The sequence below is a fragment of the Thamnophis sirtalis genome, unplaced genomic scaffold, assembly GCF_051295495.1.
Source record: "Thamnophis sirtalis isolate CommonGarterSnake01/CBP01778 unplaced genomic scaffold, rThaSir2_p1.2 scaffold_6, whole genome shotgun sequence".
Classification (NCBI taxonomy): Eukaryota; Metazoa; Chordata; class Lepidosauria; order Squamata; family Natricidae; genus Thamnophis; species Thamnophis sirtalis.
Genome location: NW_028261386.1, coordinates 27014038 through 27069677, shown reverse-complemented (window position 1 = coordinate 27069677; position 55640 = coordinate 27014038). Strand labels below are relative to the sequence as shown.

Below are 55640 nucleotides of genomic sequence, written 5' to 3'. Positions count from 1 at the left end.
TTTACTGGCAATGGTTCAGATAAGCTACAAAAGAGCGGGGTGGAGTGGGGTGGGGAGACATATTCATACCAGGTATAATTAAGCTGTAACCAAGTTATAGTGGTCATGGCAACAATTTTTTTGGTGAGTAATATTCTATCCAATCATTCCATCACATGTATATATTTATGTATGTATGTATTTTTCTAACAACTATGTTTTTCACTATGATTCCAAAGAAGAAATTCAAAATAGGCCAGCACTGTTAAAATGTTTAAACCATAACATTGCAACAATTTAAGATCAAGATAACAAAAAGAGATTATTTGTTGTTGTTTTGTTGTTTATTGGTCTTGTATGCCGCCCACTCCCGAAGGACTCCGGGCGGCTTACAATAAACAAGGGAAGGGGATAAATACACAAAACAACACTTTAAAATACACAACAGTCACAGTTTCCATGGGGCTGGATATTTCGAGAGCCCCCCGGCCTGCTGGAGCAGCCAGGACTTAACGGCTTTGCGGAAGGCCGGGAGGGTAGTAAGGGTCCGGATCTCCACGGGGAGGTTGTTCCAAAGGGCTGGAGCTGCGACAGAGAAGGCTCTCCCCCAGGGAGTCGCCAGCCGACAATGGCTGGCAGATGGAATCCGGAGAAGACCTAACCTGTGAGATCTAATTGGTCTATGGGAGGTGATCGGCAGGAGGTGGTCTCTCAGATAACACAAGACCCAGCAGCAGAGATCTAGCTCAGGGGTGTCAAACTCAAGGCCTGGGGCCCGGATCCGGCCCAAGGAGTACTTTGATCTGGCCCACAGGGCTGCCCTGGAAACAGCAAAGGACCAGCCCACCGTGCTTTTGCCTATGAAAACGAAGCTCGGGAGGGCTGCATGCGAGCTCTGTTTTCACTGACAGAGGGTTGCAGGAGGCCATGGCAGCCCAAAATGGAGCTTGGGAGCCCCTTTTTGTTGGAAGATCACTTGGGACACCACAGGCGCCCCCAACATGAATGATGTTGAGCTGGCCACGCCCACCATGGCCACGCCCACTTGGCCCCCGGAGGTCAAACACAACCCTGATGGGACCTTCAATGAAATTGAGTTTGACACCCCTGATCTAGTTGGATAAATTTAAATTAAATTTCCAGCAGGCACTAAAGTTTATAAGGCTTGGCATCATTTCCAATTGGATTGGGGAGGGAATTCCTTTTTCAGGATGTTAAGAGTAAAAAAAAAAAAAAAAAGCTTTTTTTTTAGCTTGCCACAGACCTTGATCATTGACCAAGTTTCAATGGCGCCATTAAGGCTGCAACTGCATTTTAATGATGGGTCTGATATTCAAGGTAAAAAATTATTCAGATTAATTAGGTATCTAAGTTCTAAATTCCAGAGGACTTTATTATATGCCAATAGAAGTACTTTGAACATAGATCAGTAACGCATTAGTGGCAGAGACAGCTACTTATGCCCTCAGAAACTAAATGGAGCCTCCAGATATTACAGAAGCATATCAGGCTGTATACTGGAAGCTTTTAACATGATATGAGAAAGAAAAATAATGCTGATTTAATTACAGTTGATAGAATCATAATCTTTGAAGGTTTTGGAGTAGATCAGTCCTTTCCAACCTTGGTGAGTTTTAAAATGTGTGGACTTCCCAGAATTCCCCATCTAGAGTTGAAGTTGAATTCTGGAAGTTAAAATCCAAATATCTTAAATTTGCCAAGGTTGGGGAAAAAACCCTCCTGGATGATTTTGATGAACACTGTAGTCCAGCATTTTTATAAGTTAAAAGCTGGCTGCAGCTTGTGCTAATACAAAGCAGATGTATATCAGATCATATAATCTGATACTATCTAGAACTTGTTTCTATTTTGCTTTCAGATTCCAACAGTTTACAGTCTCTGGTGCTATTAATCATCACAGATAGTGAGCAGTGCTGTTCCTGCATGATGCAATATTTGAGCCTTTTGTTCTTAAACATTGACTTCATACATATGGGCAGGTCTTCACACTCAACTCTTGGTTCAGTTTCTTTTTTTTTTTTTTACGTGGGGAGAAAAAAACTTGAGATGAACCCAACTGCAGTTTGAAATGATAGAATTTTGCAAAAACAGCATCTTGCCAGCCATAGGCTGTGAGAGATCATGCAGGCTCATTAATGGACATTACTTCACACATTTTTAAAAATGCATTTTAATATTGTCAAACTCTTTAGCTACTTACAGGGTTCGTTTGTTTCATTCATGATGTTTAAACAAACATACAAAAAGAGAAGAAACTGTTATAAAAACAAGAGCTAGGAAAGATTCAGGACAAACTTCTAAACCATGGGTTTTCAAACTTTCATTGAAGGCCACATCAGGCTTGTGGTTCACTTTGGGGGGGGGGGTCTGGGTAGGTGTGACTGGGGTGGGTGTGGCCAGCTCAACATTGCTCATGGCTGAGGGCACCTAGTCTGGCGGGAGCTGGTAGGATCAATTGTCTCCAGCAGAGGAAGGCGAGACCAGGGCAAGTGCCAAATCCTTGTCCACCAGAGCAGCCTTGCCACCCCTCTCAGGCCACGTGGAGGCCCGTCAGGCACAGGGGGAACGACAGATCTGCCAGATGCTCAGGGCAGAGGCTTCCCATTTTGACCCCTCCCCCATCATTCCCTCTGCTTCTGATGGGCCTCTGCCTCACTTCTCCCAGACCTGCACACATGTTTGTGTGTGTGCATGCGCACAGGGGATGTCCAGTCCCGTGGGCCAGATCTAACCAACTTTCAGGCCTTGAGTTTGACACCCCTGATCTAACAGTCCAACCCAAACCACTTTGTTTCTGATTTCTTGTTCTACATCAACGCCCTGCCTGTTTCTGTTGATTTCTCTTTCACATTGCTGATGTCCTTCTTCCTGGGTTGTTTACTCCACCAGTTCACTACCCTTCCTGTGATCAGATGTGAATCATAACTTATTCTTCCAGTGGCTGATGCTTCTCAGATTTTGTAAAATTGCATTTTCTAATCACATACAAGAAATTAAAAGATGCTTGCTCCTGGGGAGGAAAACTATGGCAAATCTAGACAGCATACTAAAAAGCAGAGACATCACCCTGCCAACAAAAGTGTGTATAGTTAAGGCTATGGTTTTCCCAGTTGCAATGTACGGCTGTGAAAGTTGGATCATAAGAAAGGCTGAGCGCCAAAGAATTGAGGCCTTTGAACTATGGTGCTGGAGAAGACTCCTGAGAGTCCCTTGGACTGCAATGCAATCAAACTGGTCAGTCCCATAGGAAATCAACCCTGACTGCTCTTTAGAAGGCCAGACCCTGAAGATGAAACACAAATACTTTGGCCACCTAATGGGAAAGAAGGACTCACTGGAGAAGAGCCTAATGCTGGGAAAGATTGAGGGCAAAAGAAGAAGGGGATGACAGAGAATAAAGTGGCTGGATGGAGTCACTGAAACAGTTGGCATGAGGTTAAATGGACTTTGGGGGATGGTAGAGGACAGGAAGGCCTGGAGGAATATTGTCCATGGGGTCATGATTGGTCGGACACTCACATACATCTTAGATTAACATTTTGGAAGATTTTTATGTCATTTTCCAGCAAATTTTAAATAAAGTAACAATAAAGGTTAAATAAAAGTAAAGACACCATTGATTCAAGCTTAATTCCTGGTGTTCGACAGAGACATCCATAGCAACACATTTATTTTTTTTAAAGATTAATGAACTGTCTCAAAGAACTCTCGGCTATGTACAAAATAATAACACTGTAATATTTTATTATTTTTTAAATTTATTGTTATATATGAAGGTAGTTTTGCACCACCAGTTTCTGGGATGTTTTCTGGACTCCCTATTTAGCTTATAGTTTTAAGATTTCCTGATGGTCTCTCATTCTGGGACTAAGTCTGAACTGGCTTTGTGTTTATTGAGATCAATCAAGTTTGGCCAGATGCTGCCACCTATTGGAACTGTAAATTAAATGTAAGCCTGAAGATACAATCCACACCACATAGGTTTTTCACCAGTGGGCCTGTTTGTAGGTAAAAGGTGAAGCAACTATGTGTTAAAATCCTTTCAGTTACAGGCAAAGATTTTTTTAAAAAAAATTCCATGGAATTGTCCATTTTAAAAACATGTAAGCCCTTTTAAATTTTTTTTTACTGTGAATTTTAAGCTTGCTTCCCCTTTCCTAGTTATATATATATATGTGTGTGTGTGTGTGTATGTGTATGTGTATGTGTATATATACATATATACATATATACATATATACATATACATATACATATACATATACATATACATATACATATACATATACATATACATATACATATACATATACATATACATATACATATACATATACATATACATATACATATACATATACATATACATATACATATACATATACATATACATATACATATACATATACATATACATATACATATACATATACATATACATATACATATACATATACATATACATATACATATACATATACATATACATATACATATATATATATATATATATATATATATATATTGTTGTATTTGTGCAACAGTAAAAATATTGGGTTTCTGCCTGGACGAGCCGAAGGACAGAGAATGGAAGTAGTGATCTTCCTCCCATATTTGGGCATACCGGGGGTTGTAAAAATCTTATATATATATATATATATATATATATATATATATATATATATATATATATATATATATATATATATATATATATATATATATATATATATATATATATATATATATATATATATATATATATATGATTTTTTACAAACCCTGGTAAGCCCCAATTATGGGAGGAAGCTAACTGCTTCCATCATCTGTCAATCGGCTCGTCACAAGATATTATTTATCAGCACAAATTTAAAAAAAACATACATACATACATACATACATACATACACATACATACATACATACATACATACATACATACATACATATATATATATATATATATATATATATATATATATATAGTGGATGCTTTGCAATGCTTCCTAGGTAATTTTTAGTTAACATTGGACATTTTTTTTAAAGCATGCAAATACATCTTTTAAAAGAAATTGTCTACTCTAGCATGAGAACAAAAGATGTGGAAGGCTTTCACTCATTTTTTTAAAAAAAATGCCACCTCCCCATGAAGTGCTGCTCCTGTCACCAGTAAGACAAATTGGAACCTGCCCCTTCATGGATCAGAAACAAATGGCCAAACTCTTGACAGGATGTTGTAATAAGGAGATTAATTCACCTCATGAGAGGCTTCTGAAGGGAAATCCTTAACTCAATTGAAGGAAACCCATAGCCAGGAAAATTCTGCCTACTTTTCTTCTGCTTCAGTCAAGCTCAGCATTTTTTGTCTAACACACACACACACACACAGATAATTTCCCCCCCAGTAATCTCCAACTATCTATTATTCGGGCAGAGAATTTTATTTTTTCTTGGAATTAAATTAAAGATTAATCTGCCATCAGATTTCTTCATGCTTGCCACTTCTGCCAACTTGCTTACCATTTATGTGATAACAGATAACTTGGTATTGTTTTACTTGCATGTATTCCCTACCTTTTATAGACTCCTCTGAGTTGTTCATTTTATCAGGTACTTATTTTTATGCACTATATATGTGTTCATCTATGCACGCTCCTTGTGAGGTTTGATTTGTAGGTTTTTCTGTAGTTCATCAAAACATGCAAAAGATAGGGAATGGATGATAGCAAGCCATACAACATTTTCTTCACTTGCACTTTATACAATGGGTGCAGGCCACAGAAATATGTATTAAGCATTATCTTAGTATGCCATTTCACTTTTATAAGTCACTTCACCTTTAAAGAAAGCTGTAACAAGATGAGTTGACAATTACCAGTTTAAACGTTTTGAAATTATTATTTTGACAATTATTTCACAATATATTAGGCTGTGGACTAACATGCATCTGAATATATTTGCCACACCACTGTTTATGTGTCCAGCTTCTGGGCTTTTGGGGGACATTACTTGGCCACTGAAGAAAAGAAGATTCAGGACTAGATAAATCTTCATCTTAATCCAGCTGAGCTCTTAGAAAACTTTGATGTTTGATGAGTTGTTGCTGGTCCCTGCTAGCAATGGAGACAGCATGCAAGGAGGCAATTCATTATTGTGTAGATTTTAGCACTTTCTGTTCTAAGTAAGGAGTATTACCCTAAGTACATCCAGATTTATAGAGTTGGGAAAGAACTTGAAGCTCCTCTATACTCCTCCCTCCTCCCATGGATATTGAAAGCAGCTCATAAGCACAACCTTAATGACTAGCTGGCATTTGCCAGAAATGCTATAACTTCTATCATTAAAGATCACATGGTCAATTTTTGCACAGCATTCAGTACCACAATGTTATGATCATGTATAACCTACAACGTCCAATCATTGGTTCTTGTTCTGCCCTCTTGAGACACCAAAAACCCATATTTTCCATCTTCTGCAAGACAGTCCTTCAGCAGCATAAATCCAGCCAGCTCTTTCACATGCTCCTCAACAGCTGGTTTCCAGGCAATAACTCAGTGGTTGAGTACATGCTACAGGGACAAAAGAGCACAGGTTCAGTCTCTCCTGTAGAAATCCAGGTAGCATCTGCCAGTCTGTTTCAGTAATCCTGGCCTAGAATATTCTAACTCAGTACAAAATAGTAAATATGTCACCGACTGCCAATTGATTTGTCCTAAGACATAGCTAGCTATTGATCTTGTTCATCAGTGGACTGAGGTTCATTCACAAATGGCATCAATATGGATTTAATTTCCCAGATCTTCTATTTGCCTCTGTAATCAAGACTTTTAGCATGCCCTCCATTGACCACAAGACTCAATTGCCTCCCCCTCTCCCATGCAAGGAGTCAAGGCTTCTTAGCTGGGGCTGATTGACGCAGGTTACTGCTCTCTCCTCCTTATTTCAACATTCCTCCCTTGTGCTGCTGGGTACAGGACATTCCCGCCAGAAGAGGAGGGTAGACATGGGAATTGAGTGCAGCTGTTCTTTGTTGTTACCTTGAGCTTCGGAGAGCCCTCTTTCTCTTTCATGCTTTGGATGTGCTCAGCTTGTTATTCTCCTCAAAGCACACGGGAGTTGTCCAAGAACTGGAGGAGGATCGCGGAAGGGAGGAGGCTTTTGGGATGCTGATGCACACAGATGGCCAGATCCCATGGCCTTCACCTTGCCTTGCAGCTGAAAAGGCAGCCTTCGAGATTTAGCTGGGCCTGTCCAGGTTATAAAACAAAAACAACCTGCTTAGCTTCTGCTGACGCTAATCAGCTTGGCAACCTTGTAAAAGACAACTTTGCACAGCTGCCTGCCTTCTCTAAACTTACAAACAGTGAGGGATATAGCTACAATTGAGGCCCAGCTTTGTTATTCTGCTCCAGACTTCCTCATGCCCTCCAGATGTGCAGGAGTTGGCAGCTAGCATGGTCAGTCTGTTTGGGAGTTCTGGGAATTGAAGCCCCAAAAGAACCAGAGGGCCCCAGCATGGGAAAGGCCATCCTCTACATGTTCCAGAGGAAGTAACAAATTGCCAGCCTCACCACAGACCCTTTATTTGGCTTTCTTCTCTATGCTGCAGGCAAACAGTGCTGCAGTAGTGACTACTAGCACAAAAAAAAAGAAAAGAAAAGAAAGAAAAGAAAGAAAGAAATAGCAATAGCAATAGCAGTTAGACTTATATACCGCTTCATAGGGCTTTCAGCCCTCTCTAAGCAGTTTACAGAGTCAGCATATTGCCCCCAACAATCCTGGTCCTCATTTTACTTACCTCAGAAGGATGGAAGGCTGAGTCAACCCTGAGCCGGTGAGATTTGAACAGCCGAACTGCAGAACTGCAGTCAGCTGAAGTAGCCTGCAGTGCTGCATTTAACCACTGCGCCACCTTGGCTCAAAGAAAGAATATTAAATAGTTGCAATTATGTTTGGCATGGGAGAGAATGAACAAAATTCCACTACAGTTCTTAATACAAAAGCTATAAATTCTACTAGCTTCATGAGATGTAGGTTCCTTAGAGAAAATTACCTTCTTGTTTGAATACAACATATTTTCAACTGCTGTGGATAAAACACCAGAAAGGTTTCTTCATAGAAACTTTTTTGAGTTCCCTTAGGAAAATTTCCCATTGGGAAACATGGCGATGAATAAATGGTTCTATACTATGGAGAACATGCTGAACATATCTCAGTATTATTCTTCATCCACTTGCCCTGGCCATCACTGATAATCTTGCAGGACTTTAATATGGAGAATTCTTATAAACAATATTTTTTCTATTCAATTGATGACAACTGTATGGCAGAGGTGGTATTCAGAAGGTTCTGACCAGTTCTGGAGAACCGGTAGCAGAATTTTTGAGTAGTTCAGAGAATCAGTAACTACCCCTTCTGACTGGCCCCACCCCCATCTATTCTCTGCCTCCTGAGTCCCAGTTGATTGGGAGGAAATGGGAATTTTGCAGTAACCTTCCCCTGGAGTGGGGAGGGAATGGAGATTTTACAGTATCCTTCCCCTGCCACAGCCAACAAGCCACACCCACCATGCCATGCCACGCCACACCACACCACACCCACCAAGCCAAGTCACACCCACCAAGCCACACCACACCCACCAGGCCAGGCCCATAGAACAGGTAGTAATTTTTTAAAAATCCCACCACTGCTGTATGGGATATTATAGGTGCAAAAAGTATGATTCCCAGCAAGTGATTGAAGCCATGTTTTTTGTGTGTGTGTTGGGGAGGGAGTCTAGTGAAGGGAAGGACCAAGGGAGACATGATAGCAATGTTCCAATATTTGAGGGGCTGCCACAGAGAGGAAGGGGTCAAGCTATTTCCCAAGGTACCTGAAAATCAGACAAGGAATAATGGATAGAAACTGACCAAGGAAAGATTCAACCTAGAAACATGGGGGTAATTTTCTGACAGTGAGAGCAATCAACCAATGGAACAGCTTGTCTTCAGGAAGTTGTGGGAGCTTCATCACTGGAAGCTTTCAAGAAGAGATTGGACTGCCATTTGTCAGAAATGCTGTAGGGTCTTCTGCTCGGACTAGATGACCAACAAGGTCCCTTCCAACTTTGTTAATCTGTAATCTGTAAACTATGGGAGATTTGTAGGGGGAGGGGTTACAGGGCAAAAAAGTTGCTTCATGTTCTGCAGAAATACAGGTGAAACTCGAAAAATTAGAATATTGTGCAAAAGTTCATTTATTTCAGTAATGCAACTTAAAAGGTGAAACTAATATATGAGATAGACTCATTACATGCAAAGCAAGATAGTTCTAGCCGTGATTTGTCATAATTGTGATGATTATGGCTTACAGCTCCTGAACACCCCAAATCCACAATTTCAGAAAATTAGAATATTACATGCAATCAATAAAACAAGGATTGTACATAGAACAATATCGGACCTCTGAAAAGTATAAGCATTCATATGTACTTAGTACTTGGTTTGGGCCCCTTTTGCAGCAATTACTGCCTCAATGTGACGTAGCATGGAAGCTATCAGCCTGTGGCACTGCTGAGGTGTTATGGAAGACCAGGATGCTTCAATAGCGGCCTTCGGCTCTTCTGCATTGTTCGGTCTCATGTCTCTCATCTTTCTCTTGGCAATGCCCCATAGATTCTCTATGGGGTTCAGGTCAGGCAAGTTTGCTGGCCAATCAAGCACAGTAATTCCATGGTCACTGAATCACGTTTTGGTGCTTTGGGCAGTGTGGGCAGGTTCCAAGTCCTGCTGGAAAATGAAGTCAGCATCCCCATAAAGCTCATCTGTGGAAGAAAGCATGAAGTGCTCCAAAATCTCCCGGTAGATGGCTGTGTTGACTCTGGACTTAATGAAGCACAGTGGACCAACACCAGCAGATGACATGGCTCCCCAAATCAACACAGACTGTGGAAACTTCACACTGGACTTCAAGCATCTTGCAGTGTGTGCCTCTCCATTCTTCCTCCATATTCTGGGTCCTCGGTTTCCAAATGAGATGCAAAAGTTGCTCTCATCAGAAAAGAGCTCTTTGGACCACTGAGCAACAGACCAGGTCTGTTTTTCTTTAGCCTAGGTAAGACGCTTCTGACATTGTTTGTTGTTCAGGAGTGGCTTCACAAGAGGAATATGACATTTGAAGCCCATGCCCAGGATCCGTCTGTGTGTGGTGTCTCTTGATGCACTGACTCCAGCCTCAGTCCACTCCTTGTGAAAGTCCCCAACACTTTTGAATGGCCTTTTCCTGACAATCCTCTCCAGGCTGCAGTCATCCCTGCTGCTTGTGCACCTTTTTCTTCCACACTTTTCCCTTCCACATAATTTTCTATTAATGTGCTATTCTGTATTCTATTAATACAGCACTTTGGGAACATCCAACTTCTTTTGCAATTGCCTTTTGAGGCTTTCCCTCCTTATGGAGGGTGTCAATGATGGTTTTCTGCACAACTGTCAGGTCAGCAGTCTTTCCCATGATTGTGAATCAGGAACCCTTTACAGGTGTTATGGCTTAATTAGTTGATTAGAGTGGGACACTTTGAGCCTAGAATATTGCACCTTTTCACAATATTCTAATTTTCTGAGAGTGTGGATCTGGGATTTTCATGAGCTGTAAGCCATAATCATCACAATTATGACAAATCACTATTTTGCTTTGCATGTAATGAGTCTATCTTATATATTTTTCACCTTTTAAGTTGCATTACTGAAATGAACTTCTGCACGATATTCTAATTTTTCGAGTGTCACCTGTATAAGGCACCATTCTATCTCAAAAAATGGTAAAAAAAACTTTTTAAACATGGGACCCTTGGCCTGCTATTTTTTAGGTTGTTGCCCTTGGCATGCCATGCAGGACTAGGTGTAATCTTTAAACTGCTGGAGGTTGCATATTTATTTATCAAAAGTACAAGGAAACAAGTATGAAAACACATGAAAAAATGGCACAAATAAATGGTTATAAATAACCAAAACATAACCATAAACACATAAAAAGAGTACATATAAATGGGGACAGTAGGACAGGGATGGTAGGCATGCTGGTGTGCTTATGCATGCCCCCTTAGGGACCTCTTAAGAAATGAGCGAGGTTCATTTAAGGTAAAAGGTGTGGGGATTAGAGGAACTAATAACAGGATCAGGTATTGCCTTACATTTTTCAATTTATGCAGAATTTCAGCCACAAAGCCTAATATTGCTATTAGTTAGATTCTCTGTTGGAAGGTGAATGAAACTGGATGCAGTGAAGACCAAAAGAAAGAGAAGAGGTGCAGGATATTGGTGGTGTAGGTGGGCGGGAAGTAATCAATCACAAGGTGAAATCCCAGTCACATCAAGGAGAGGGCAGTTTATACAAACTTCCACCAGATTATGAAAGATCAGAGTGTAACTGGCCTTGGATGTTGCTTCTCCTGTGGGGATGGGGCCAGTAGAAAATCTAGTGCTTTTCACATCTTGGAGGCTACCATTTTCTTGAGTTCTAAGTAAAGGATACAGTGAGAAGATCCTGTATAATTTTTCATCTGAAAATGTTATGTTATGTTAGGTTGCATTCAGTGGTGGGTTTCAAATTTTTCTAGAACCTATTCTGTGGTGTGGCCTGTTTTGTGGCCGTGGCTTGGCAGTGATGTGACCAGGCAGGTATGGCCAACTTGACATCACTCATGCACACCCAGTCACATGACCACCACCCCCAAGCCATGTGGCAATTTTTTTTGGAACTCCTATGAAAGGTGGGGGGGGGGGGGAGAGGGGAAAACCTCCCAAAAATAGACAACTGGAGGATTAAGGGACGAAATTAGGGAGATCGGAGAAGGCAGGACAGAGAGGAATCCAGTAGAAAGCTATCACACGTTGAGGAAAGAACTTTGGGAGATTGGTGGAGGCAAGACAGAGGGGAATCCAGTAGAAAGCTATCACACACTGGGGAAAGAACTTTGGGAGATCGGAGGAGGCAAGACAGAGGGGAATCCAGTAGAAAGCTATCACACACTGGGGAAAGAACTTTGGGAGATCGGAGGAGGCAAGACAGAGGGGAATCCAGTAGAAAGCTATCACACACTGGGGAAAGAACTTTGGGAGATCGGAGGAGGCAAGACAGAGGGGAATCCAGTAGAAAGCTATCACACACTGGGGAAAGAACTTTGGGAGATCGGAGGAGGCAAGACAGAGGGGAATCCAGTAGAAATCTATCACACCCTGGGGAAAGAACTTTGGGAGATTGGAGGAGGCAAAGCAGAGGGGAATCCAGGAGAAAACTCCTGAGCTTGCCTCTACTGTCTGGTAGATTGTGCCGCTGGATCTCTCCAGCAGGCAGGGGTGAGGGTGGAGCGTGACAGGGCCAGGGCAGGCATTCTGGAAGTTACTTCCGGGTCCATTCACCATCCAGTTCTCCCAATCCGGTGCGAACCGGTAGAAACCCACCACTGGTTGCATTTCTTCTAACCACATTTCTAATAAAATCATCAGCCATGATGGCACAGTGGCTAGAATGCAGTACTGCAGGCTACTTCTGCTGCCTCCTGGCCGCCTGCAATTTGGCAGTTCAAATCTCACCAGGCTCAAGGTTGACTCAGCCTTCCATCCTTCCGAGGGGGGTAAAATGAGGACCCAGATTGTTGAGGGCAATAGGCTGACTCTGTAAACCACCTAGAGAGGGCTGTAAGAGCACTGTGAAGTGGTATATAAGTCTAAGTGCTATTGCTATTGGGCACTTACTTGTTCCTAGGAGGAGGTATGAAAATACTAAGATCATCATTGAAATTCTAGGGCAGGTGTGATGAACATTTGGGCCTTCATTTCTTGCTGAACTACATTTCCCAGCAGTCTCAGCCAATGTGAATAAGGATGAGTTGGAATTGAGCATTATCTAGAATCATTCAGTCCCAGCTCCTATCCCAGACTTTGAAATGTGAAATCTTTATAGCCCATACAATCAAATTATTAAACTGTTCTGAAATTATACATGTCTCCTTTTCAAAATGGGGAATTCATGAATGTACTCCACCAAACACATAAGGCAATTAGCTTAAGACATAAGAGTGGAAGTCGACATATATACCCATGCAAAGTCTGTGACAATCTGATTGGTTCAAAAGTGTGGCTGAAAAGGTTTGTAATTCTATCTATTCTATATCATTACTGTAAAGAATAGATTTTTGGAAGAGACCTGAAAAAACGTTTGCACAGAGTCTTTTGCACAACTATTCATGCCTCAGCCTTCCTTTCATCTTTTAACATTCCCTGAGAGAAGGGAGACACCAGGTGGTCAACTAGAAGAACAACACATTAATATTATTTCCCCTCCTTGTCCTTCCTTCCTTGTTAAGCCTCTTACAAGTATGGCAACAGAAAAATACATAAGCAGATTCACTTAACAAGTGTTACTGTGACATTAATTTAACAACTGCAGTGATTTACTTAACAAATGTGGCAAGAAAAGACATAAAATGGCACAAAACCCGCTTAACAAATTTCTCACTTAGCAATTCTCACTTAAACTCTGGACTCAATTGTGATCATAAGTTGAGGACTACCTATAGTCTTATCCAAGACCCATCTAATTCTACATTTAATTATCTTGATGATATGTAACTGCCCATACATAATTTAATCTTATTCATAATTTTACTCATCATTCATATTGTAATAATTCACTATTCTGGTGTTTTACATTTCAATAAACATTTTATATGCTGTTTTTGTGAATTTTATGCATTGATGTTTCTATTCTGCTACCCAATACAAAATAAATAAAACCAGTGCTACATCTAACCTTTCATCAACAACATAATATTGATGCATGCTTTTGTGCATATTTGATGCCTGCAGTATGTATAATTACAATTAGTATAATAATTATAATTATTATTTAAAGAAATAATTTAAATGCTTAAGATAAATGCATTCACTAGTTATTGCAATTGTATCTTAAGCCAATATTTTGTGCCCAATAAACTGTGAGACAGCTTAGCTGCGGAGATGACAACTGTGTGGCACATACTGCTACTTATTGATCATGGGAAGTGTTAATACCACTTGGGATTTGGTAAGGCCACACTTGGAATACTGCATTCAGTTTTGGTCACCATAGTGTAGAAAAGATGTGGAGACTCTAGAAAGAGTGCAGAGAAGAGCAACAAAGATGATTAGGGGACTGGAGACTAAAACATATGAAGAACGGTTGCAGGAACTGAGGATGTCTAATAGAAAGAAGGACTAGGGGAGACATGATAGTAGTGTTCCAATATCTCAGGGATTGCCACAAAGAAGAGGGAGTCAAACTATTTTCTAAGGCACCTGAGGGTAGAACAAGAAGCAATGGGTGGAAACTAATGAAGGAGAGAAGCAACTTAGAACTGAGGAGAAATTTCCTGACAGTTAGAACAATTAATCAGTGGAACAGCTTGCCTCCAGAAGTTGTGAATGCTCCAACACTGGAAGTCTTTAAGAAGATGTTGGATAGCCATTTGTCTGAAACAGTATAGGGTTTCCTGCCTAGGCAGGAGGTTGGACTAGAAGACCTCCAAGGTCCCTTCCCACTCTGCTATTGTATTGTATTGTATTATTGTATTACTCAATTTCTGTAGCTGCCCACCCCAGCCATTTTGTGACTGTGTGATATGCTGTGAACTACATGTGATTGTAAATGTCACAATTTGCATTTGCAGGTTTGGAAGACGCTTGCTAGCCTATGAGCAAGACACCCCATTAAACATGTCCTTTCTCTGGTCACAATTTCACGCCATGATGCTTGAGTGAATACACGAGTGTACTTCCTCCTTAGCTACATCCCACACAGATTGTAGTGAATTGGGCATTGGCAGCTGTTCATCCACCCACTTGCAAACACATCTCTTTGAATTTGCATGTTAACCAGCTGCCAGTAGGTGCATGAACAGCAAATCTGTCCTGGAAGCTGACAGATGGAAAGTACCCTCGGAGAGAACTTTCTTAATTCATGGAACTACTGGTTTCATTCCTTGATAAGGGTTTCCCTGCTGTGAAGGAAAAAAAGAGGATGTGGCTCAACAAAAGATCAATGAATTATATGCACATCTCAGGTTCCACCTTTAATATTTCTATTTTCTTAAAAAAATAATTTTATTGAAGATAAATTGAAGATATTACACATAGGGATTAAAATAATGCAAACTATATAAAAAGTGCAAGAAAAAAGAAAAATGAAAAGCAAAATGTTTAAAAAGAGAAAGAAAAAACTAACTTTTCCTTTCTTCTCAGCGATTATAAGCAATTTTAACAACTTATTAACATCTCTTAAAATAAAACAAATAGTCTTTTCTATGTCTCACCCAATTCTTTATAAACATATTTTTAAAGCTTCACATTCCATCCTAATCAGTAAAGGTTCACGAAGGCTTACCAGAAATAAACTTGATCTAATAAATCCATTTGAACTTCTTCTACTTGCTGCCAATAATCTTTAGTTCTTCAGAGTACAAACACTTGGTTTCTTTTCATTTCCTCTTTGTCTTTCTCACAAAATCAGTGACAACCTTAACAAATCCATTTTGTAAATCAAATAGAAAAAGGTTATCCATAACACTCTTCTGATCTTTAACAAGTCCCTATTGAAAATCCCTTATAGAAAGGTTATCCAAATAATTTTTCTGGCCTATTATTTGTATGTCTTTTTTGGTTTTAGAACTTTAGTTAGTTTCATTTATATATTCCATACAGCAGTCCTTGATTACAACAGTTCATTTAATGACTGTCTGAAGTTGAAAAAAGTGACACATGATTGTTTTTCACACTTATGATCTTTGCAGTATCCTCGTGGTCACATGACCAAAATTCAGATGCTTGGCAACTGGTTCATATTTATGATGGTTGCATTGGCCCAGGGTCATGTGCTCCTCCTTTGCGACCTTCTGACAATCAAAATAAATGGGGAAGCCAGACTCACTTAACCATTTTATTGTGTTGCAAATAACTGCAATGATTCACTTAACAACTGTGATAAAAAAATTGTAAAATGGGGCAAAATTTACTTAACTGTCTCACTCAGCAACTTAAATGTTGAGCTCAATTGTGGTCACAAATTGAGAACTACTTGTATTTTGTCATTTTTCCATATCCATTTTTTAGTTTATCATTTTAAAGTACATATTCATTTCAGTTTTGTTCAGTAAAACTTCTTCCTCTTCCACAGCATGATCTAGTCCAGTGATGGCAAACCTTTTTTGGCTTGCGTGCCAAAAGCAGGGGGAGCGCAGGAGAGTCATGTGCAGGTGTGCCACACCCATAATTGTATGCATACGATTCCAGCATGCATGTGCACATGACCAGCGCTCCCCTCCTATTTTTGGCATGCTTTTTTCGCCCTCCCCAGGCTCCAGAGGCTTTATAGGCGCATGGGGAGGGCAAAAACAGCCTCCTCCCCGGAGGCCGTCTGGAGGCTTCAGGAGCTTTCCTGAAGGATCTAGAGCACGAAAAACCAGCCCTACGGGTAAACCGGAAGTTCGTGAACTGACTTCCAGTTTGCTCGTAGGCTGGTTTTAGCCCTCCGGAGCCTTCAGCAGACTTCCCTGAAGTCACTTCTGGTTTGTCCGTAAGGCCATTTTTCGTTCCTGGAGCCTTCAGGGGCCTTTAGGAGGCATCCCTGAAGGCTCTGAAGGGCTAAAACCGACCTCATGAGCAAACCAGAAGTCATTTCTGGTTTGTCTGTAGGGCCATTTTTTGTCCTCTGGAGCCTTCAGGGGCCTTCAGGAGGCTTTCTTGAATGCTCTGGAGGGCTAAAACCGGCCCTATGAGCAAACCGGAAGTACTTTCCTGAACTTCCGGTTTTCCCGTAGGACCGGTTTTTCACGCTCTGGAGGCTTCAAGGAAGCCTCCGGAGGGTGAAAAATGGCCTCAAAAGAAGGCATGCACTCTGGCCAGCTGACATGTGTGCCATAGGTTCGCCATCATGGATCTAGTCTATCAATAATGTCAGTGATCCTTAAAACTAATTTCTTAATTGTTCACAATATTTTTCATTATGTCCATTCTTTTACTTTCTCCTGGTGCCTAGAGTGTCCAGTCTTCAAAGCCTCATCATGTTTTTCCCCCTTCCAAATGTAAAAACAGGAATAGTTTCCCCAGGAAGAATGCTTACAATAATTTCCCCAAATTTTATTAAATTTATCTGAACTCTTGGTCCATTATAACTTTTGAAAATCAACACTCTAACCAATTCTTTGCTGTTAATTCTAAAAATAAATACATCCTTGAATACCTTGTTATAAGTTCTTTCATACTGGATTGAAGAAAACTCAGCCAATACAGTCCATAAATGCCCTTCTATTTTTAATTTTAAAAAGCAATAAAAATTAATTTCAAAGTGATTAAGAAATGAGAAAGAGGTGAATTTTGCATCCTTAAAGGTTACATTATGACTATGAGCTTTGATGTAATCCCTCAACTCTTAGCCACATAATTCACAAGCTGACTACAAAAATGTCAGCTCCTGCAGTTTACTTAGAAATTATACCTGTCTGGAGTTCATGTGAGCTATCTCATAATCTCTCCATTCTCCAGAGAGATTTTGTCTGTCCAGATCCTGCATCTGGCCATAGATTTCAGCCATTATGTCATCCCTGTTTTTTCAGGCACGTCTTCAGTTTACCATATTTTCACCAGAAGTCAGGATTTTTAACATTTCCAGATGCTATCACATTTAATATTTCCAGATCCTAGCAACCAATGTCCATTTCTCTCTGACACTCCACCACGAAGGAAAATTGGGCATCATGTAGTGTAGATTAGATGAATCAAAGTTCTGACTTAATAAGAAACAATTATCTATCCTTTATTCCTGAACTCTCTTCCCTGAAATAGTTGGCATCCATAGATGGAGGACAAGAAGAAAAAAGAGTTTTTCATTTATTTTTCAAGGCATCACAGTCACTGCTAAGTGGGTTGCCAAACCATGTTACACTTATATTCCATAAACACTTGAACTTTCAATGTCATATAACTATGAGAATCACATAGTAAAATAACAATTTGACTAAAATCCAACTGAATAAATAAAAGAAGAATAAATCTCACTGTACATAGTTGCTTAGACCCGCTTATGAAATGAGACAACTCACCACTGCTAGCTCACAGCAACCAATTTGCCATGGCCAATCTGCAGCAGGATAACTTGCCACAGTGGTGGGATCCAATTTTTTTTACTACGGGTTCTATGAGCATGGCTTGGTGGGCATGCATGGCTTGGTGGGTGTGGCTTGGTGGACATGGCTTGGTGGGCGTGGCAGCAGAAGGATACTGCAAAATCCCCATTCACTCCCGATCAGCTAAGACTCGGGAGGCAGAGAATAGATGGGGGCAGAGCCAGTCAGATGTGGTATTTACCGGTTCTCTGAACTACTCAAAATTTCTGCTACCGATTCTCCAGAACTGGTCAGAACCTGCTGAATACCACCTTTGTTGCGATAGGATTCACTTAGTTCCTTTTATTGACAAAGTTTTCATCAAAATTATTTTATCTCTTATATCAAAGAAAATCATTTCTATGATTACCAGTTTTTGTAATGCTTTGATGAATAATAAAAGGAGCTAATCCCACATTGAGTTATCCCATGGCAAGTTGGCTGTGGTGAGTTGGCTATGGTGAATTGGCTGTGGTGAGTTGTCCTAGATGCCATCCCAGTTTAAATTCTGCATCTCTGTCTCCCTCTCACCCTCTCGCTCTCTCATTTATGCGCTACCCATCTCATCAAAGAGAATTCTGTTTAGCCACTTCATGCATTCGATGAAGTGAGCCACAACACTGAAGTGAGTAAGTAAGTTTGATTCAGCAGAGTGATTTTAATGGTCACATCTGATTCCAGAGGCAATCTGAATGGAAACATTTATTTTACCTAGACTGAACTTACACCATACTTTGGATTCTTTCTCATAGTGCGGAAGGTACCATTTCAGAACAATTGATACGGACATGCATTCGGGAAGCATGAGTGAAAGAGTGAGACCTTACTCTTGTCACATGTTCTTTCTTCTCCAAATCCAGTCTTGATGGTTTACATTATTTTTCACTGGGTGGGGAAACCAAAGCCAGGCAAGGACATGCAGTATATAGAGCTTCAGAGATGCATATGACTTAACTTCTATGATTGGGAACAACTTTGCAAAGTGTAGCTAAGATGAAATTCTCCCGAACTATTCCATGCTATGATTTTAAAAAATCCTCTTTGTCAAGACATTTTGAGTTCCGATTCATATTGTTTTTCTGTGGTTGTATAAAAGTCTTCAAGGGTAGTCTGGAGGTATTCAAATGTCGGTCGTTCTTCTGGGTTCTCCTTCCAACATTTTGACATAATTGCATAGAGATTAAAGGGGCATGATTCTGGACAAGGTATCCGGTAGCCCTGTTCTACATGCCTGATAACATCATGATTCATCATAGCTATTGGGAAGAAAAGGAAGGATTAAGCTATACATAAACCATGTAATGCACAGGTAGTTCTTGATTTACAATGGGACCAAAATTATATATAATTCATGCATGCATTTGGAATTCTGAAACAGCCCAACTGTTTTGCGTTCCTGGTGGCTCAAGTCTTTATATCTTGCACAATGTGTTTTCCAAATATGTTCAAAAGTAAGATTTTCCAAGCAGGAAACATTAACATTTAAGTGTGATTGTGTGTTGGTGGTGATAGTTACAGTTATTTATTAAGTTGACATATTCCCATTTTCCATTCAGCTTTGCAAATGCAGGCATATCCCACCTATTTCATGAAAAAAAGTGCCGACCAACCCCTTAAAAATAAAGACTAAGAACCTGATGAAATCAAACTCAAACACATCTGTGTCTGAATTAGTAAACATGCCATTTGAAGTGCATCTGAAGGCAATCGAAGTATATTTGAAGCCAGTGGTTAAGGCATCAGGCTAGAAAGCTGAAGACTATGAATTCTAGATGTACCTTAGCCATGAAAGCTAGCTGGAGACTTTGGGCTAGTTACTCTTTTTCAGTCCAACTCAACTTACAGGAATACGAATGAATGAATGAATGAATGAATGAATGAATGAATGAATGAATGAATGAATGATGAATGAATAAATAAATAAATAAATAAATAAATAAATAAATAAATGCCCAATGATGAAAAGCTGTCTAGTATTGGGCTGAACAATTAACCTAACAACAACCCTTTTGAACTTTTACCCATAGTGGAGCAATCAGAGAGAAGCATTGGCTCAAGGCAATGAAGGGTCTTAGATTGCAGCCTGCCTTACCTGGATAGGGAGTCTGTCCATAGGTAACAATTTCAGTGAGAAGAATTCCAAAGGACCAGACATCAGATTTGATTGTGAAAACTCCGTAGTTAATTGCTTCTGGTGCTGTCCATTTGATAGGAAATTTGGCACCTGCCATTAAAGAAGTCATTTAAAATGAAAACCTCATAGCATAATTTGGTTCTCAATATCTATTTTGCGTTTCTTTGCTTAAACTGGTTAAGATATTCCAAGGTGTGGGAGTATGAACAAGAACATAAATATGAAAGATCAGGAACACTTGACCAGTTCACTGATACTGATTACTATTTGCAGAGGTGAAGAAGTTCAGCACTGAAAGTGAGCCTAGTTGGTCAATTTATTTATGCATTGGGCAATTTAATGTAGCCAATATATCACAGCCAATTAAGTGCATTCGTTAAGGCATCAGGCTAGAAACCAGGAGAGCGTGAGTTCTAGTCCTGCCTTTACACATAATCACCATCTCTCTATATAAAAATGGCTGTGTGTGTGTGTGTGTGTGTGTGTGTCTGTCTGTCTGTGTGTGTGTGTGTGTGTGTGTGTGAGAGAGAGAGAGAGACTGTGTGTTCCAGCATAACTCTGGGATGTCTCGAGCAATTTCAACCAAACTTGGTACACAGATAACTTACTCTTTGGAAACAAATATTGTGTGAGTAAGACATCCCTAAAACCTCTTGGGGTGTGTGTTCTGTTAAGATACAGCCTATTGTGTCTTAAAATGGCTTATGGCTTCTACTATGCCATGATAACAGTACTGTGGAGTCCTTGTGGAGGTCACAGTACTTCACAAGGTTGCTCCCTCTGGTAAGGGGGAAAATCCAACATTTTCCGGACATTTCCCCCTATAAATAAATACCTGGGCAACGCTGGGTTATTAGCATAAAATTTAGGAGTTAAGGCTATGTTTCGAGCTTACATGCACTAGATTTGGCATATCTCAATTCTATCCAAAAATCATATTTAGGACTGCAGGAAGGAAGATAGGTACAGTATGTCAGATAAGGGAGGATATGTTCTTTTTTCAAGGTCAGCTATTTTAAATCCTATGCATAGGAGAATAGTTAGGCTAGGCAATATCTGACTTTATTATTTTATATAGTGTATTTGAATATTACTTCTCATATACTAGATACCTAAGCAGTATATAATAATGATGGCTAGGCTAGGTTGGCTATAAATGTGGAGGAATGGATAAATAAAAATAGTTTGTCTTTCTGTCCCCATATCTAAGCTGTTTTAATATATGGGACTATAACAAACACTCAGGCTATTTCTAAGCATTCATGGATATCCCAATAATTTCCCCACAATCTTTCTGACATTAAAAGTAATACACCTGCATGCCTATTAGTAGGACAAAAATGGGATAGTAATTCTCTGGGGGGAGGGAAGGACAAACTGTATTTCAGATGTCTACCTTCTAAGCCATTTATTGCTTTAGAGGTAACAGCCAGCATTTTGACTTACACTCAGAGATACATTAAGAGCCAGTGTACCTTTTATAGTAACAACATTACATGAGACACCATGATTGTCCAGTAAGTACATGGGCAGCTCCATTCTATACCAGCTGAAATATCCAGGTGGTTTTCAGGGACAGTCCCATTTAGAAGAAATTGTAATAATCCAATAGCAAAGTAACAGGGTGTAGGCGATCATCTTCAGTTGTGCCATGTTCTAAGTGATATGGAAAAGAGCAAATAGACAAAGTCCTCTTGACTGAGGCCTCTGCCCATCTGCTGTTCCCAGCAGGAGGACTCCCAGTTGCAACCTGCTTGTTCAGAGATATGATGGGAAGGAACCTGCAGACAAGACTTCTCATTGGTTTTCCTCTTGTTTGCAACAGCCCACCCATTAAGACAAGAATTCCCCCCACTCTTACAACCTTCTGAAGAATGGTTAGCACCTGGGTGTTGTGGTAGGACCTTAGAGATTAGTAGCCAAACTAAAATCTGTGTCATTAATGATATTATTTTGTGATTTATACAGTATTTTATCGAATTATTATTTGAATTATATTGTGATTTTATTTGTACACCACCCAGAGCTGTGTAATGAGACTGTTTATAAATCAATTCTCTTCCCCTCAATGACAAACTTAACAAGTTTTAAAAAATATCTCTACCTTCCACTCTTTCTTTTTAGCAGCTTCTCAAACTATGTATTAGAGGCAGAGCCATATTTTTTTAAAAGATACATTAGCGAGAATTGGATATGTGATCCAAGGTGGAGTACAGTCTTAATACAAAACCAAGCTTTGGGGCTCACCTTAAGATAAAGGGAGAGAACTGAAGGACATATGGGAGATAATGAGAAGCACCTGTGCCTGAGTTTGTATATTAGAACGTTCCTGAATGAATGAATGAATGAATGAATGAATGAATGAATGAATTTGGGGAATAGAATAAAATAGTCCTTTATTTATGCGTATGTATGTATGTATGTATGTATGTATGTATGTATGTATGTATGAATGTATGTATGTATGTATGTATGTATATATATATGCAGTGGTGGGTTCCTACCGGTTTGGATGAGTTCAGCCAAACCGGTAGTAGCTTGGCAGCTTGGGTCGCTGGAACCGGCAGCGACCCAGGCCTGCCACGCCCCCTAACAGGTTTTTCCGATGGCCCCTTAAGTGCCACCATCTTGTTTTTTGTTTCTGCGCATGCGCAGAGCAATTTGTATTGCACTTCATGTGCGTGCGTCCCATCCCTGAGAAAATCGGCAGTAGTCTCTGCCGGAACCCACCCCTATATATGTTTGTGTGTGTATATGTGTGTGTGTGTTTGTTTGTTTGTTTATGATTGCAACAGACATCATTATTATGTATAACTTCAGTTATACTGCTAAGGGCACAGAGCCTGGATTATGGAAATGCCATTCAGGCAATAATCTTTGTGCACGAAAAAGCACATCTTTTACCTCCGGAATTTTCTTGTTTGGTGGAATATGACCCGCAATTCTATCTCTTTTACCATAAAGTTTCACTAACCTTCCTTTGCAAGGTATTCATTCTCGACGAGTCTAGCCAGGCCAAAATCAGCAACTTTGCAACAAAGGGACTCTGAAACCAGAATGTTGGCTGCCCTGAGATCTCTATGGATGAAGTTCATTCTCTCAAGGTACGCCATCCCTTCAGCAATCTAGGAGAAATAAAGTCCACAGTGAACATATTTGGTGTTGAAATGATCCAAAGGTTGACTTGCTCAATGAGCAAGAGAAGAGTTTTTGGGTTTGGTGAGGGATAAAGAAAGCCACATATTTCTATTTCTCACTAACATGCATTTTTGATTGCCATTGTCCTTAACAGAGCCATTTGGGAAAAACACTTTAAAAATTGGAAAATTGAGTAAGAGTGAATTCCAAAACAGAAAAAACTTTTGGCTTTGCTTGCTGCTTCTGGAAATGAAAATCCTGGTCATTTTTGCTCTTGTTAAGCCAGGCATCTTATTGAAAAGGACTGAAGTGATTTTCCTACCGTTTTAGCAACTAAGATGCAATCCCAGATCTTCTGCCAGCAAACAGAGCTGTATAGCTCTGATGTTCTACTCACCCTTGTGACTTTACATACGTACGTACGTACGTATGTACGTACGTACGTACATACATACATACATACATACATACATACATACATACATACATACATTAAACTAAAGGGACACTACATTTTTTATTCCACGTTAGGGGTTTCTTTTTCACACAGTTTCAAAAAGGATATGAAAACATATTTTCCACAATTTTGTCAAATGCTTAAGTTGATTTGCTTTTCGTTCAAATGCTGCTCACCTCAGTGGAAAATGGGGCGCCCAGAAGTGTGTTATTTCCTGTCCTGATCTCAGTGAGATAAAGGCTGCAGTCTGGTTTCCTCTCAGTGTACTAGTGAGGCTGACCACAGGACCAAGTGCACATTGATAGCCGCCTAATTTTAACTTTTGCTTGGAAATAAGGGGTAATCGCTGGGTGTGCCTGGGGCCCATTTACACAAATAACACTGTTGTGATGACATTTGCTATTAGATGTACATTTGGCGGTCAGTTGCTGCTGGTATGTGCGGCATTCATGATGCAGGTAAACAATTTGAGATAAACTGACATTTCAATGCATATGTGCTTTATATTTCATAGAAAGAACTCAAAAAATATTTTATGGGCTCCTTCTACATTCAGTCTTTACTTCAACATTGTCAGGTGATCTCTCAATGACCATTTGGTGAGTGTCATGGTAGGGTAGGCAGAGTCACCTTAATGCCATACAAATAATACAATAGTAGAGTTGGAAGGGACCTTGGAGGTCTTCTTGTCCAACCCCCTACCTAGGCAGGAAACCCTCTATCGTTTAAGACAAATGGCTATCCAACATCTTCTTTAAAACTTCCAGTGTTGGGGCTTTCACAACTTCTGGAGGCAAGCTGTTCCTCTGATTAATTGTTCTAACTGTCAGGAAATTTCTCCTCAGTTCTAAGTTGCTTCTCTCCTTGATTAGTTTCCACCCATTGCTTCTTGTTCTACCCTCAGGTGCTTTGGAGAATAGTTTGACTCCCTCTTCTTTGTGGCAACCCCTGAGATATTGGAACACTGCTATCATGTCTCCCCTAGTCCTTCTTTTCATTAAACTAGACATACCCAGTTCCTGCAACCGTTCTTCATATGTTTTAGTCTCCAGTCCGCTAATCATCTTTGTTGCTCTTCTCTGCACTCTTTTTAGAGCCGCCACATCTTTTTTACATTGTCGTGACCAAAACTGAATGCAGGATTCCAAGTATGGCCTTACCAAGGCATTATAAAATGGTATTAACACTTCACGTGATCTGGATTCTGTCCCTCTGTTTATGTAGCCTAGAACTGTGTTGGCTTTTTTGGCAGCTGCTGCACATTGCTGGCTCATATTTAAATGGCTGTCCACTAGGACTCCAAGGTACTACTATTGAGGAAGGTACCACCCAAACTGTACCTGTGCTGTACCACCTATACTGTACCCTTATCGAGGAGATGGGTGGCATGTAAATTTAATACATAAAATTGAGTCTGAATCTTCAAATATGATGCAATAGCCAGGAAACCTCTATTTTGGGCTCACAGACATGTTCCTTAAGAGATTATCCACTGGAATTTACCTCTCAGGATCAGGAAAATAGCTTCTCTGTGTCTCTTTTTATTATTTCTGCTGTTCCTTTTGTTTTTCTTTTGTCTCTTATGTGTCCCCTTCAACACATTGTTTTTTCCTTTGTCCTCCTCCACTACTCCTTCACATTCTCTCATTTTAACTCTCTTGGCAACTCCTTCCATTTCTTTTTTTTTACCACCTAATCTATATGTCAATCACTTCTGCTTTGGATTTTTCCCCACTTGCATCTAATTATATCAGAAACATCCCATCGCATCATCTTTACTTTTTCATGTCCTCAAGGTTTTGCAATCAACTTGTCTTCAGCTCTTCCATGAGATGCCCTTAAATTCTTTCTAATTGTCTCAGTGTTTTCTCCTTAAGCCAAGAGCAACTTGTGGTGGTTTCAAGTTATGTCAAATCTGACATGCTTTGCTGTCCATCATGTTGACAGTCTAGGGCCGTGAGGGCATGCGAGGGATGTGCATGCGCATGCATGGGGTGTGGTGCTGGAAGACCTCCTTTACCAATCTGGAAGCCAAAATGGGGTGTGGGGGTACCATGCTAAGCCCAAAAATGCAATGCAAGTGCCCCCCTGTGCATGTCCCCCATGCACTCCACCCTCATGCATGTGCAGCAGAGACCCAATGACCAGCTGGATGGCATGAGGCAATCATGTACGTGCAGTGGAGCTGTGCTGGTGTGCTGGCTGGTGTGTCCACAGAGAGGCTCTGCATGCCACCTGTGCTATAGGTTCGCCATCAGGGGTATAGGGGATCAATCTAGTGCTTTGTACCATTTCAGATCTGTGCTCACCTGCTTCCTTCCCATCTGTTCCTAAACACTTTCCTCTCCTCTGCTTCTCCTTTCCTTCTCCATAACCTGAGAAAATATCAAGACCTTGTACCCTTAGAATATTAAATAGTTTACCTGAGCAGAGAAATCTATTAGTTTTGCAAGAGACAGATTCCTCCCTTCATTGGTGTTGAAGAAATCAAGCAGGCTTCCTGTCCAAAAATAAAGAACAGCAATAAAAATATAAGGATATTTTTGGTTGAAATAAATATTCATAAAGTTGGATGTGATAATACTGTATTGGTTAAATCAGTTTTCATTTGTTATTTGGGTTCAGCTTTAGACTGTGATTCTTGCCAAGGGATGAGAATCATACCACTTAATTAGCAATTTTTTAAAAATAATAATAATCAGATTTTAAGTGATTTTGTAATGGTTGCATTATTATATTACTAGATTAGGAATCTTCAATAAAAACTTATGTATATATGCAAATAGATTTACTATCAGTGTAGCCGGCCTGTGGCAGACCCTTGGATTAGCTACAGCAATTATATTGTCACCATTACTCTGTCCCTCCTTGAGAAATGGCTGGAGGAGAAAAAAAAAGACAAAAGAAAAAGTCTTCCCCCAAAATGGGGCTCTATTAAACAATAGAGTTTCTGTACCCAAAATATGAACAAAGGATGGAAGGATTACAGCCATGTTGTCTTTGGGGCAATTTCCACTTTGCAACAATAGCATACAGACTTACTTCGATAGTTGCTTGAACCTGTGCTGACAGGGAAAATAGACTGCTCCAAATATTTGAGGCTCATTAAGCAAGTCACAAATGCTTGTGGGGAAAAACTGCCACTATAATCAGATTTGGCCTGCTTAGTTCATATCTATAGCACTGATAGAGGTCCATTAGAATGATTAACAAGATTTACTTACCATTGGCCATGTATTCTGTTACAATATAAATTGGCTGCTGGGTCACCACAGCATGCAATCGAACCAACTTGTTATGCTGAAGTCTCTTCATCAAGTTGGCCTCAGCCAAAAAGGCATCCGGGGCCATGCTGCCTTCTTTTAATGTCTTGACTGCAACCTTCACATTGTTCTTGTAGTAGCCTGCGAAAGGGGTGTGCGGAAATTAATGACTATCAGGTAAAACATAACTAGGTTTATGGGCAAATGTTGGCTCTCAAACCTAAAATCAGCAACCCCCAGAACATTCCAAGCCTGCCCAAGCCAACTCTTGGGAGCAAACTACTGAATAAGAATGTCAAAGTTTCCATCAAGCTTTCATAGGAAACGAAACAAAAACTGGAGAAGAGCGAGGTCTTTTTAAAACATGGAATCATAAACTCCCACAAACAAGGGGAGACCCTGTTGACCAAATTTTCCTCATTAAGAACTTTTTTTTTTTAAATGTACTGTTATAGCAAGATTTTGGGACCGAGGTTGTGACCATTTATCAGGCCAGACTGTTTATTATATTATATTTTAGATATATTATTTTAACATATCTATTATGACTGGCTGTGGCTGATCAGGATTTTTCCCGCCAACTGCTGTCTGATTCTTTTTTCTTTAACTAAAAATACCATGAATTGAAACAAGACCCTTATTTTATTTGCTTGTTAGATTTATATCAAGAAATTCAGGATGGTTTATTTAAGAAACACAACTCTGGCTGGAACATACAACTCGGAATAGTTGTATGAAACAAAGCAACATAAAAAAAAACAATACAATCAAAAAGCAATTCAAGCAAAAATAGAACTAATCTTCTTTACTTCACCACTGTCTTCAAGCTCCAATCTCAGCTTGTCTCAGTGTTGGGGGAAGATCTGGAAGGCCTGATCTGGTAGCATCATTTTAATGTTCTCAAATGGATTGCATTTAAATATCATAATTTTGCTGTTTTTGTAAGCACTTTATAAAGTTGAAACCAAATGGAAATCTAAGATATCCATACAGTACATTACTTCCTCTTCACATTGCCATAGCCTTCAACTGAAAGGCAAGAGCTCATATATGGAGTGGACAGTAACCAAACTTTTTTCTTTCTCTTTTAATTAGATATTTTTGAGAAAGAGTAGAAGTAAAAGGAGTAGGAACAAAACACCAATGAGTAAATAAAGGATTTCATAAAGTCATGGAGGTTAGAGTATCAGTCTTAACTTACCCATCCACACGTCACCAAACTGGCCTGCTCCCAGTTTCTTGATGAGTTTTATAGTGTCTCGTGGGATTTCCCATTCATCAGCAGCCCAGGGTACTTGTGGAGTCAGAGACTTGCATGGATATCTTAGCCTCTGACACAAACCATTATCTTTAGCTGTGCAGGATGACACAAAGAAGAAGTAGGACAAACCAAAGGTAAATTTTCAGAGAATGAGATAACAAAAATCAGTTGGACAGTTCCCTATAGTTTTCAGGTTGGAAAAAATCATCTCTGTCCCCAAATTAAGGAAGAAGAGAAATTTCAGATCCCTTTCCTGAAGGTAGGGAAAGAATTGAGATAAGCAGAGATTTTCACATTTTGCTTCATCACCTTGCACTCTAAAGTTTTTGATTCTTTCATAACATTAATAGTAAAACCCTGATACCCAAACACTAATGCAATGGGAGGAAATGCATGAAATGCATGGAATCATCATCATCATCGACCTCATGAGAGATCACTTGCTTCGGGCTATATATCAAGAGAATAGGAATTATTCAAATCTGCTATTCTATGGTGACCTTATTCATGCAGGTAGGATGTGTATGTGAAAAATATTAATGCAAACTGGTAGACCTCTCAGTTTTGTCCTCACTGCAGTCTTTGAAATTAACAAACAATAAGTTTGAGGCAGCACTGATGGATTTCCATTTCCTCTACCTTAGAGAGAAGTGGAAGGGGGAATAGTCAAGTAAATTTTGGGAGTACAGGGCAAAGTAAAAAATAATCTGGTATCTGGAAAAACAAATTTAATGCAGAATTCAGTACAAGATGAAAAGTATTCCTGAACGATAATTGTATACTAGAGCTATTACTGCATATAAACTTTGGGTTTCTCTTAAAATAAGAGGTTAACATTTAAGTCTGGGTTTGATTTGCTAATCAAGGATAAATTTCTGAAATTAGGCAGAAATTACTGCAATTTCCTGTTCTTAGTTATAGTTAATATTATAATGATGACTTAATTAGGGCAGCATTTTAAACTGAATTTTATTTAATTTATCTAATTTAATGATCCATTTATATTTTTTCTGTTTTATTTACTTGGTTGTACTTTTAAATATCTAATCAAAATCAATTTAAAAAATAATAACATCGAGACTCCCCCCCCCACATGCTTACATTGGCCATGTCAACTCCTGGATCTTCAATGACTTTAGACAATCTGAACTGATGTGTTGCAAACACTTGTGTTGCTTAAGAACTCACAGAACTTAAGCTAAATTGTTGTGTTTCTATGGGACATACTCTGCTTTACATCTTATTAAATATGAATCTGAAAGGTTTCAGAAGTATTCTTACTGGAATAATGCTTGACAAGCTCCTGCAAAGAAGAAAATGTAGTCCTGGGGCAGATGTAGTATCCACCTTGGTCCATAGTGGAGATTTTGTAATGCTTAACAATATCCCCTTGAGAGATGATGTCTCTAACAGAAAGTGAAAATGCACCTGGAACAAGAAAAAAAGGGAGGATTATTTATTAGTACTTAAATTGTGCCATCAGAAGGAACAGTCTATTGTAGACGGAGCCATTCCATCCAACATGCACCTCCTAGGGGAGCAAATCTCAGAATTCACAGTACTTGTAGCATTCTGGGAAGTGAAGTGTCAACTTGTCTGAAGGGTGCCAGACTGGAGAAAAGTACTTTTGAATTTTTAGCAACATCCCAATATAGGATCTGATTTCATGTGACTAGGGACAAAGCACTGAACAATGAAAAGGAGACCAGATATCTGCTAACTTCTTCTGAAGCCTGATTCCTCTGTACAACACACCCAAATATGTGTGTACCTCCTCTTTTGTGTCACTACTTGTCTGGGATGGATAGAGGCAAAGAATCCTTCTACTCCTGACCATTTCCATTTTGTCTCTCTTTGCAAAGCAACATATTCTATGGTCAACCAAACAATCAATCAGAATAGAGCTGGAAGGGACCTTGGAGGTCTTCTAGTCCAAACCCCTGCTCAAACAGGAGACTTTATACCATTTCAGACAAGTGACTATCCAATCTCTTCTTAAAATTATTCAGTGATGAAGCTGGTTAATTGTCCTCATTGTTAGGAAGTTTCGCCTTAGTTCAAGGTTGCTTCTCTTCTTGATTAGTTTCTATCCATTGTTTCTTGTCCTGCGCTCTGGTACTTTGGAAAATAAGTTGACCCTCTCTTTTATGTGACAGCCCCTCAAATATTGGAATACTAGTATTATGTCCTCCCTAGTCCTTCTTTTCTTTAGACTACTAAACCCAAATCCTGCAAGTGAGTTTTGAAGTGAGCCTTGAAGTTGTGGGAAGAGATTAACCATGGTAAGCCAAAATCAGGCAGATCATGAGGTAAGCTGAGGCTTACAAAAGCTTATGCCACTTAATAAAATGTATAAGTTGATAAAGAGGCCAATTTGAATGTGCATTCCCCCTCCCTACATTTATCCTAAAGAGAACTAGGTATACCGTATATACTCGAGTATAGGCCGACCCGAATATAAGCCGAGGCACCTAATTTTACCACAAAAAACTGGAAAAGTTATTGACTCGAGTATAAGCCTAGGGTGGGAAATGCAGCAGCTACCGGTAAATTTCAAAAATAAAAATAGATACCAATAATGTTTTTGAATATTTATTTCAAAGAAAAACAGTAAACTAGCGGTGTATTCAATGAAATACTTCACTCACCTCATGATGCTGATGTCCCGCTGTGATGATGATGTCCCGTGCAGCCGCGGGAGCGATGTCCCGCCTCCTATGACACACGGCACAGTGATTCCTATCATTGGATCACTGTACCAGAGGAGGTGGGACATCGCTATGTGGCTGCTTGCCATAACAAGGAGGAGGTGGGACATCGTTGCAGAGCGGCAGGAGGGGGAGGAAGGGGAATCGTAAGACAGCCCTGCATTACATTAGAACGTGAGGAGGGGGGATGGTGCGGTGCACGCTGCGCGGCAAACTGACACAGAGGGAGGGGAAACTCACAGGGGCACTGGGCCATTCACGAGTGTCACCCAGCGGCATGGCCCCGCCCCTTTTTCTCCTCCATTTCGGGCAAATTTTTCACTGACTCGAGTATAAGCCGAGGCGGCTTTTTTCAGCCCAAAAAGTGGGCTGAAAAACTAGGCTTATACTCGAGTATATACAGTAATCAAGTCTGAGATGCTTCTCAAATTCCATTCCTGCTTTGGGCTGAGATTTCTTTTATCTGACTGGTGCCTGGACTTTCCCCTTCTTCCTCAAGGTTATTTTCGCAGCCCATTACTGTAAATAATTTCTATAGTGCCCACATCAAGAGTTTGGGGGCAGATCTCTCTCTCTCTCCCTGCCATCCCACCAATACTGTCTGGAAGAAAGGAGGAGAAACATAACAGAATGTCCATCATTCCTAATCTTTATAGATGGTCCTGAATGACATTATGATGGAATGCATCAAAACCACTAAGAAATCAGAGAAAGCTAAGACAGTTGCATCATGCATGATCTGGTCTACCACAAGTCACCAACAAGCCTGTTCAATGCTGTTTCTGTATTATTTTCCTGAACTAAAAAGGATTTAGATAATTTTTCCCATAGCCATCTGGACCCACTGCCAAACCTTTTCAACAACCTTCCTTAGAAAGAAAAGATTGAAATTGGGTGAAAATTATTTAGAACTCTTGGGTTCAGTGACAACATCTTGAGGATGAATGTATCATCACCTTAAAAAAAGGTGGGACCACTGACTCTGGCCTATTACTGTATATACCCAATCAAATGTCATCTGCTGGCTGGTGGGAGAAGCAAAATTGAATAAACAGTTGCTTGGGTTTCTGTGTCCAAATCTTCAAGAAATCTTCAAGATTCAAACTCAACCTAGCTAATCACACAAGGTCTTGGTCCAGTTATCTCAACAGGACTTGACAAGTCACAATCTCTAACTCTGGTTAAATCCGAGTGGCTTTAGAATAATTCTCATAAAAGCTCTGCAGATGATCTTGCCACCTATCCTTCCCCAGTCATCTTTAAACAATTGCTAGACTGCTATCCGTGGAGAAATTCCAAATGAAAAACAAACAAACATATTTTTGTTGTTTTTATTACCAGGACAAAATCCCTAATCTGAGCAACTCATGCAAGTTTTACCTTTAAAACAATTCTACAACTTCTTACCTGGAACACTTTCGCTTTCCCTTATCAAAAATGAGCCTATATTGTTGTCAGGCATCATTAATAAACGTTCAGCATCTTTTCTGTTAAGTCTTTTAAAAAACCATCTGAAAAACAAAGAGCAAGCTTTTTATTTCATTTCATTTCATTTTCATTTTCACTTTATTTGTATGCCGCCCTTTTCCCTGGGGGGACTCAGGGCAGCTCACAGTTCAAAAGGGGGGGGGAGGACAAACAATTTACAACATGGAGACACTACATCATTTAAGAACACAACAGTCATACAATTCGAGTGGGGTTAGAATCGTTAACCCCAGGCCAGCCGGGACAGCCAGATTTTAAGGGCGGTGCGGAAGGACTGGAGGGTGGTGAGGATCCGAATCTCCATGGGGAGTTCGTTCCAGAGGGTCAGAGCAGCCACCGAGAAGGCTCTCCTCCGGGTAGTTGCCAGTCTACACTGGCTGGCTGATGGAATTCGGAGGAGGCCTAATCTATGCGATCTTATCGGTCTAGTGGAGATAATTGGCAGTAGGCGGTCTCTCAAGTACCCAGATCCAATACCATGGAGGGCTTTGTAGGTGACAAGTAGCACCTTGAATCGCACCCGGAGATCAACAGGTAGCCAGTGCAGCTCGCGGAGGATAGGTGTTACGTGGGTGAAACGAGGCGCACCCACGATCGCTCGCGCAGCCGCATTCTGGACCAGCTGAAGTCTCCGAATACTTCAATGATTCCAACTACAGCAGGTTTTTCCCAGTCTTGGCAATTTCAAACTTGGCTGGGGAATATTGAGAATTGACATTCACACATCTTAAGAGTGTCAAGTGTGAAAAACATTGAGTTTAATCAATGGTTTTTTCCCCAAAAATCTTGGAAATCCAGAAAATTGCAAATTATAATTGTTTTCCTCTTACTTTTCACTAAGTTTTGTAGTGAATTCAGAAGTTCAAAAATGTTATTTAATGGTATGTAATCTTAACAATTTATTTGTAAATATGTTTTGTGTTGAAATGTTTAAACTTAATAGACAATTGCACTGGTTTGTTTAGAGGAATCTATTAAATCAGAGGTGGTATTCAGCAGGTTCTGATCTATTCTGGAGAACTGGTAGTGGAAATTTTGAATAGTTTGGAGAAGCGGAAAATACCACCTCTTACTGGCCCCACCCCCATATATTCTCTGCCTCCTGAGTCTCATCTGATCGGCAGGAAATGGGAATTTTGCAGTAACCTTCCATTGGAGTGGGGAGGGAATGGAGATTTTACAGTATCCTTCCCCTGCCACGCCCACCAAGCAACATTCATCAAGCCATTCCACACCCAACAAGCCATGCCCACAGAACTGGTAGTAAAATTTTTTGAATCCCACCACTGTATGAAATGTCTTCTGAAAATGCTCTATTTTTTTAATTAACAGCTTCCTCCTTGCTTTCATTTTTTATTTCACTTTTGCTTCCCTGTGTTTGTCCTTTAAATTTGTAGTTGTACAGTCCACACACATGTTTCTGGGATAAGCTGTATTAAGCTAAGTGAAGATGCATACAGTAAATATGCATACGATTGCTTTTGTTAACTGGTCCCTGTCCCTTATAGGGTCAACTACATTCCTGAATCAGCCATTAAAACACAGAGCTTGTGGGTGAAACTTTATTTTCTTCCTTGCCAACAGACCAGTTCATCTTATCACTTTCTTCTGTTAGTTTTTTGCGATGTTAACTTTGGGAAGAACCTCAAATGAAGCTAATGAGCATAACAATATTCATTATCATCATTGCAAGGAAACAAACCAGTACAAAACTATTGATTAAGGGGACTAAAATAAGAAATATTAGATTACATTCAGTAATTAAAAAATAAATATAGGGCCTTATAAAAGAAGACTTGAATAATAATTATTTCATTTATTTGCACAACAATTTAACTAACTCCATGGGAAACTGTCCAGGAAATGGAGCATCCTGACAGTGGAGGCCTACCAGTTGACCTCAGTCTAACCTGGTGGGTCTCCTGCCAACAATATGGCTTCTTGCCTTGATCAATGCTTCTTTCTTATCACTTCTATCCATCATTCCTGTTCTCCAAGGTGGGCACTGCTTCTGACATACCCTAGACTAGAGTCATGGGAACAGCAAAAAGTCAATATCTTCTGAGGGGTTGGGACTGCCTGAAGAAAAGAAGGAGGATGGGACTCAGGATAAGGACTGGGTCACCTCATCAGAAGGACCTCTCTGCTGACCAAGGAATGGGAAAGAGAGTGAACAGAAGATGCATACACACAAACATATATGCATATAGACATGCACACATGGACCTCATAATTGCTTGTGTAAATATCATGATGGCAAGAAACAGGCTTAGATATCACCTAGAATTTCCACAAGATATCAGAGATAAGTCCTCTGCATGCATCACAAAAATATCAAGAGCTCTCCGACTTTCTCATACTTACTCTTCTTCTTCCAGGCTATTGATGGTGACTACGAAATTGCTAGGAATGTAGCCCTGCTTTCCAGTAGTAAGGGATTTTGCTAACCACCACTCCCCTTCACTGTGAACAAAATACATGAATGACTGAATGAATGAATGAATGAATAAATAAATTAGACTGAATAAAGAATTAAGCTCCTTTTAATCCACTTTAAACAGGATACATTACATATGGGACAGAGGCCTTATTATAGGACAGAGGCCTGCAAGTGGCATTATGATTATTATGGCTGACTAGCACTGGGAGGAATGGACAGTTTCCTGAAATCTCTTCTGAACATTTCCTGAGCGGCAATAGAAATAGCACTTAGACTTATATACTGCTTCACAGTGCTTTACAACCGTCTTTAAGTGGTTTACGGAGTCAGTATATTGTCCCCAACAATCTGGGCTCTCATTTTATTGACCTCAGAAGGATGGAAGGCTGAGTGAACCTTGAGCCAGTGAGAATCGAACTGCTGGCAGTCAGCAGAATTAACCTACAATACTGCTTTTTAACCACTGCACCACTATGGCTCTGGCCTCAAAAAATTAGTAAAAGACTCGTAAATGTTCCTCTCCAAGGAAATCTTTAGTGAAAGGTGAAAGATTTATACAATCTGATGAGAAACCACAGTATGTTCCAGGTCAAATGCAGATGAACAAAGAAGTATTTGAGAAATATTTTTCTGCAACGGAGGACAAAAGAAATATTGGGGCATGATGAAATCAGTCAAAAGCTGAAAAGTGTACCCACCTGCATAAGACTTCAAATTTCTCTCCTACAGTCAAAGGCAGATCTCGATCACTCATAGACACGAAAGCATATTGTGCTATTACATATTTCTTGCCTATAGCATGTGACAAACAGAAACATTGATTCAGTCTAGAGTAAAATATAAATAATAACTGGGTGAATGGCTCAAAACTTAAATTAAATCAAGAAGGTTTTCAGATCGTATTCCTTATTAGACAAAGTCAGTGTGGGGCCTGAATGACCCAGGGATATAGTCTTTTAATAATAGTTGTCACTTAGTTGTAGCATTCCTGAAACCAGTCCTTATATAGCTAGTTTCAAGGAAATCCATTAGTGGTTTAATTCCTGTTTGCTTCCAGAGCAATTTACTATCATATTTTTAAGAAGCAATCAAAATTATTTACAACAATAATAATAATAAAATGAGTAATTACCCTACAATGTTTCTTTGCTGGGACCAGCAATAGCTAAGAAATATTAATTCTGGACAAGCTAATAAGATATTACCAGTCAGCAATCTTATAAGGAGGCATACTTGAGATCTTTTTAACAAACTGCTAGCTTGTAGAAAGTCCATACAGAGAGTGGTAAGGACAACTGAGAAGATGATAGGAAGCTCACTTCCTGTTATTTAGGATACTGCTTATAAGCACTATGTGCTTAGAGCTCAAAGCATTGTTAGAGACCCCTCCACACACACTTCACGCTCTGTTTCTGTTGCTCCCCTCTGGGAGAAGATTTCAAACTATTTCTAGCAGGACTACCAGATTCTGTAACAGCTTTGTTCCCTATGCCATCTGTCTGGTAAACTTACAAGATTCATTTTTCTTGCCATGTGTGTCTCGCCATGTACATTTATACATCTGAACTAAACTGTTGTTTGTCCGTGTCATATAATATATGTAAGCAGGGGTGGGTTTCAAAACTTTTTACTACCTATTTGGTGGGTGTGGCCCATTTTGTGGGTGTGGCTCAGTGGTCATATGACTGGGTGGGTATGGCCAATTCGACTTCACTCACTAGGTGTTGTCATGGATTGGGTAAAATGTGGTGAAGCTCACTTAATAATGCTCTTGCTTAGAAACCAAAATTTTGGGTGCAATTGTAGTCATAAGTCAAGGACTATCTCTGCCTTTCTCTCCATGGCAGTCTTGTCCTAGTAAACTCCTTTTCCTTTCTGGCAATTTTCCTCTCTGTTAGAGGCATCAAAATAATCCATACTATGTAAGGTTTCCTGCTGCAGCAGGGGGTTGGACTAGATGACCTCTAAGTAGACTTCTAGCCCTAAATTGCTGTGCTGTTTTCCTTCCTTCCTTTCTTTCTTCCTTCCTTCCTTCCTTCCTTCCTTCCTTCCTTCCTTCTTTTCTATTTCTTTCTTTCTCCCTTCCCTCTGTGGGAAGCAACCCCACCCCCCAATAATTGCTGAACGTCACTTTGCAAACCTGAGCAGCTTTTCAATTTAAAGCAGGACTCCAAAGTTTGCAGTTTTAAGACTTGTGGACTTCAACTTTTAAAAAAAGCTTCTGATGAATCTTCTGAGAGGAGAGCAGGTTCAGGGGCGTGGTCAAGCCATCATTTTTACTACAGGTCCTATCTGGTACGCCAGATTTTCACTACTTCTTCTGGTGTACCAGACCATAAAGGGAGGAACTCTCCTCTGTATGTAGGTGTATGCATATTCCAAAGTGATCCTAGAGATCACAGAGCATGTGTGTGTGTATATTTGTGGAGATTCTCAATCACCCAGGACATAGTTGTCTCAAAGGTTCTTTTTTTCTCAAAAGGCATCTGGATTTTCTTGGTTTTTTTTTTCTTATGAAAATGTTTCACTTCTCATCCAAGAACATCAGAACTGAAGAAGCTTCTTAGATAAGAAGTGAAATGTTTTCAAAGGAAAAAACAAGAAAGTCCTGTTACCTTTTTAGGGGAAAAAACATATTTGGCATGTATGTACAGTATCTTCTCTGAAGATTTTGCATCACACTACAAATTATCACAGAGAAAGTGATTAGTTATATGTCTACTGGCCCCAGACTGTAGTCTGAAAAGAACAATTTGATGTGTTCAGCCCAGTTCCCCCTTCTCTCTGATTATTTTTCCTTCCTTCCTTCCTCTAATCATTTCTGAGAATATTCTATGTTAAGATTCTGCATCTTTTTCAATAATTATGATGAGAAGTTGAATGGTAGTAATCATAATCACTATCATAACATCATTGTATAAAAGACTGTCAAAGACAGAATGGATATTTAAGAATATTATCTAAATTTAGGAACAAGAAGAGCACAGAGGAAGGGGAGGAAATGGAGGCAAGGAGGGGAAGCCTTAGTCAGTCCTTTCAGAATATTTGGGTTTAGTTAGATCAGGACAGGAATGGGTATCCTATGACCTTCCAAATATTTCTCAACAGAAACTTCAACTTTTGCCATAATTGACTTTATTTGCTGGGACTGCTGGGTGTTGGAGGCCTACTGGCTACCAACCTCTGTAGTAAAATACAAAAACACTGAGAAACAATTAAGTTGTGTGAGAGATTCCAATCGTATGGGGCAGCTACAAAGAAAGGCCTGAAGGATTCTGGGCAAATGATCATAACCTGAGATATAGTATACCAAGTTATAAAAGGTACAATGTAATCAGTGTAATGCTTGCTAAAATAGTTTCTCCCTATGCTTTTGCCTTCTCTGTGTTGGGGATTATTAAGATCATCTCATTTATGTTCCACTTTCTATTGTCGTATTCTTTGTCTTTATATTTATTAAGAATTTTACATAAAGTAAGAGACAAATTATAAAGAAGGAAGAAAGAAAGAAAGAAACAGAAACTAAATGTATGAAATATAATGCATTTTGATGTTCTCTTCTCTTCAACAAATAACTGCAGTCTTCTAATCCCTCCTCCTCTTGAATGAATGAGTTATATTCTTATATTCATGTCATATTCTGACATGAGTTCAGAAACTGAAAGCCACATCACCATAAGCATAACCTCTGACTTTTTAGTTGTATCTGTTCAATACAAATTTGATCCCATTAAACTTGATTTCCCTCCCATCCCTGCTCTGTAATAAAAGAGAAAAAAAAGTTTTTTATAATTTGAGCGCTTGCTGGTTAATTAATGGATGGTGAACAAGATATTTTTTTTCTAAATATAGGCACTCATGAGACAGATACTAAATCTCACTGTCTGACCTTTTCAAATAAAAAAACATTTGCAAGCTTCTCCTTTTCAATGCAAGGTCACATGCCTGGTACAATATATAGCTCTGTGAGAACTGGCTATTTCTTATTTTGGATTTAGGGACGGACTCAAGTCATTTTACAAGCCAAAATATTGAGTAGGAGAAGGAGGAAACTTTGATGTTAGGCTCACCAGCATTTAGCAAACAAAAGTAGAAGTATTCACATATTTCCCTATGAGAAGTTCATGATTACACTCTTTCTCACCTTAATCTATAGTACATGTTGCTAATATGTTTTTAACTTGTTGTCTGTTGGTTGTATATTCAGTTTCTCTAGAAAACCATTTATTAAACTTTTGCATCTTTCAAAAGCATATTTCTTAAGAAGCCAAATTCTGGAATTTTTTTCATCTTGGAGCAAATGTCCATAACTCAAATGCATCGTTCTTAACTTTGTTTCTAATTCTGATTTATCTTTTTCATTTATTTATATTTTATATTTTATTGTAAACCACCCAGAGTCATTTAATTGAGATAGGCAATGTAGAACGGTATTGATATATTAAAAATAAAACTGTTCTTATTTCTCTCTTTTATTGAAATGATGCGTTATTTTATTCATGCAATTGTTGCTGACATCATTAAGCATCATCTGGTAAGACTCCCCAATAAATATTCAGAAACAAAGACATAAATCCTTTTTACCGTTACCAAGTTGGTCAGCAGAAGTGATGGATAAATTCTTGCCCTTTGAAAGTAATTAAAAGGAGAAGCCAAGCATTACTTAATTGCATTGAAATTGGATGTCAAGGATACATTTGTATATAATTCTATTACCAAATGTTGTCCTGGGAGCAAAATTCAGGCTGCTGAGAATTTGCTCATTTCAGTTAATAGGAGAAGCCATCTGTTTATCTGGAGAGATCAAACTGGACCCCTTTGGAGTTGGCTGAATTACAGTTTCCAGCATCCCACATTTCTGACCAGGTTAGGAGGAGCTGATGGAAGTTGATGTTTAACAACTACTGGAAGACTACAATTTATTCCCTCTTGAAATATTACATGTATACTGAAATTTAGCCAGGATCAGCAAACAACCATATCGAACAGAAACTTTTACGTTACTTACCAGTAATGAAGGATGGGAAGATCCAAGTAGACCTCAACTTACAACCAAAATTGGGGCTCAAATTTCTAAGCAAGACATTTGTTAAGTAAATTTTGCCCCAGTTTGTGACCTTTCTTGCCGCACTTGTTAAATGAATCATGGCAGTTGCTGAATTAGCAACATGGTTCTTAAGTGAATCTGGCTTCCCCATTGACTTTGCTGGTCAGAAAGGTGATCACATGATCCCAGGATACTGTAACTGTCATAAATGGGAGTCAGCTTCCAAGCATCTGGATTTTGATCAAGTGATCATAGGGATGCTGCAACAGTTACAAATGTAACACATAGTCCTAAGTCATATTTTTAACATTTAACATATTGTTGTAACTTATGTTTCTTGACGAATGTATCTTTTCATATCTTTTTATGTCTATGTACACTGAGAGCATATTCGATTTCGATTTTATTGTATTTCTATGCCGCCCTATTCCCAGAGGGACTCAAGAAAAAAAAGACATGGACAAAACAATACCACAATTTAAAAACAATCAACAGCCACACCATTTGAGCAGGGACAAGAACTCATCAGCCCCAGGCCTGTCGGAACAGCCAGGTTTTAAGGGCTTTGCAGAAAGCCTGGAGGGTGGTGAGGGTCCGAATCTCCACGGGGAGCTCGTTCCAAAGGGCCAGAGCAGCCACAGAGAAGGCCCTCCTCTGGGTGGTAGCCAATCAGCATTGGCCAGTGGATGGAATTCGGAGGAGGCCTAATCTGTGGGATCTGATCAGTCTGTTGGAGATAATTGGCAGCAGGCGGTCTCTCAAGTACCCAGGTCCAATACCATGAAGGGCTTTATAAGTGACGACTAGCACCTTGAAGCGTATCCGAAGACCAATAGGCAGCCAGTGCAGCTCGCGGAGGATAGGTGTGACGTGGGTGTACCGAGTTGCACCCACAATTGCTCGTGCGGCTGCATTCTGGACAAGCTGAAGTCTCAGAATGCTCTTCAAGGGCTGCCCCATGTAGAGCACATTGCAGTAGTCCAGTCTTGAGGTCATATGCACCAAAGACAAGTTCCTTGTGTGTTCAATCACACTTGGCCAATAATGAATTCTATTCTGTTCTTTCCTGTCCTATCCTGTCCTGTTGTAACTTAGAATGGCCACTAAATAAAGTGTTATAAGTTGAGGACTACCAGTATTATTAAAATTAATGCATTAGCCTTAGCCATCTAGTCAGTGGTGAGGGAAGACAGGTATATCTAGACATATTATCTCTGCATTTCAGATCTTCCTGGCTACTATTTCTTTTAATTCCAGGGTGGTTCAGAAATAACAGACATTTTAATCAACTTTGTGGACACACATTTTTACCATCATAGTGTGACACTGATATCCTGATTTTTGCATACTGTGTTGAAACTGTGAGTCCAGTTACTGTATTTTGGATACCAACTAAAGCTGAAGGAACAGTAATAAAAAAATTGATAAAATTAAAAAATTGGCTGCTGCTGATTACTATTGGACAGAGGCTAATTTCTTTCCTGCCTCTAGGGCATCCTGGAGCCACCTGCTTGATTAATACGATCGAGCTGCTGGATTAGATGGGACTTTGAGCCAGCCCAGCAGGTACTATGCCTGAAATGAATGTTAAATGTTAGCTGAATAATTGAGAAGTATAATGAGAAATCTTTCTACAGGAAACGAGGTGAAATGGATGGAGCTGATGGGTGGAGATTAAGGTTGATAGCCAGACGGAGAATTCTTTTATTTTTTGAAACTGGACTCAGCCTCTCAAACATATGCATCTGATTGCTAGAATACCTTGCCTGGGTGCAGAATTTTAGTTCTTAAATTACTCTTTCTTGACGATTAAAACTTACCGGTGGTGCAGGTGGTGGAACTTTCCTTTTCATGGATTTCTGAGGTTTCTGTCTATATAGAGAATTATTCCTTTCTTTCCTGCTTTTCCTGCTTTCACATAGTCCCATCCTGTCTCTGAAATAAATGCAAGTAGGACTGGCTTTAAACAAGTGATTTCATGTCAACTCAAATGGGATCATTTCATGGATGCCTTTGGTTATGCTTATAGTGTGAGTATTCTTCAGGACTGGAATGTCCCCCAATATTTTAAACATGGGTTAGATGATAAGACACTTTTAATTTAGTAATACTATTTTAGTCCTGCATAAAAGCGGCACAAAATAACCCCTGTTGAGTTTGCAGCTCTTTAGTGAGGTTTGAGGAATGATTGGAAGATGTTCATGTATCAGTTTTCTTTGGACAGTCTAGTTAAAGGTTATGAACCTAGGTGAGCTGTGGTATAATGACAGCAACAATATGACAACGGCCATCCATAACCTGCTTTTTAATAAAAATATTGCCAGACTAATTCATATCACAAATTTGATGAAATAAAAAGGATAATTATTTTAAAGGTGGTGTGTTTGTCAGCTAAAGAGCTGGCAGCCTGCGTTGGAGAACTAGAACTTCATGCAAAGGGGTGAACTCCCATTACTTGCCCCAGCTCCTGCCCACCTAGCAGTTCGAAAACATGAAAATGCAAGTAGATGAATAGGTACCACTTCGGTGGGAAGGTAATGGCGTTCCATGCATCTTTGGCATATGGCCATGCTGGCCACATGACCACGGAAATTGTCTTCAGACAATGCTGGCTTCCTCAGTCAAGAAATAGAGATGAGCAACATGCCCTAGAACTGGACACAACTGACAGGGAAATCTTTACCTTCTTTTAAAACTTCGTTTTAGTTACTGAACACATGCACATTTGTTTGTATTCAAATGTGTTCTTTTTCAGCTGACGGAGAAGATTCTAAAATGTCAGTGCTTTAGATTTAAACACAGTGAATGTTCCAATCTTGCTCTTTCTCCCCCTTTTCTTATACTGCTAATTATGAAATGTAGAGAAATGGGATCGAGCTCATTACATATTACCTACTAACATCCAGATACTGTTCAAGTTCATTATACAAATTTTAAATGATTAATTCAATTTAATAACAGAAATTATTAATTTAATGATTTATATGAATAAAACTAACTAAGACAATTCACTACATTTATATTGTGTTTAATAACTAAGCATGGAACAGAAATACAGAAATACCAATTAATTTAGACTGATACAAAGAGAAATAATTTTAAAGGAAAAAAAATTGATGGAAAGGACAATTTACACCGTATCTTTTGCCCCAGGATATGAGATTCTCCCATGAATGAATCTCATGAGAGAATATTCTTATATCTGAAATATTAAGAGATTTTAAGATTATTATTTCTTAATTTTCATCACTTGATCTTTATTATGAATATAAATATTGAATTTTTTCCTATTTTGAGACAAATAGCTTTATGTTTCTTTCATGCTAGTTTATATGGTAATAGTTACAAACTTCCATTTCTTTCACATTTTTATCATTTTATAAATAATTGAAAATATTACCAACATTTTATAATCTTTTAATGTTTTGATAAAGCAAAACAAAACATTACAAAAAAGATCAATATTATTTCCACATTACTTTGTTTTTTCTGGGCCTGAAAACTATATCCTTTATGATATCTCTATGGTCTCATTTTAACCCCCATATATTATCTGAGTAATATTGATCAATAGAGTCCTTTCACTGCTTATAACCTCAAACAAAAATCAATTAGAAGTTTATATTATTTTATGTATATTTCTCCTAGTCCACTAAATTGGATATGCAATTTTGAACAGTGTGCACATTTCTGCCATAATTTCTTCTCAGATAAATGCACTGTTTTGTGCTACTTTCCTAGTAATCCATAATACTGTGTATACATTTTGTCTAAGAACCATTATTTGGAACCATCTCAGAGCAGAAGACCAATTTTCAAAAAAAGATGCCAAGATTTGATTCATAAACTGATTTGAGTCTGTGAAAGTAGTTTTTGTGGAAATATGAATTTAGCAAATTTGTTTTTTTCCCTAACAAGCAGCATTACCTCAGGACTGAGTCCAAGAGCATTCAGTATGATTCCTCCCCTTACATGGTCTAGCATTACCCATCACAGCCATTGCTGGCTATCAACAGTTGTTGATATTCTGCTCAATTGTTTATGTCCACTTTGGATCAACCCATCCCTATTTAGAAAATTTATAAAGGAAAATGGATGCATCTATTATTTCTCCTTCAAGCAAAGACAAAAAAGCATCTTGTGCAAACTCAACAAATCTAAAAGATCAACAATAAGTGTCTCACAAATGTAATCAAGCCCAATCAATTCATAGGGACTTAATTATGGATAAATACTTAGCTTTGACCACCACTTTGGCATTGATACTTATATTAGCAATTTTCAAGGATCTGGAAAAAGGGGAATGATGTGGTCTAACACTCAGGTGAATTTAGAAGGGTGAATGTCTCAACATTTCTCTAGTCATCCAAGAATCAAAAGTAACCAGCCACAACTACGCCTACAAAATTGGATTAAATTATGCTCTTAATTCTGTAGCCCTTCTCTCCCTGTGTTTTTAAGACATCCAAGGAACAAAAGAGTATCATTTCTTCAGCATTCAGTGCAAAACTTCTGCAACTTCAGTAAAAAAAAATTGACAAGCAAATTAATGAAGTTTTCAATACAAGAACAATAAAAATGGTAAATGTTATTCAGTATATCGTCTGTCATATCATATCATCATGGCAAGCATCCCATAAAGTTTAATATTGACAAATTTAACCCCAGGACATTAAAATATCACAAATCACCCACAAATAAAATTCAAATAAGTATATTTTAAACTTCAACGTTTAAATCACCAATGAAAATTTAAATATGTCATTGATTTCATTTTTGTTAGGCAATTTTAAGTTCTTCAGAACCATCCACCATGGTAATGAACCATCTTTTCATTTCTTTTTCCCCCCCTGTAAATAATGCAATATTGCATTCAATAAAGATCAAGCAAAATATCCAAAATTTGATGAATTTTTGGATTCAGACCAAAATGCCAGAGAAATTTTACATTTAAAGAAAAACTTGCGTGGGTGCACCTTTGTATATAAAATGCATTAAGCAGCTGCTGGTAATCATATTTGTGTGACCATTTTAAAATGTATTTATTTACTTATTTATTTATTAAAATTATATGCCACCTTTCTCACTCTGCAAAGCAGCAAATTGAAAATAAGTAACTGGGGTTTGTGATAATCGCCAAATTTGCCTGTGACTGCCAACAATTTTGAGGAATAATCATTCATCTGTTATTACATGGAGACTGTATATTATTCAATATTATCTATATATTTATCCTGAATATCTTCATAACATTAGCAGTCTCTAATATACTTAGGACAACCTTTCACATGACTGCATACTTACAAAATACCAAAAGAAAGCGAAAATGGATGAAAATTGAGAATGCTGAATCATGTTGAACAAGAGGAGCATTGGACACATGTGGTTGCTCAAAATTATATTTTCTCATTATGGTTAACACCTATTAAAACTATTCCCACTTTACAGGTGGAAAATTAAATTTAAGCGAACGGCTTACGCTTAGCCCCTGGGCTGGTCTCTGAACACTAAATCAAGAGCTGAAATGACTCTTCTGTCCAATGTTCAGTCCTATGGATCACATTCAATGCCCTCAAATACAGTCCCAATTGGTTAATATTTAATTCAGTTTCTCACCTTAGAGTTCCTTGTGTGTGGCTCAAAACATTTCTCATGAAATTCCAGAAATCCTCCAAAAACAAAAAACAAACCAGGTCTTTTTTTAATGGTCTGCTTGATAAGAATGCATGCAACTAGAGAAATGCTCTAATAAAGTAACTCCGCTTTGTCAGTTGACTTCTGTTAGTGGTTTCCTGCCAACAACATCAGAATAACAAAGTGGGACAGGGTTGCTGCTGTCTAAAGCCTTAAGACCAGCAAACCAACTAAATAGCATATTTTGAGCTAATCTTAGACTTGTGGCTACTTCAATGGAAAATAAAACGTCCTTAGGAAGAAACCCGAGAGGACTAGAATGAGTTGGTTTTTTTTTTGTTTACAGGCCAAATTCTATTTTTTAAACTTTGTTTATTTACCTTTTTCGTCAGTTCCCCTAACAGCTATTATTTTTTTCTTCACGGATAGCATGCAAGAAATCATTTTTGTTTGAGTTCCTGCATTTATGAAAGAAATTACATTGTGGTAAAATATAATAAATAGACAAACAAAAGAAGTTTCACCCATAAGGTGAAGTATACTTAGGTCTCAAAAAATGAAAGAAGTAAATTCCATTTTGTAATAAAATTTCTAATGAAGTCTTAACAGTTGGATATTCCAACTGAAGTATCATGCCCCAATGTTTTTATGTGAACCTTGCCCCATTGGTCTCATCCTGATATGCTAGACTACAACTCTTTTTTTTTTATTGGACACTCCCAGGAAATGTTAGGGGATGTAGTCAAAGACATTTGAAGTTTACCACAATTAGGGAAGTAGGGCGGACTTATAGAATGGGAATGGATATAGACTGAATAACAAGGGAGTCATGTGCTCTAAATAAATCCATCTGTCAACAGCATGACAATAGCTTTTTGAAGCAGCAGCTGTTCCTTGCAAATAGTTTTCAAAAGCAGCTCCGTATAAAAGGAATCAGACTAGGCGTGCCTGCAGAAGGAAGGGAATACAATTGGAAAAATGCTCATACTACTTCTCCATTTCAAAGAACATTTTATTTTATTGTCTTCTAGGGCACCACTTCCTTTTGTCTTCATTCTTGGTTCTGCTGTCCTATCCATGTATCCCTGGAGGACTGATGACGACATGGAACATCAATGGAGAAGAGTTCAGGTAACCTGAGAAAGTGCTGGAGAAAAGGATGTTGTGTGAGAAAAGGGAGCACACAGGAAGGACTGTGAGGAAAGGCTGCAGGAAAGGAGCATGGATGAAAGAAGGGATGCACAGAAAAGAATTGAAGGAGGAAAAAGGATAATTGTAACAGCCCAACAACTCATGATCCCCAGCTGTGGAAACCCAGCAATGTCAGAAGTCAGAAAAGTCCAGAAACACTGGCAATGAAGAGACACCAACCAGCACACTCTAACCTTTGGAACCAGGGAGGAAAGCAATTCTTTCCTTCTCTGCCTTAATCCCAGGTGCTTCCAAACCAACCTTTCTTTTTTCCTTCCTGCTGGGCTGCTCTGAGCCTTTCTGTTTCTACAGAGCTCCTTTCTGTCACTGTCACGGCTGGCTTGAGAATGATGCTGCAGAAACTGTAAGGCTTGGTTGGTACCGTTGGCTGCTGCTGAGTTGAGATGATTGTACTGCTCTGGTCTCTTTGGCCAGGTTGGGGTTGGGTGGGCAGATTGGGTGGGTGGGGATTGGCACTGCTGAACTGGTTCTGTCCTTTTTTTTCTGTTGGGTCTATCAGGCTGTCCCTGGTCAGGTTGGTTACATTGTTCGTGGCTGCTATTGGTCAGTGGAATGAGATGCTGATCATTGTTCTTTTCTTCCCCTTCCTCATCTAAGACCCAAGAGTTAAATTAATTACCCATTCAAGTATTTTTTAAACCACTATGTTAACAGAAAACAGGATGTCATGCAAAGGGAGAAACAACGTAAGGTATGTTACAAGTGCAAGGCATAAAAACATAAACAATATCTCAGTGTAGTAAAAACATAAACAACATCTCAGTGTAGTAAAAACAGTAGATCACACTACAGCAATGTTTCTCAATCTTGGCAGCATGAAATGCGTGCGCTTCAGCTCTCAGAATTCTCCAGCCAATATATCCCAGAGTTTCCTAACCAGTATGCTGGGATTCACATAGTAAGAAGCCCCCGACTTAATGTCATACTTTCTTAGCAAACCAATAAAGAAAGGAGAAATTTAGTAATCCATGAAAGACTTATCTGGAATATGGGTTTGTACCTTCTTAATCAAAGCAATACAGACTGAAGTCTTAACTCAACCTTCCTAAGCCATGTCGATTTTTCTTACTCACTTCTTTTCCATGACAGGGGGTGGGTGGGTGTTTATTTCTTTGGATTATATCCTGCCTTTCTTTTCCTATTGAAAAATCTGAATCATAACAAAAGCAAACAAAAAGCCCACAAAAGTTGTTAACAAGAACAACAGTCTATATCAGTGGTGGGATATGACTGGTACGTCCTGGTATGGGCGTAGAGGTGCCTGCTGGGAGCACCAGATACCGTTCCGGTATGGCGCTTCAGAGGACCCACGCGCCCTCCTTACCTGTATTTGACCCGATCGGGGCTTTCGCACATGCACACAGAGCATACAGTGCAACACTCTGCCAAACAGCTGGAGTGTCACGGTCATGCTGTGTGTATGCTGCATGTGTGCACATGGTGGACGCCAGGCCCTGTAGCGTACCAGTTGCAATGGGATCCGGAACCCACCACTGGTCTATATATAAAAATGGCTCTGTATGTGTATGTTCCAGCATAACTCTGGAATGACTCAAGCAATTGGTACACAGATGACTTACTTGCTGGAAAAAAATACTGTGGAGGTAAGACACTCCTAACATCCCTTGGGGTGTGTGTTCTATTAAGATACAGCCTGTTGTGTCGTACTGTCATACTGGATTCTACTGTACATCACAGTGGAGTTGCCATGGTAACAGCTTCACAGTACTCCATAAGAGGGCTCCCTCTGGTCCAACATTAGAAATTATGTTTGGTCTGGATCAGGAACGTGCAGTCAGGGGAGGCAGGGGAGGCAGGGCCTCACCACTGTCATGATGAAAAGAAAAAAAAAGGAAAAAGGCAGAGGTAGTTGCTGCCAGAGTCACAGTGGATGACTCTGCTTAGTGATTAACTGCAGGGGGAGGCGAGAGAACCACATGACTCTTTTAGACTATCGTTATGATCACTTGAACAGAGTTAAGCAAGGGTTAAAAGGCTTATGTAAAGGAGGCACGTGGTTCTCTTGCCTCCTGCTCTGGCAGCAGAAACTCTTGCCTTTTTCTTTTTACATTTTTTACATTTTCATCATGGCGGACAAGAGGAGAGTTGAAATTCTCTGTGACTCAGCTGGAAAAGGTATGTGGGTCAGACGGAGGGAGGGGGAAGGAATTCAAATTTATTGTAATTTAATTTGTAAGTAATTTTTTATTGTGAGTAACTTGTGTGTGTGTGTGTTTCTTTCTTCACTTCACTCAAACAAACTCTCAATTTGAGAGAGACTTTTTTGAGAAGAGAGGGAAGGGGCAGAGGCAGGGAGGGCAGCCTTGTTTGAGAAGAGAGGGACAACCAGCCAGCAGAAGTGGGTCTTTTACCCTCCTCTGCTGGCGGGCTGGCAGGCTGGCGGGCTGGTGGTTTCTTTCTTTTGCCTGCTGTGCCCCCCTTCCCTTTCTCCTCTCCCTCCCCATCGGGAGCCCCGTCCTGCTCCCATCTCCCTTTCCTCCTCCTCCTCTCCCCTTTCTTCTCCGGCTGCTGCCTCGCCACCCGCCTCCTTCATCCCCGCCGCTGTGTCCGACAGGTGTCTTGCGTTTGTGTCCACCATAAACGTGAGATGACTGTCGGACACAGTGGCGGGGATGGAGGAGGTGGGGGAGGTGATGTGGCGGAGCGCGGCAGTGGCGAGAAGCAATGTCCCCGCCCCTGTGCCTGACAGGCATCTTGCGTTTATGTCTGCCGTAACCACGAGATGCCTGTCGGACACAGCGGCAGAGAGAGGAGGCAGGGGCGAGGCGGTGGAACACGGCAGCAGCGGGGACATTCTCGCTGCTGTGTCCGACAGGCGTCTCGAATTTATGTCCACCATAAACACGAGACGCCTGTCGGACACAGCAGTGGGGACATTGCTTCTCGCCACTGCCGTGCTCTTGCCTCACCAACCGTAATCCTCACCGCACGTCACTGGTCTGGAACACAGGTGGGTTCCTACCAGTTCGGATCAGTTCAGCCGAACAGGTAGTAACTTGGTGGCCTAGGTCGCTGGAACGGGCAGTGACCCAGGCCTGCCATACCCCCGAACCAGTTCTCTCGGTGGCAGCAAGAGCAAACTGGTAGTAGCAACAGCCAGAACCCACCCTTGGTGCAGACATTGTCCCCCTATAAATAAATAACTGGGCAATGCCGTGTTATCAGCTAGTGAGCCATAAAAGTGAAATCAGAGATCAGTGTCATGGTCTAAACTGTAATTCTCAGTCTCAGCAGTTTTAGATGTGTGAATTCCCAGAATTATCCAGCCAGTTATCCAAATTCTGAAGTCCACATATCTTCAAGTTCCCAAAGTTAGAAAACATTGAGCTATAGTAACATTAGCACCAGCTGAGAATGTTCTTAAGTAGGGTGTCACCGTTCTCTTCCTTCTATATTTCTGGCAAAGGAACTCCCACTGATGATGAAGTCAATTCACTCAGAGCACCTTCAGCTGGGTCTTATGTACGCTCCATCCTAATGCAGGACCTGGCTGGCTTCAGTACACAGCACTGGGTACTAGTGGGTTGCTAATTGTTCCTAGCTCACATACTTTTACATGGTTCTTTGCCAACTGACTCTGTGAGGAGGCTATTCTGCTTTGTAGCACACAGCAGAAGGTTATTTTGAGAGTTTCATACATTCTGAGGGTATATTGTATCAGTAGAAGAACAGGCAGCTCCTGATATTGTCCTCCAAGCCCCAAAGCCACAGATGAAGCAGTAAACATCTACACTTGTCCAGTGGAAGGCAGTCATGCTCTCCAGCAGAGAACATCCTTGCCCTCCCCCTTTTCAAACAGCGTGAGAAACTCAGTTGGCGTTCTTAAACTCCAATCCTTCAACCTCCTACTTTACTTGCCTTTTAAAATTTGTCTAACCACAGCAACCTAAAGGTCAGAAATGGGACATCCTGACAGATTGAAATGCTTTTTTCCCATTCAATTCCCATGTTAAATGTCATCCAATCGTGTCAGGTCACTCCTAAATAAATTGCTGAAGAGTTTCATGAATGTTATGCTCTCACATAAACACAGCATCAAAATAGAAGAAATCCCTGCCCTATATCAGCGAAGTATGCAAATTAAATATATTCAGCTTATTTCCTGTGATTTGTTTAGACTGTTTGACATGCCAAAGATTTATTGTCAACATATCCAAAAGACCATGAACTGACTTGTAATGCAGAAGATTTACAAAATTAGTCAGTCTGTCACAATTCAGCCTGATTCAAAAAATGGATTTATCCAGAGAGTCTCTGTTTTCATACGAGGTAACTCTATAAAAACTTAGACAGCTCTCGGAGGTTTGAGACTTTATCAGTATCTGCTACCTGGAGATGCTAAGGGATAGCATATGCAGGGGTAGGCTTCAAAAATTTCAGCAATGGGTTCTCTGCTCGGTTGCTGGGTGTGGCCATGGTGGGCATGGCCTAGTCAGCCTTCTGCACCATGGCAGGGCATTTTCTCCTTCCCTAGGCTCAGGAGGCTTTCCTCGAGCCTCTGGAAGGGCGAAAACTGCCTCCTCTGAGCTCTGGGAGGCCCATTTCCCCCCTCCTTGAGCCTCCATGCTGGCCCTGCACTTACCTTGCATCCGAAACAGATGGTGTGGAAACTTCTGGGAGGGGCGTGGTGGGCGGGACCAGGCAGGGGTGGGATTTGGAGGTTCTCTGAATTGGTCATAATGTTAGTTACGGGTTCTCCTGAACCCGGGCGAATCCCGTAGCAGCCCACCTCTGGGCATGTAGGTTCTATTGACAGAGACCATGTGGTTTAATGCTTGTAGGAACTGATGGTGCCACTAGTTGTGAGAGTTACTTTCAGTTATAGACACTGTACATTCCTGGAATAATAATTACCTCCCTCCTTGCCCCTGTCTTGGTAAATTACACTCTCTAATTTCCTCCATTTTGTCCTTTTGATAAAGCATTGCTTTATTAGCCACTTTTGTAGTTATTAGGTTTAAACCCAGACAAGAGAAGATTAACAAGAACATTACAAAATGTAGGGAACTTGTTCTATGTTGTTCCAGAAAGAAGAACTAAGAAATAAAAATCTCAAGGAAGTAGATTTCTGTTAAACAATGAGGGAAAACTTCAAAAACTTTGACAGTGAAATAGGCTGCCTTTGTAGGCTCTGGGATTTTCCTTCTAAGCAGAAGCTAAATGCTCATTAACTGGGGATACTATAGTTCAGCTTGTTCAAAGTTGGTGTGGCTGATATATTAGATTACAATAGTACAAATTCCATCCGTTTCCAGTTACCATAAACATTACCCAGGTTGGCTGAAAATGACAGCAATTTAATACATATATACAGGTAGTCCTCAACTTACAAACAATTTGTTTAATGACTGTTTGGAATTACAATGGGACTGAAAAAAGTGACTTATGACCATTTTGCACACTTATGGCCATTGCAGGATCCCCATGGTCATGTGATTTACATTCATAGTCTTTATAACTAGTTCATATTTATGATGCTTGCAGTGTCATGGGGTCTGTGATGACCTTTTGTGACCTTCTGACAAGCAAAGTCAATGGGAAAACCAGTTTCACAACTATAGTATTGCTAACTTAACAACTGCAGTGAATCACTTAACAAATGGGGCGCAAAAAAGTCATAAAATGGGACAAAATCCACTTAACAAATTTCTCACTTAGCAATATAAATTCTGGGCTCAATTGTGGTCGTAAGTCAAGGGCTACCTGTATAATCTTTTTTAATTTCCTTTTCTTTTTTCTCTTTCTTCTTTTGTAAGTCCTTCAGGATTGGGCGGCATATAAATTATAACAATAAATAAATAAACAATAAATAGGGGAGGCCTGACTGGGTGAAGGCCTCAAATGGAGCCACATTCAATGGAGGAATTGTGGGCCGCAGCAGTTCTGGAGCTGGCTGCTGGGCGACAGCAGCCAGGCTTGACGGGCTGGATTGAGTGCAGGCCTCAGGTGGAAGGCGGCGTCTCAATTGATCCACATGGCGCCTCCACTCGGTGCCATCTGTGAGGGCGACCCTGTAAGAGCAGGGACCGGTTACTGCAGTGATGATGGTAGGCACCCACTTCAGATCCCCAGTAAAATTCCTAGCCCAGACAAGGTCCCCGTCCCCAAAGGTGTGGGGAGGAGCCCCAGGTTGCTAGGCTGTTGCCCGGAGTAGAGTGGGGGCAATCTGTCCAGGGTGGTTCGCAGGCGCCGGCCCATCAGCAGCTCGGCAGGGCTCTTGTTGGAGATAGGGCAAGGGGTGGAGTGCTGACCTAAAAGATAAGTGGCCACCCTTGCTGGCCAGTTGCCCCAATCCATCCTGCACAATGCTTCTTTGGCCGAGCAGACAGCACGTTTCGCCTGGCCATTGCAAGCAGGATGGTAGGGGGCGGTAGGCACACAGCGGATCCCTTGCATGGCCAGGAGCTCCTGGAAAGCCGTGGATGCAAACTGCGGCCCATTGTTGGACACAACAATGTCCGGCAGCCTGTGAGTGGCGAAAAGGCACTGCAAAGCCTGCAAAGTGCTTTCCGTGGTAGTGGAAGACATAAGAATGAGTTCTACCCAGCGGAAGTATGTGTCCACGACCACCAGGAACATCTGCTCATAGAATGGACCTGCAAAGTCCAGGTGGAGTCTCGACCAGGGTTCCCTAGGAACCTCCCAGTCCCAGGGTGGCACCGCGGGCGGTGCAGGGTGGGACATTTGGCACAGGGAACACTAGGCCACCCAGGCCACTATCTTTTCATCTATGTGGGGCCACCAGACATAGCTGCGAGCTAACGCCTTCATGCGAGCTATGCCCAGGTGGTCCCCATGGAGGCGGGTAAGCACCTGGTGCATGCAGTGCGAGTGTGGTTGCCCCCGCAACCCAAGCAGGTGGTGATGGCCGGGCAGCTAGCCTGCTGTGGCAGTTGGCATCTGGGCACAGCTCTCAAGCAGTCCACCTGGTCATCTTCTAACTCGTCGAGGGGCACGAGCTCGTCAATGAGGCAGGTTCTGTGGGGCGGTGGAGGTGGCAGCTGGATGCGGTACATCTCAGCCGTGGACTGCTCTGATAGTTCAGTGGCTCTAGCTTCCTCCACCGCCTGCTGCAACGTTATCTCTGCCCTAGCCAACAGTCTCCGTTTCAAGCAGAGGTCTCAAACTCCACAGACAAATTGCTCCACGAGAGAGTCATCGAAGTCGACGAACTCGCACTGGATCGCCACCATCCAGAGAGACTGTAGGAACTGGCTCACAGTCTTGGATTCTTTCTGGACGCACTGACGGAATGCGTAGTGGTGGGCGATCCTCCATGAAGTTGGAGCATAATGTTTTTTAAACTTTGAGATTAGAGTGTCCCAGATGAGCTCGTATATGGCCAGAGGCGAAGCAAGAGCCCTGGCTGTATTGAACATTTTGGGACCGCACGAGCTCAAAAAGAAGCTGCACTTGCGGTCCAAAGGCAGGTTGTGATTATTGCTAGCAATCAAAAAGCATTCAAAATGCTCCAGGAACCTGGCCCAAGACTCCCCAGCAGTTCCAAATGGAGTGAATGGCGGAAGCAAAGCCATGACTGAGCGGCATGAGATAAATCGTAGTTCTCTTCAAGAGACAGGGAAAAAAAATTCGCTTCCTTGTTTTTATCTTTTTAGTGGCTGTTCAGGCAGGAACCATCAGCATCCCACCTTCGTCACCAGTGTTGAAAGTTCGAAGGAACAGATGAGACATGAGGCGGCTGTGGTGAGTGAACAGCTATTTAATGTATAACATCAACAGGCAACTATGTACAGATAGGATTCAGCACCTCGCCCTGCTTGACAGCTATTTATACAGGAGCTGTCAAGCAGGGCGACTAATGGGAGCGCCTCTGGCAGCCCGCGCTCAGCCAGCCGCACCTTAGCCAATCAGGCATGGCTAGGCTGTTGCCGGCTGCCAGTCGTAAGTCGAGGACTTGTGGCCAGTTGTAAGTCGAGGACTTTAGGACTGGTCGCAAATTGAGGACTTAGCAGTGTGAGACACTTTGTGCATTCAAGCAGCAAAGGTCACAGAAAGAGCCTTACAATCGCCACCTAATGTACACTCCCTCTTTCAGACATTGAACAGGACTTGACAATATGCAAGCAAAAAACCCCCAATGGAATGGGTTCACAACAACCCTGTTTTACCCATTGTAAATAAAAAATGTAGCTGATGTATCACTGTTGCAAAGGACCTGTGGTGTCATCCCATCATGAAATAGTTGAATCAACTTCATGAATTTCCTTAGGCATCCATAACATCTCAGGATAGTGATGATCTCAGGATAGTGATGACAATGAAGCAGAAGAGACCTTAATTCAGTGGCATGAAGAACCATTACAGCTGGAGAGGGATGTAGCAGTGGATGATCAGGAAGCCAAATGTCTTATCATGCTCTTAGTCCTCCACAGTGCCTGCTGGGCCTGCCTTCTTGTCTGTTAGACTGATGATCAATCTCCTCCACTCAATCTGCCAGGGCCTGACTTCACATACTGATATCTCACCAGAGATGAAAGACCCATCAGCTACCCACCTGGTTTGGCCCATCTGCCAAACTGGATTGTGGCTGCTGTACATGTTACAGTTATTTGGAGATACAGGTGATTGCTGGGTGCCAAGTTAGGATGAAAAGTAAACAAGCAGCCCTTAAAAGGGCACCGCAGGCCCTAAACCAGGGGTGCTA

At 40.4% G+C, this 55640-nt stretch overlaps 1 protein-coding gene and 1 non-coding gene across 2 annotated transcripts; both read right to left on the bottom strand.

The window, feature by feature from the left end:
• Positions 1-18285: 18285 nt before the first annotated feature.
• BLK (BLK proto-oncogene, Src family tyrosine kinase) lies at positions 18286-45803 on the bottom strand. Its single transcript, XM_087717479.1, has 13 exons — positions 45725-45803; positions 41929-42043; positions 39646-39688; positions 35760-35853; positions 34986-35084; positions 32541-32644; positions 29707-29853; positions 28366-28518; positions 27126-27305; positions 26325-26401; positions 23281-23431; positions 20265-20396; positions 18286-19428 (listed from the first exon to the last, which is right to left on the bottom strand). Exons 1-13 carry the CDS (start codon positions 45760-45762, stop codon positions 19217-19219), a joined length of 1545 nt encoding a protein of 514 aa, XP_087573605.1. The 5' UTR covers positions 45763-45803; the 3' UTR covers positions 18286-19216.
• Positions 35526-35642, bottom strand: LOC148044909 (U5 spliceosomal RNA). The gene has a single exon (XR_015697203.1). It is a non-coding gene; the product is annotated as a U5 spliceosomal RNA (small nuclear RNA).
• Positions 45804-55640: the final 9837 nt, after the last annotated feature.

Coding starts and splice junctions, on each gene's coding strand:
- BLK (XM_087717479.1), bottom strand. CDS start 45,762: ATGAGAAATGTTTTGAGCCACACACAAGGAACTCTAAG. Junction 35,854..39,645: donor TGCTGACCAACTTGGTAACG/GTAAAAAGGATT, acceptor CACATGCTATAG/GCAAGAAATATGTAATAGCA. Junction 26,402..27,125: donor AACAGAATACATGGCCAATG/GTAAGTAAATCT, acceptor ATTTTTGGACAG/GAAGCCTGCTTGATTTCTTC.